The following is a 72,089-nucleotide window of genomic DNA, read 5'->3' on the forward strand; positions in this document are numbered from 1 at the left end:
CAAATCTAGAATAAATTCGACATAAACTTTTTCTATTTTTGAAATAAAAAGATCAAATGCTAAAAGCAATTTGAGATTAAGTACTGGGGATTTTGATCCGCTAGATAGTTACACAAGAACAAAAGAAGGATTTCTAGTGGTTTAGATTTAACAATAAATACTAGAAATTAATATCCTGAAAAATTGCAATAAGTTCTCTGTTTTTTTGTTCTGTGTTCTTCAGTTGGTTGAGATATTCAATTCTCTTTTGTTGAAAATCAGCTTCTGTACTTAAGTAATGAAACAACCACTTGATTTGTTGGCAAGACAATCATTTTGATCTAGCAAGACAATCGGTGAGACTATTGATTGAACTGGAAAGACTATCGGCAAGACAATCCTTTAAGCTGGAAAGACTATCGGCAAGACAATCGAAAAAGACTTGGAAAGACTTTCGGTATGACAATCCAATTGTCATACCAGTTCAAATATTTGTCTTGCTGAGTTAATTTTGAATATTAATTCAAAATTATTTCTGAAAAATGCATAATATTAATTCAGAATTAATTAACCAATTAATTCAATTAATCAATAAATTAAACTTTGCAGATATAATTTATTTTCTTAATTAAATTATATGACTTAATTAATTAATAGAGAATTAATACTATTCTTGAACAGCAACCGCTCTTCTGACAATCTTCTGAAAATCACCGAAACTTATGAATCCATTTCACCACTTCAATGTTGACACTCGTTGTACTGTCTGGTTCATGAATGACTAACATCTGTGATGTTTTTTCATGTCTTAATTTTCTTCAGATTAAATCCTTGTAATTAATTGATATCTTGACAAGATCTCTATCACTTGATTAAATCCATAATCTTGATTTATATAACTGAGGCTTGATCAATTTCTTGAGCTTCTTCCAGTGAATTAAGTCCTCAAGTCTGTAGATGAACAATGTTACTTAATCCTTTGACATATGTTACTTAGTGAGATCTCTTTGACGATAGAACCACTATTTACTTGTTACATCCTTATTTGAGTTGAGTTAAATCCTCGAATAAATAAATAGGCTATGACATATGTCTTTCACCGTCCAAGTAATCATATTGAAGTCCTTTTCAAGACATCCTACTCACTTAGGGCGCACCCTAAGATTTAACATTGGTGGTCATTACCCAGAGATTTCCTCACTTTCCTACCAAGTCACTGGGCGTGCCTCCTTTCTATGATGAGGGCACGCCTCCATATACATGGGGTGTATTGACAACAACTTCTTCATCAGCCATCCCCAATATAGGGCGCGTCCTGCCTACACATAGGACGCACCTACTTTCCTTCCATAAGGAAGCTACTCTTATCCATTCCTTAATTTTAAGCGTTTATATCTTAATTTTGGCTATTTTATCAGTATCAGTCTAAATATTGTTTTTGCCAATTTTTGGGCATAACAGTTTTACTTAAATTTGGTTTATATAAATTACAAGTTATGTAGCGATGTTTATGAAATATGAATAATTGGAGATGCATGTATCATGATAACAATTTGATAGTTTACTTACGAAAAAACTAAGTGTTAAATTTTGAAAAATAAACAAAATATCTAAAATAGTTAAATTATTAATAATGATGAAAAAATGTATCCGTAAAAATATTTAAGTGATTAGTAATAATTTATTATTTATAATATATAAAAACTTTATCCGAGCCAAGTCGAGTTACCGAGTTCGAGCCGCGTCTGAGCCGAGCCCGAACTAAACGAGTCGAGTTCGAGCTGAACAGACAAAAAGTTCAGCTCCACTCGTTTTTTTATCCGAGCTCATTTTCATGTTCAAGACCGGCTTATTTAAAAAAATGAACCGAGCTGAGTTTACTTAAAAGAGCCGATCCCGAGTTTTGTTCACAAACAACTCTGTTCATTTGCAGCCCTAAGTTTACATCAATCACGGGTTCAATTATGTGTAGTTACATTCTTAAGTAATATTTATCGTAAAATAATAAATCATATGTATATATATTTATATTTTTAATGTTAGGACCGAATAGTATTACTAATAAATTCATATAATAAATAAGTTGAAAAATAATGTGCACCTATAATAGATATAATAGATAATAGATTACATCTTTCTGAAAACTGTAAAGATGTCGAGCACAAAACCTATGCTTCACCTTAGGTAACAACATCTTAAGTGCATTTTTCCAAACCCTTCCCATCACTAATAATTGTGTATCCAAATCCAATTCTTAGGTCAAGGTCATTTTTCAATAATTCTGTATGCCAAGTCCATTTTTTTATGTTTTCACTCTCAACTATGACATATGCAATTGGGAAAATCTGATTGTTCCCGTTTCGGCTAATATCTGATAAAAGTTGGCCTTCACATACTTTTAAAAAAAAAAATCATCTAGACCTATGACTGGCCTGCATCCTGCTTTCTAGCATGCATTCAGTGTATATTAAGTTGGTAACAAAAATTAATCCTTTTAATCTTGGATGCATTTGTCTCATTGAGCCTGGTAGTTAAAATTTGGGCAATATTTTATGGATTATTCCGCAACAATTCATGGTAAAGTCCATCAATCTTGAGTTTTGTTCTTTTAAAGCATCATGAACTCCTTCTAAAACTAGCTTCCTTTTACTCAAGTTTTTAATTCTGGGAACCTCTATCTCCAACTCCTTTTTACTTTTTTCAGTCATCTCTTTTATCCTCCATTATGAGTTCTTCCTCACTCTATCTCCATATATCTCACAAAACTTTTTATCTGAAGCTAATCTGTTACTGTAAAGTTTGGTACATAGGTGCAGATGATTAAGAGTTTTAATGGTGTAGTTTTCTAAATATTTTATCTTTATTATACCAGATATAAAGAGGACATTCACCATCATAGCAAACTTGACACCTAAACTTATCATTTGTAACAAATTCCTCCAAATCACGGAAAGAAAGCACATCAATATTGACATTATGTATCACTTCTACTTTATCCATATATATATATATATATCAGTCGGCGGAGGTGTCAAATCTCCACGGTGATGCATATAAATGGTCACGAAAGAAGACATCTTGAAAAATAAAGTAAAGCAAAGCGAATATACGAACTTAAATTCAATGATAAACAAAACATTCATCTACAATAAAAATATAAAAAATAATGATAAAATAAATCAAGAACAAGTACCCCATATCAAGTAATCAGGAAGTATATTCATTTACCATATCCTAGAAATGAAATGAAATTAGGGTCTAATACATTTATCTCGTTAATGTTTCATTTTAGCCCAATCGATTATATCACTCGATTTCTAGATTGAATCTTGAAGAAATGATTGTTGCATATAGCCGATTGAAAAATTTAGGGGCTGTTTACTTCACATGTTTTCCATATTTTTTTCTAAAAAAACTGGAAAACAGAAACATGTTCATTTAGTTATTTTACAAGTAAAAAACCTGAATAATTAGAAAACCGTTTTCTACATTTTTCTAAATTATAACTTCATTTTGAAAACTCTGAAAAACTAATTTAGATAGTTTTCCACACTTCCCATTTAAAGTTAGATGAAGATTATTACCTTTAGAAAATTGGAAAGCACAACTGAATATTGGGTGAATGACTACTGTATCCAAATCATGCAAGTTATATAAACTAAAATATTTCATGCTGACAAAAAAATAATATAATTTATTCATATAGTATCTTGCATACATATGTATGTCTCTTATTTTATTTTATGTTTAACACCCAATATAGTAATATTTAAAATTAGATATAATATGTATAATACTTATGTTTAATATATTATTAAAGTCTATTGATCATATTATATCTTTTCCTAAAAAGCCTTTTTAACAAAGTATACGTATGGTAATTTGTTAATCATATATCTTTCAAATTTAAATTGTATACATCTTTTGTGTGTCGGCCCATAGTGCCTAATTAAGTCATTAAGTTGTGTAAGAGTTGTAGGTATGAGTACCAAATTATCAAGTTCAAAATGATCTACACACAATGAGATTTTATCATGTGGTTTGTGCAATTATATCATTTCCCTTACAATATCATCATCATATAGAAGACTAAAATCACGCCTTAAACCAGAACCATTAGACTTAAAATAAACTAATGCAGCATGAAGAAAAACATATTTTTCAGCAATTCCTCCAAATGACGGAAAGAAAGCACATCAGTATTGCCATTATGTATCACTTCTACTTTATCCATATATATATATATATATATATATATATATATATATACGTACGGTAGTTTTTTAATCATATATCTTTCAAATTTAAATTAAAAGAATGCAATTGAAAAAATGTTGAAAAATTATGTTATGAAATATCAAAGCAATTTGTTATGATTAAAATTTGAATAATTAAGTATATGAAATTTTTAAAAGATAGAAAAAAATGAACTTAGTGGAACATGTTCTTCAGTTTTCTACATTGAAAAATTACATTAAATTTTGAACATATTTTTTCACTTTTCAACCATTTTCTAAGAAACACAAAATTTTGATTTTTTTAAAAAAATTTAGAAATAGAAATGTGTTTTTTTTCTATAAGTAGGCCTTGGGATTCCTCTCCCAATTTAAACTTCATCACTTTTATTCTTAGTCGATTATAAACGAGGGCTTTAACCCATTATTTAAATATATATATATATATATATATATATATATATATATATATATATATATATATATTGTCCATTTATGCCATATTTATCACATACGTATAACTGGACTCACTTGAACCCATGTTTGCTTTCACGACACCAACGTCTCATTTTTGTTAAGTCAACATTTCATCTCTAACGAGGTGTCTTTATTTTCCAATTAGAGTGATACAAATGATATTTCAATTATTAGAGTGGAGATTTCATACATGACTCTCACTTCAATGATCAAAATGATACTTAATTATTTTCTACTAGAGTGATACAAATGATATTTCAATTATTAGCATAAATATTTGATACATGACTCTCGCTTCAATGATCAGAATAAAATTTAACCTAATATAAAAATTATTTCCGCCTTGATTGGCATATTCGATATTTAACCACAGAGGTGAGCATTAAAATCCGAAAATCGGAATATTCGAATTTTCGGTTCGGTATCCAAATAAAAAATCCAAATATTTGGATATTCGATCCGAAACAACCGGACCGGATATCACGTCCGTTTTTTCATAAATATGGATATAGATCTGGATCACATTTTACAAGATTCGAATATCTGGATCCGATCCGGGTTTTTTATTTTAGATAAAAAATTAAATTTTATGTATAATGCATAACGATTAATTAATTTTTTAAATAGAAAATTATGAATATTTTGAATTTTGAGCTTTAATATAATCTCAGAGAGTCAGAGTAGCCTGTTTTTAACTGTCTGCTTACCCTATATGGGAACTTCATATAAGTACTTCATGAAATTTTACTTGGTCTAGGGACTTATCGTTAATAGGTTGACTTGACTTGGGATACAATTCAAGAAAATTATGAGGAATGCATGAACTTTCTCCAATTAAATGGGTCGTTGCGAAGTCATAATAGAAGTACCATGAATCTAAATTTTGTAGAACAGGAGCACCTGCTAGTCCTATAGATCTAGTCCCTACTCTAGTATTCCAACCCCCTCTTTAATAGTAGATGAAGTATATTTATGGGCTGTCTTATTGGGCTTTGGGCCTATGTATTGTCTCTTGGGTCTTGGGCCAATTTAAACCCATTTAGGCCTCACAATAGCCCCCCCCAAAAGAGTTTTAAAATCTTTAGATTTTGTTTTTTAGATTTATATTTTTGTCATTTTATTGTTGTAGCTTTTTATGTTTTTTCCGTGTAACTCAATTATTTGCTTGTCCAAGAGGTGGAATTTTTCTTTCTTTATATTGGGATTGATCGTCGTTTCTAGGGAGGTGAGTAGTATTTTTTATCTTTATAATCTCTTATGTTCGTCTTATTCTCTTTTTCTAAGACTTTACTTGTTTAGGGTAAAAAGCGTGGAGGATTATGCCGAGATGGAGGTAGATTTCTTGTGGTCGCTGCTTGGGGCTTTCTGTAGGTATTTTGAAAGCTTCTTTTCCATTTTATTTTTGCATTTGTAGTTGTGTATCTTTCTTTATGTTAATATGAAACCTATAAGTTCTTCTTCTCGCCGGAGTGATGATATCAGTCGGAATTCAGAAAATACGTTTAGTGGGCCTGAGCTTGACTCTTTGCCTTCCTTAACAAATATGGTTTCTCGTGCTCAAGATTATGGTTCTTTTGGGGAGGGTTTTGGTTTGACCAAGGCTGAGGGGAGTGGGTTTTGAAGTGAGAATGTGAGGGAGGAAGGAATCGGTGATTCTGCTATTAAGTTAAATTCATCTATGGAGGATATAAAGTCAATTAGCCGGGTTAAGTTCTTTGAGACGAAGAAGCCTTTCAACGCCAAAGCCCATATCACAAAGTCTCTTTAGACGTTAGTTTGATATTTGTGCATTACAATTTTTTTGAAGGTTATGGGGTTCATTCCCCTACGGCTAATGAAAAGATGTGGGAAACGCCTCATGAGGGTTAGCAGGATATCCCGAACTTGTGGTTTACATATGGCTTCCGGCTTCCGATGCATCCATTTTCCGAATTATATTGGATGCCTTGGGATATGGTATTGGGCAGTTGTCCCCAAATTTGGTGCTTCAAATTAGCGGAGTTATAGCTCGTTACGATTAATTGGGGGATGTACCCTTCACTTGGTCTATTTTCTCCATTTATCGACTTAAGACGACTTGGGTGTAGGTGTATTATGATGCGATGTCTGGGCTAGCGAAGCTTGTGAGCACTCCGATGTCTAATTCAGGTTGGCATTGTAAATGGGTCTGGTATGAAGGAGTGGAACTTAGCCAGGTAAGTTAGTGGCGGGAACTGGATCCTGCGATTGTGAATTCCTTGAGATCTGTGGCAGCCATGAATTCTTCCGAGCTTGCTTATTTTTGCGGGCCCTTAATGAGATATAAGACTTTGTAGTTTTCAGACGTTGGTTTTTTGTGTGAACATAGTTGTAAGAGTAGAATCTAAATAAATTACTTGTTGATTTTCTTCTTGTGTTGTCTTCCCTTTTTTTACATACCGTTCTCTTGGTTTTTTCCAGTATACTTGAAAGGAATATGTCCTAAGTCCAATCATGTATGAGGATTTAGGAATAACTTTTATGTAATCTGTTTTGATTTCATTGATATTAATAAAAGACTTGTTTTGTTTTTATTACGGGCTCTATCTATTTAAGTGTTTAAATAAGATATACCATAGTTTAGAGTAAAGCTTTTTATGGATTATGAAGAGATCATAATAGTGAGACCTAAAAAGATGATAACTCTAAACTTAAATAGTTCCTGGTCATAGGATTACTAACTGGTAATTAATAATCCGCAAAGATCGGTACATACTATGCTTGCTTCATTATGAAGGATGTCTGTTCTCATAGACATTTGTGTGGTGACACTATAGCTAGTATGTAGGTGCTTATTATGGAATAAGTTCACTGAACATGACTCGCACAGCTGAACAACTGATGGAATTCACTCACGTGTCAGCAGTTGTTCACATAGTGATAGTTGTACAAGTGTCCTTAGACTTGAGGTCATCATAGTCATCTTGTGTACACTGAACTAAGCTTTGGTTTAGTTCTTAGTCTCCAGGGACAATTATTAGGGCTCTTCTGGGTATAGGAATTTGTACACGAAGATAGTGTATGATCAATAAAGGATCTACCCCTTCCAGTGAAGGAAGCGAATGTTCAAGGCTGATCCACTTATGCTAGTTCAGGAATCTCTGGCCAGAGTAAATGAAATTAGAAAGGAGTTTCTAATTTGCATAGAACTACGCATAGTAAATGGTAAGCAAAGTGTTTGAATTAGATAGGCTTGACACGAGATCCATGCCTTGTATTTAATCGGGACATTGTAGGGTAGAAGGAGTTTATTGTACGGTAACTATTCACTGAATAGGTTCTTGGTATTCTAAGCAGTGAATTCATATTATCCGGATAGTCGCGATATGCTGAGAAGTATCCCTCACGATGTAGAATAAATGTGATTAATTAATTAATCATATTTAATAAATTAGAGAATTTATATAAATAATGATAAAATAGTTTTATTATTATTTATTTCTACTACCGGCTTAATATTGAACCTACTGGGTCACACCATAAAAAGAGAATGATTTAATGGTGGAGGAATTAATTAATAATGGCTAATAATTATTTATTTATGAAATAAATAATTAATTGGAAAATTTAATAATTGATTAAATGAGATTTAATTGATTATAAATTAATTAAGAAAAGTTTTTAATATTATTAATTAAGGATTTAATTTTTGGAAATTAAATCAAGAGAGAGAATTATTTCTAAAGTTTTTAGAAAAAGGATTAGTATTAAAAGGTGTTTTAATTATTAATGAGAATAATACATGGAATAATAATAATATTATTTATGGGAAAATTTCAGCTGAAAATTTTGCCTATAAATACAGTATTATAGACCCTATTTTATTCTAACCCATATCAAACCCGAAAACCCAAAAAGTTTGGAAAACCCAATTCTCTCCACCTCCTTCCTCCTCCTTAACATCGTTTTTTGGTGGATACCGGTGGACTGCTTCACACTTGAGGAGCAACTGCTAAGGATCTCTGATCGTTGTCTCCGAATTATTTTAAAAGGTTAGATTCGATCCCTCGAATTTTTATTCACGATTTATATGCTTTTATTTGGATTTTGTATGTGTAAAAGTGTTTTTCCATGCCCCCGTTGCGTTAAAAATCCAACATTGGTATCAGAGCATAGGTTGTATGCATATAGATCTGTGGTAAAAATTTCAGAATTTTATGTGCTTGTATGAATTAATTATGATTTTTACAAGTTATATTATGGATTAATTTTGTCTGATGAGAAATCATTTCTCAGAATAATTTTGAATGTTGATCTGGGTTCTACAAGTGTTGTAGATCGTCTGGGTATTTTTTTCATAATTTTAGGATGTATAGATTTTTTATTATGAATTTTTGAAGTCCTTACAATTAAATTCGTAATTAAATAAATCTTATATATATTTATATGAATTATTTGTATATATCTGTTATCTATTTGTACTGCTGATGTCTTGTTTGTATGATGGCATGGGAAGGAAAGAAAAGCAGACAGGGAACAGGACTGTCAGGCTCGTTTTCCGAGGTAGGCGGCGGCGGCTGCAGAAAAAAAAAATAATATAGGGGTGTCACGCATTCCGGGAATGCGTTACACACCTGTGGCGCATTCACGAAATGCGTTACACCCTTTAATGGCTTAAAAGGGGTGTAACGCATCACCGGAAGGCGTTACAGGGCTTGTAACGCGTTCCTATAATGCGTTACAGCCCGTCTGTTGATTTTAAAATTGATTTTCTAGGAGTTTCGTAACTCCGTTTTGGGCGTGCAATATACCGTTGGATTCGTTTTTCCGAGACGGATCTAATGGAGTGATCAATTTTAGTTTATATAAAAGTTTTGAACTGTTTATATTTCCATGAAGTGTTTTAAAGATGTTTTTGACTGTTTTAATTGCTTTTAAATGCTTCATGTGATACATAGAGATGTATAATGCTTAGACTAATGTGCTAGATGATATAACATGCCTACCTTGATGTTTATTCATGTTTATATATGTGATATATGCTTAGTTTATCATGCGATGATAGATTTAGGTGAACTTAAATAAACATAAGGTGTTTGTTAGACAACCTAGTATAGTGAAATTGTTTCATAACCTTAATAATAATATTATGAATACAATCATGAGATTCTTGTGTTTATGAAACACGTAATTGAATATGAATTTTTGATATGAGAGAAAGGATGATTCTGTCAACAACAGATTTCTATCTGTAAGAAAGAGTTATTAAGTGACGCCTCTTGACAATGCTCCACCTGATCTGGGAATCATCTGATTATTGATTATTGATTTGAAATATTTAATTTAAAAGGAAGAATTTCTTTATAATATGATTATGATTGTAACGTAATATAATCCCTCTAAAATTAAATAATATCAAGTAGTAATTGGCCAATGATACAACGAGCTTGTGTCGGTCATAGCCTTCCAACATGATAGAAAATAGTTCTTATTTTTGAATCATTGTCGGTTCGTGCTACAGCCGAGGGCTTTGATTTCGAAATAAGAAATACTTGTCTATTACATAGAGATGTGTACATTGAATAAGAATCTAAAGGTCGGTACGTGCTACAGCCGTGGGCCTTTGGGGACTGATTCAACTGTACGGAATGTTGGGTTAGACTTGACTTAGAATATTGAGTTTGTCGTGCTACAGCCGAGACTCAATTATTCAAGAGGCTAAAGTTTTATTAGGGAATAACATTAGATGTAATTGACAAGAGTTGTCTGCCTATTGAACATTACATGGCGGTTCGTGCTACAGCCGGGGTCGTGTAATGGAATGTAGGATACATATTCCCACTAGCATTATGAATGCTTAATTTTTCACGTAGGGGGTTGAATAAATTAGGAAAACTAGTGGGAGCCACTTATGAATAAAGACCCGATTCATATAGTGTTTTGAAATGAAATCGAATATTTGCTAAGTGTTGTTATGTGTTTATCATTTACAGATTTACTTTGTACGTTATGTCTTCTGCACTATCACTCAGGAGCATACTAGATGCTCACAAATTGACTGGTCCTAATTATGCTGACTGGCTTCGAAACTTGAGAATTGTTCTCAGGATTGAGAAGCTGGAATACGTGATTGACTCACCTAAGCCTACTGAACCTGCTAGCGATGCGCATAATGATGAACATGTTGTGTATCGTAAGTGGATAGATAATGCAAATGTTGCTCAATGCATCATGCTAGCTTCCATGAACATTGAGCTACAGAAGCAACATGAGCATATGGATGCTCACACTATCCTCATGCATCTACAAGAGTTGTATGATGTGGCGGGGAGGACAGCTCAATATGAGATATCGAAGGAGCTGTTCGGTTGTAGGATGTCTGAGGGATCATCTGTGAATGACCATGTACTTAAGATGATAAATTTGATTGAACGTCTTGGACAACTTGGTTTTGCCATGGATGGGGAGCTGAGCCAAGACTTGGTCTTGCAATCGCTTCCGAGTTCATTCTCGCAGTTTGTTGTGAACTTTCACATGAATAAGTTGGATGTCAGCCTGCCTGAACTCCACAACATGTTGAAGACTGCGGAATCGAATTTTCCCCCTAAGAAGAGTTCTGTTCTTCTAATTGGTGAAGGTTTCAATCCTAAGAAAAGGAAGAGGAACCCTTCCAAGAAGAAGAAAGTAGGTGAGAAAACGCCGGTTCCACCAAAAGCTGAAGACCCCAAGAGCAAAGTTGTTTGCTTTCACTGTAACAAGGTGGGGCACTGGAAGAGGAACTGCAAGATTTACCTTGCAGAATTGAAGAACAAGAAGGGTAGTGAGACTACCGCTTCTGATTCAGGTATGTTCATGATAGAAGTGAAAATGTCATTAAATCAAATTTCTACTTGGGTATTAGATACCGCTTGTGGTTCTCATATCTGCAATTGTTGCAGGGACCAAGGAGAAGTAGGACTCTTGAAGAAGAGGAGGTGATTCTACTGATGGGAAATGGAGCAAGAGTTGCTGCTGAAGATGTAGAATCATTTCATTTACATATGCCTACGGGCAAGACTATTGTTTGAAATAATTGTTATTTTGTTCCCTCGATTGTGAGGAATATTATTCCCATGTTAGACTTGGCTGGATTTTCATTTATTATTGAGAATAATGAATGTTCTATTCTTAGAGATAATATTCTTTATGGACGTGGTACTTTAAATAATGGTCTGTATATATGTGACATAATTTACTTCAGATTGAACAAACTAATAAAAGAAAAGGGATGATGAAAATCTCACTTTATAGTGGCACTGCAGTCTCCATTTAGTAGACATGGAGAGAGGACTGCAAATTTGCTAGGAATGGTACACACAGATGTATGTGGACCAATGTCTAAGCAATCCATGGGTGGATTTTCATACTTCATTACTTTCATAGATGATAGATCTAGATTCGGATATGTGTTTGATGAAACACAAGTCTGAGGCCTTTGAAAAGTTCAAAGAGTAATAAGTATGAAGTGGAGAAATAAACCAAAGAAAGTATTATAATTCTTCGATCAGATCGAGGTGGTGAATACTTTAATGGAGTGTTTCTAGATTATCTCAAAATAAATGGTATAGTCTCCCAGTGGACTCCTCCAGATTGGTATCTGAAAGGAGAAATCGAACTTTGTTATACATAGTTAGGTCCATGATGAGCTATGCAAATCTTTCAGTATTCCTATGAAGTGATGCATTGGAAACCTCAGCATATTTACTGAATATGGTGCCTTCCAAATCTGTTCCTCAAACTCCGTATGAGATATGGAAAGTAAGGAAACCGAGTCTTAAACACGTTAAGATTTGGGGATGTCCAGCTTATGTCAAGTATGTTGACCCAGATAAGCTGGAATATCGATCCGTAAAATGTAGTTTTGTGGGATATCCTAAAGAGACTTTAGGGTATTACTTTTACACCGATCATCGGGTGTTTGTCTCCAGACATGCTACCTTCTTGGAAAAGGAGTTTATCCTTGAAGGAAACAGTGGGAGCAAAATTGAACTTGATGAAGTTCAAGAAGCACAAACTACTACGGATCAAGTGGAAACACCTGTTCTGACTGAACAACCTTTTGTGGAACAGCCCATTCATAGATCAGGGAGAGTGTCTCGCCAACCTGAGAGGTAATATGGCCTTGTCATTGAGAATGACAATGAGTTGTCGATCATTGATGATGACGACCCTGTGACCTATAATGAGGCTATGAGTAGTGTTGACTCAGAGAAATGGCATAGTACCATGAAATCCAGAATGGAATCTATGTATACGGTATACAAAAGATATATTATAGCAGATGGCCAGGTGGAGACCTATAAGGCCATGCTTGTGGCAAAAGAATTCAAACAAAGGCAATGGATTGACTTTGATGAAACCTTTTACCTGTAGCCCTGTTAAAATCAGTTCGAATTTTGCTTGCGATTGCTGCTTACTACGACTATGAGATCTGGCAATTAGCCAGATGGTTTTCTTTCCAAGAGAAATGAAAACCTAGTGTGTAAGCTGCTGCGAACCATATGTGGTTTAAAGCAAGCTTCTCGAAAGATGGAACATTCATTTTGATGAGACAATCAAAGAGTTTGGTTTTATCAAAAACGTAGATGAACCATGCGTTTACAAAAGGGTTAGTGGGAGCGCGGTAATATTTCTTGTATTGTATTGAATTAGAGTTGACACACATAACAACATAGCAGACCCACTCACAAAGCTACTTTCTGAAAGTCACTTTGATCGTTATAAAGACAAGATGGGTATTAGATACCAGAGTGATTGGCTTTAGTACAAGTGGGAGATTGAAAGGAATATGTCCTAAGTCCAATCATGTATGAGGATTTAGGAATAACTTTTATGTAATCTGTTTTGATTTCATTGATATTAATAAAAGACTTGTTTTGTTTTTATTACGGGCTCTATCTATTTAAGTGTTTAAATAAGATATACCATAGTTTAGAGTAAAGCTTTTTATGGATTATGATGAGATCATAATAGTGAGACCTAAAAAGATGATAACTCTAAACTTAAATAGTTCCTGGTCATAGGATTACTAACTGGTAATTAATAATCCGCAAAGATCGGTACATACTATGATTGCTTCATTATGAATGATGTCTGTTCTCATAGACATTTGTGTGGTGACACTATAGCTAGTATGTAGGTGCTTATTATGGAATAAGTTCACTGAACATGACTCGCACAGCTGAACAACTGATGGAGTTCACTCACGTGTCAGCAGTTGTTCACATAGTGATAGTTGTACAAGTGTCCTTAGACTTGAGGTCATCATAGTCATCTTGTGTACACTGAACTATGCTTTGGTTTAGTTCTTAGTCTCCAGGGACAATTATTAGGGATCTTCTGGGTATAGGAATTTGTACACGAAGATAGTATATGATCAATAAAGGATCTACCCCTTCCAGTGAAGGAAGCGAATGTTCAAGGCTGATCCACTTATGCTAGTTCAGGAATCTCTGGCCAGAGTAAATGAAATTAGAAAGGAGTTTCTAATTTGCATAGAACTACGCATAGTAAATGGTAAGCAAAGTGATTGAATTAGATAGGCTTGACACGAGATTCATGCCTTGTATTTAATCGGGACATTGTAGGGTAGAAGGAGTTTATTGTACGGTAACTATTCACTGAATAGGTTCTTGGTATTCTAAGCAGTGAATTCATATTATCCGGATAGTCGCGATATGCTGAGAAGTATCCCTCACGATGTAGAATAAATGTGATTAATTAATTAATCATATTTAATAAATTAGAGAATTTATATAAATAATGATAAAATAGTTTTATTATTATTTATTTCTACTACCGGCTTAATATTGAACCTACAGGGTCACACCATAAAAAGAGAATGATTTAATGGTGGAGGAATTAATTAATAATGGCTAATAATTATTTATTTATGAAATAAATAATTAATTGGCAAATTTAATAATTGATTAAATGAGATTTAATTGATTATAAATTAATTAAGAAAAGTTCTTAATATTATTAATTAAGGATTTAATTTTTGAAAATTAAATCAAGAGAGAGAATTATTTCTAAAGTGTTTAGAAAAAGGATTAATAATTAAAAGGTGTTTTAATTATTAATGAGAATAATAAATGGGATAATAATAATATTATTTATGGGAAAATTTCAGCTAAAATTTTTGTCTATAAATACACTATTATAGACCCTATTTTATTCTAACCCACATCAAACCCGAAAACCCAAAAAGTTTGGAAAACCCAATTCTCTCCACCTCCTTCCTCCTCCTTAACATCGTTTTCTTGGTGGATACCGGTTGAGTGCTTCACACTTGAGGAGCAACTGCTAAGGATCTCTGATCGTTGTCTCCGAATTATTTTAAAAGGTTAGATTCGATCCCTCGAATTTTTATTCACGATTTATATGCTTTTATTTGGATTTTGTATGTGTAAAAGTGTTTTTCCATGCCCCCGCTGCGTTAAAAATCCAACAATACTGTCCTGATATCATCGATTTTTGTTGTTTTTTTTATTAGTGTTTGGGTCAAAGTTGTTGAGGTTGTTGGAATTGCGGGACAATATGCCTTCAGAATCTTTTCTTAAGTGGCTAGCATTGAAGAGTTCTATTCCTGCTGCGCCTAATCAAGAGATTTTTTCTGCTGATGTGTTTCATGCCGTGGATGTTGTTAGGAGAGTTTCCGAGACTTTGCCAGATGGTGTTGTTGCTGGGGCCAAGGACAAGGATCGTAAGAGGCATCATGATGGGGGTATTTCTCGACATCATTACAATGGTAAGCGAAATAAGGATGCTGGAAAAGTTGATGTGTTTGATGGGAGTGATATAAGTTCTTGAGGTGACGTTAGTTCAAAGGGTTTTGATATTACTAAGGCTGATGATGTGCAAGTTGACGACAGTGTTCATGTTGCTGCATCTGGTGTTTTGGTTCCATGTGTTGCTGCTTCTGGTCCCCACACTTTGTTTAAGTGTAAGGAGTTTGCTGAAAATGTATGTTTGTAGAAGTTTGATCTTTCACTTTTTTCTCTTTTCCTTTGTCTTTAGAATTTTTATTTTGATATTTATAAAAACCTGAAAGTTGTGATTTTGTCTTGTAGATTTAATTTTGTTGTTTTTTAATTTGTTTGTTGTCTGTTTCCGTGTAGGCAATGTCTGAGCTGGATAAGTTTTTGAAGTCTCGAAGTTGTGAAGAGAGTAAGGAGGTTGATGAGTTGAAGACCCGGGTGGATGAGTTGATCTTCTCACAAGGTTCATTGAAAGAGAGTTAATGGATATGGTTCATGGGCGATTGATGTTGGAGCATAAAGTGTCTAGCCTTTTGACCGAGAAGATTGGATTGGAGACAGAGTGTGAGACTCTTGTTGCTACTGCGAAGTCCCAGCTTGGCAAGCGGGTTAAAGTCAAGCGTGCTCTAGAGGAAATTAAAGAGGCGTGGTCGAGGAACAAGATGGCTTGAATAAGGAAATTGGGGGAGTGAAGTCAGAATTAGCTGTGTTGTAGGGAGAGACTTTGAGTCTCTTTAAAGAGGGATACCGTGAGTGATGGGGTCATGCCGATGCCCATGTATTTGATATGGAGGCTAATAAATTTGAAGTGTATGTCAGGGAACTGCATGAAAGGATAAGGCGGGGAGTTGAGGCTGAAGCTGCTGCACTCACACAGGCTCAACATGAGAAGAAAGATTAGATTCTTGTTTTATTTTCTTTTTGTTATGTTTTGATGTTGTTTATTTTAGATATATTTTACGCCACATACGTTATTAATCTTCTCTGAGTCTATCTGGAAGTCATCTGGGTATGCACTGATGTGTTATGTAATGGTTTGCTTTTGCGAAGATGCTATCTTTTTTGGAGATTTCTGATTTGTTATTTAACTTTTGTTTGGATCTTGGGCGTTTAATTTAAATGGTATTGATTTTTTTCTATCTTCGAATTCCTTTTTGCATGAATTTTTGTGTCTTCTTTCCCAATTACGTATTTTTGTCTTTTGTAGTTTGCTCTTTTTTTGTTTGCGATTGTGAGTTGGGGCTTCGTTATTTAGTTTCACACTTTAGGGATTTAGGTAGAGACTTTAGAAGCCTGACTTGAGATTATCCTTTTTATTTTAATAGCGATTGTCGTTTAGGCTTGGGATTTTCGTAGCTTTTCTTTTATAATCTTTTTACTAATTTTAGTATCGAAGTATGTTGTAGATGGAGAAATGACATGTCATTGCATTTGAAGCTTGGAGAGACTCACATCCATTTGAGTTTTTTCAAGGAGATTTATACTTGGATTATATTTCAGAACTTAGGAAAAATTTAATAGATAAGTTAGATAGGTAGATGGTGAAATCTGAAGATTTTTGCTTGGTTTGCTAAGTAAAATACTTCGTTAAGTGAATTACGCTCCAGAGATTGGGGACTGGAGAGCCATCGAGGTATGCAAGATGATATGTTCCTGGACTTACGATCTTTACAACCCGGTAGGGACCCTCCCATGGTGGCGAGGGTTTGGATAGTTTGGAAGACATTGAGGTCGCTGTTTCTCTAAGCACAAGGTCATTTTCGTTCAAGGTTCTTGCCTTGACTTTGGAGTTGTAGTATCTCCCAACCTGTTTTTGGTATTTAGCCACCTTGAGCCGAGTCTCTAAGATTCTCCATTAATTTGCAATTGAGGGAAAGTCTCCCATCTGAAGAATCAGGGTTGAAGCGTTGGAGTCTGAGGGAGTTGATGTTGACCTGGACCGGTAGTACTGCTTTGATGTCGTAGGCCATCTTGAATGGTGTTTCTCTTGTCAAGGTTCTCGGTGTGGTTCTGTGGCTCCAAAGGACATTGGGGAGTTAATCAACCCAAATCATGCCCGCTTCAATAAGTCTTGTAAGATTGCCTTGTTTGTAATCTCTACTTGGCCCATTAGACTGAGGATAGGCCATTGATGCTTTGATATGCTGGAGTTTTAGCTCTAAAAAGGTATTTTCAATGTTTCTTCTGACAAACCGGGTTCTGTTTTTCATTACGATGATGCGAGGTACCCCGAACCTCAATACAATATGTTCTATAAAGAATTAGATGACTTCTTTTACTCAGATTCTTTATAGGGGTTTGGCCTAAACCCATTTGGCATGATAGTCTATGACGATGATGATGAACTTTCTTTATCCTAAGCTCTTCGGTAGAGGTCTTACGAGGTCCATGCCCCATATGTAGAAAGGACATGGTGAGGCTACTAGAAAAAAGTGGAAGAGGGCTTGTGATTCATCTAGCTAAAAATTTGGCATGAGGTGCATTTCTTTGTGAAATTTTTGCAGTCTTGTCGCATTATGGGCCAGAAGAATCCATATCTCGTGATTTTCAAAGCTAGATTTTTCCCGGCTAGATGTTTGCCGCATATGCCCGTGTGGACCTCAAGCATCGCTGCTTCGGCTTCTTTTTGGCCCAAACATTTTAGGAGTGATTCAGTGAGGGATCTTCTGAGAAGCATACTGTATTCGAGGCAATAATTCCTTGCTTTGAAAGCTATTTTTCTTTTCTCTTGCTCGGTCATTTCTGGCAGAGTATTTTGAATGTACTGTATGATTCGAGTTCTCCAGTCATGTGGGGGATAAAACGCAGTGTATGTTGGTTATAGAGCTACTTGGATGGTAGAGTTCTTTTATGTAGACATGGTTATTGAAAGGAATATATCCTAAGTCCAATCATGTATTAGGATTTGCGAATAACTTCCTGTGTAATCTGTTTTGATTTCATTGATATTAATAAAATACTTGTTTTGTTTTTATTACGGGCTTTATCTATTTAAGTGTTTAAATAAGATATACCATAGTTTAGAGTAAAGCTTTTTATGGATTATGATGAGATCATAATAGTGAGACCTAAAAGATGATAACTCTAAACTTAAATAGTTCCTGATCATAGGATTACTAACTGGTAATTAATAATCTGCAAAGATCGGTACATAATATGCATGCTTCATTATGAAGGATGTCTGTTCTCATAGACATTTGTGTGGTGACACTATAGCTAGTATGTAGGTGCTTATTATAGAATAAGTTCACTGAACATGACTCGCACAGCTGAACAACTGATGAAGTTCACTCACGTGTCAGCAGTTGTTCACATAGTGATAGTTGTACAAGTATCCTTAGACTTGAGGTCATCATAGTCATCTTGTGTACACTGAACTATGCTTTGGTTTAGTTCTTAGTCTCCAAGGACAATTATTAGGGCTCTACTGGGTATAGGAATTTGTACACGAAGATAGTGTATGATCAATAAAGGATCTACCCCTTTCAGTGAAGGAAGCGAATGTTCAAGGCTGATCCACTTATGCTAGTTCAGGAATCTCTGGCCAGAGTGAATGAAATTAGAAAGGAGTTTCTAATTTGCATAGAACTAAGCATAGTAAATGGTAAGCAAGTGATTAAATTAGATAGGCTTGACACGAGATCCATGCCTTGTATTTAATCGGGACATTGAAGGGTAGAAGGAGTTTATTGTACGGTAACTATTCACTGAATAGGTTCTTGGTATTCTAAGCAGTGAATTCATATTATCCGGATAGTCGCGATATGCTGAGAAGTATCCCTCACGATGTAGAATAAATGTGATTAATTAATTAATCATATTTAATAAATTAGAGAATTTATATAAATAATGATAAAATAGTTTTATTATTATTTATTTCTACTACCGGCTTAATATTGAACCTACAGGGTCACACCATAAAAAGAGAATGATTTAATGGTGGAGGAATTAATTAATAATGGTTAATAATTATTTATTTGTGAAATACATAATTAATTGGCAAATTTAATAATTGATTAAATGAGAATTAATTGATTATAAATTAATTAAGAAAAGTTCTTAATATTATTAATTAAGGATTTAATTTTTTGGAAATTAAATCAAGAGAGAGAATTATTTCTAAAGTGTTTAGAAAAAGGATTAATAATTAAAAGGTGTTTTAATTATTAATGAGAATAATAAATGGGATAATAATAAAAATATTTATGGGAAAATTTCAGCTGAAAATTTTGCCTATAAATATACTATTATAAACCCTATTTTTATTCTAACCCAAAAACCCCAAAATTTAAAAAACCTAATTCTCTCCACCTCCTTCTCCTCCTTAACGTCGTTTTCTTGGTGGATACCGGTGGAGTGCTTCACGTTTGAGGAGAAGCTGCTAAGGATCTCCGATCGTTGCTCTTGGATCGCATATTAAAGGTTAGTAATCGATCCCTATTTTTTTACCACGATTTATATGCTTTTATTTGGATTTTATATGTGTAAAAAGTGTTTTACCATGCCTCCGCTGCGATTAAAATCCAACAGTTATGAGACGCTTTGGTTGTTGAAGTTGCCATTTTGGAGAGTGCATCCGCCTATTGATTGACGGACCTTTTGACGCTATCCAGGGTCCAAGAAGTAAACGATCGAAGTGAATCTTGTACCAGTTGTGCATAAGATGCCATCATATCATTGATAATATTGTACTCCCCCTAGATTTGCTTAACAATGAGCTGGGAGTCACTGAAAATTTCAATAATAGAGACATCGAGGTGGTGAGCTAGCTGAAGTCCTGCAATGAGGGCCTCGTACTTGGCCTCGTTGTTTGTTACATTGAAGAGAAATTTCATGGCTTTCTGAATTTTGAAGTCATCGGGACTAGTGAGGATTATCCCTGCACTGCCTACATTCGATGAGGAGGATCCATCTGTGAATAGGGTCCAAGATCTTTCGTTTTGTTTGTTGTTATTTCGCTCGCCTCGGGACTTCCGGAGTTACACTCAACTACGAAATTTGATAGGGCATATGATATCGTTGCAGTTCTTGGAGTGTATTCGATGTTGAATTGGCTGAAATTTATGGTCCAAATGGATAGCATTCCTGACATGTCAGGTCTATGGAAAATTTTCCGTAGGGGCTGGTTTGTCATGACTATGATGAGTTGCCCTGAAAATAATGCCTGAGTTTTCTGCTCGAGATTACGAGGGCGAAGATGAGCTTTTCGATTTTTGTGTAACGAACCTCTGCCACTTTTAACATATGGCTCATGTAGTTCAATGGATTTTGTTCCGACCCTACATCCTTTACAATGACTGAAGCCACTGTGGCGTCTGATGCTGAGAGGTATATCTTCAAAGCTTCATATGGTATTGCATTGACCAAGATTGATGGAAATACTAGGAAAGTTTTTATGCTTTAAAGACTGTCTTCGCACTGTTGCTTCCAACGAAATTTGTGAAGCTTTGAGGTAGACTTAATAGTTTTAAACATTGGGAGGCACCTCTTCGACGATTGTGGTATGAAGCAGCAAAGTGCCGCTATCGAACTTGTGAGGCTTTGCAACTCTTTTAGAGATTTTGGAGAAGGCATTTTCTGTATTGCCTTTATCTGGGTTGGACCTGCTTCGATGCCCCAGTTAGTGAGGAGATATTCCAAGAATTTTCCTCCATATAGATTAAAAGAGCATTTTATGGGATTGAGGCGCATGCTGTGTGCCCTGATTCTTTTAAACGACTCGGCGAGGTCTAAGATGTGGTCGATGGCTCTAACCGACTTAACAATCATGTCATCAATGTAGATTTGCATGTTTCGGCCTATCTACGGGGCAAAATTAGTATTTATTATTTTTGGAATGTAGCTCCTGCATTAGGAAGGCCGAAAGGAAGTACTTTGTATCCGAAGACACCTCGATGTGTTCTAAATGCTGTAGTATCTTGATCTTCCTCAGTGAGCTTAATTTGGTTATACCCGCGAATACATCCATGAAGGACAACATTTCAAGACCTGCCGTTCATTCGATGAGATGATCAATATTGGGAAAATGGTAAAAGTCTTTTGGACAAGCTCTATTGACATCAGAGTAATCGATGCACATCCGCTATTTGCCGTTACTTTTCTCTACGAAGACTACATTTGAAATCCAACATGGGAACTGGACTTATTTAATAAAATTAGCTTCAATCAACCTATCGAGCTCTTTGTCAATAGCCTCTTATTTCTCCATAGAAAAAACTCTCTTCTTTTGTTTGACGGGGTGAGAATCTGGCCTGATATTGAGCTTATGAAGCGCTACTGTTTCCGAAATTCCGGGCATATCTTTGGGGTCCCTATAAAAAATGTCCGCAAATTGTCAAAGAGTTTCAATCAGTTGTGATTTAATTTCTGGGATAAGATTTTCCCCGACCTTGACAATTTTTTCTTTGTTATCTCCGAATAGATGGATGTTTTCAGTTATTTCGTTTGGCTCATAATTGCTGGACGAGGTGATGTCGATCAGTTCTCGGGGATCTACCTCGATCACTTGATTAACCTCAGAGAGTTGGCTTATATTTTTTTTGGGGATTGCATTGCGAATATAGCATTGTCTCGAGGCCCATTGATCTCCGTGAACTTCTCCCACTTCAAATTCTGTTGGGAACTTCATTTTTAGACTAGTAATTGCTCGCAAGGGACCGATAGTGGTTCTTCCGATGATGGCATTATAGCTGGAGATTGCGTTGACAACATGGAATTTACCATTTTCCATGTTTGGAAAGGTGGTGATCCAAAGAGGACAGGAATATCGATCACCCATACTAATTTAACCTCATTTCCCGTGAAGCCGTATAATGGTGTCCCCAAGAATTTTCCCTAAACAAGTAAAGTCTTTAATTTACCATCTTTTTCATGTTGTTTGTACCAATTTTGGTTATGATAACCAAAGTATCTTAATGCCCCTTTATTATATGATCAGAGCAGTCCTCGTCCGAGAAGGAGATTACTGGGGTGTGAATTTATCGAGATCTTTTGAAGTCGATTTGACATACATCTCTTGCATATTTTTTTGAGTTATTGGATGCTCCTTCAGCTGAATATCCTCCTTATATTACATCAATGATTCTGTTGGGATCCTGAGATGATGTGTGGTGGATGTGTCCTTTCTTTGTGAAATGTGTCAATTGTCCATCTCAAACTTTTATTTTCGATTAGATTTGTTAACTGGAAACACCTTTCAGTGTCATGACCCATGTCTTCATGATACTCAGAATATTTGGTGTCGGGTGGCCTATCTGGATTCATTGGTCTAGGAGGACGAGATCAGTCTTAAGCACTATGAGAATTGTTACTTTATCCGCGTTTAGCCTGACAGGTTCATCCTTGATGTCTCGAGCCATCGAGGACTCCGTTCTTGATGAAATCTCGGGCTTCTGTAACTTATTTTGTCATATTTTATGGACTTACAAGGACCCTGCTCTTGATGAAATCTCGGGGATCTGGAGCATTGAATGCTACCGACAGCCTCTTGTAGAGTTAATCCATGTTCAATTGTTTTGATGGCGGCTTGCAGGGTCTTGGGTTCTTTTTTAAACAGCTCCTCAAGTAAATGATTGTGTCGTGCACTGTCAATGCTTGCGGCCAAGTAATTCATGGCGAGGGAGTCTGCGAGGTCTGTATTCTCTGCAATATGCGCACGAAAGCGTGTTAGGTGTGAACAGAGGGATTCGTTATTTTGCTGATGTACCGTTACGAGACTTGCTGTATTTTTCCCACCTTTCTTATTACTAGAAAACCTTGTTCGGAATTTGCTTTTTAAGATGGCCCACAAATCGATCGATCCCGGTTGTAAATTATTGAACCATTTTAGGGTTGTTCCTTTAATACATGTAGAGAAGAATCGACATCGCACCACCTCAGAATGGACAAAAAAATCCATCCTTCCGTCAAAGAGGTTTATAAAATTTGACGGGTCCGTGGATCTGTCAAACGACTCGATGGGAGGAACTTTCAATTCTTTATTTATTTTGGCACTCTCAATTTTTACTGACAGCGGACTCTCTGTTGCTATTTCTAGGACACCGCTTTGGGTTCGAATGTAACTTTTAATGAGAGCCAAGTCATCTGCGAGCTTCGATAATTCTGAGGACTTATGTCTTTTTGAGTTCTCGCTCTGAGATTTGTCTTCATCGGGCAGCTCGTTATCCATCTTTTTTTTTTCTGCTTTTGCTTCGAATAAAGTGATCCTATAAATTCTTCATATTCAGAATATTCAGTTTGCTTCGACAATCTCCAAGTAGAGTCATTTTCCTTCGTTTGATATTCAAAAAAGTCGTGAGCTTCGGAGACTTCGCTGAGTTCTCGTTGCAACTTTATTAATTCCTTTTTCCTGATCTTTTATGCTATCAGTCTCCTTTCTTTTTCCAGAAGTCGCAACTCTTCATCCACCTCATCTTGTACTTGTATGTCGTCTTCATTGTCTCCGTATTTCTCTTTTTGACGTTGCTTTTATCTAGGTGGGGCCTCATGTCACTAGATAGCACCTTTTGTCCGGTGGAAGCTTCCACCAGAGTTTTTCCACGGCCTTTAGGTCGCTTTTTCTTTCCTGAAGGGTCTGATTGATCGTCCTTTCGTCTAAAAAGGCATCACCTTCTTCTAGGAATATAATTTGAGTTCGGACAAGTGTTTTTTTGCTTGAGTTCCGCTTTTTTCACACTTTGTACGTCTTTAATTTCCGAACTGTAGCTCCGATCATTTTTCCTTTGTTCCGGGCCTCCGTTTTGTCTGAAGCCGGTGTATAAGCCATGGCGAAACTGTTATTTTGGGGGATCTACTATTTTTTCAGAAGAGAAAGATGTTAGTTCCCTCCTTGTAGCGCTAATATTAGTCTTATAAATCTAGTGCCTACTCTAGTATAACCCCACTCTAATAGAGTATAATTCATATTGTGTCTTGTTGGGTGTTGGGTCTGGATATTGTCTCTTGGACCTTGGGCCAATATAAGCCCTTTTGGGCCTCACAACACCAATATTAAAACAAAATAGTTTCAAGGTCGTAGTGTTATTAAAATGTAAGTTTAAACGGGATCCAGATACAAATTAGAATTTTAGTTTCGGATCGAATATCCGGTTTTACTTACCTCAACATAGTAAAGGGTCGTTTGGTTCAAGACGGGGTATCAGGTTGAAATCAAGAATCGGGTTAGAGTGGTATGGGTGACAGGTATCATATCTGATTTCATGTGTTTGATTGAGTAACAAAATGAATTTTTTTAATTTAAAATATGTTAAGTCAATAATTTTATTTTAATTAATTATATTAATTATATTATTATTTTAATATATTTTAGGCACATAGAAATCTCCCTACTTGAATATGAAAAACCATATGGATATGAAATTTTATTTTTTTAACCAAACATCGGGTATGAAATTGGAATGACCGAAACACATATCTGATTCCATAATTATGATTCCAGAATTTTAAATTACTAAAATTTTACTAATATCATTCATTTAGTTTTCACCCCCTAAATTTACCGCGCTTTGCGCAAACATTTGACGTTATTACAGCAAAAGTACAATCTAACACAACTTTTCAGCAAACAAACCTCATCTCCTCAAACAAACCTCACCTTACTTCAATCTCTCTCCCTCAATCTCTGTAATGATTCACACACTCTAGCCCATACTTACAGATCTCACAAGCCATACTTAAACTTATCAAACCTCTACATACAATTCATTGTATCTATATTAATGTCTCGAGCTCCCAACTATGAATTTCAAGAATGGTGGAACAAGCAAAGAGACAATCACTTGAGTAGTAGTAGTTATGATCACAAATCTCAAAATCCAAATCATACCCATTTGACTTTAGAGATTTCTAACCCGACCCATGATCAAATCTTGGAAAAAGAACGCACTAGAAGTGCTAGACAATTGTCTTGGCTTTATATTTTGAAGTTTCAACAGATTGCTCATTCTTTTGCCTATTTGACTAATGCGTTTATCTCTATTCTCGCTACGGCTAGACGCCGTGTTAGTTCGAATCAATCTGGCGATGTTGGTCCTGAATCTAAGAGGATTTATAGAGTTATTAAGGTTTTTTTAGTGATTGTTGTTGTTTTGTTAGTGTTTGAGCTTTTGGCTTATTTTAAAGGCTGGCATTTTAGTCCTCCATTAGTTAAATCTGAAGTTGAGGATTTGGTTGAACATGTTTATGCGAAATGGCTTGAGATTAGGGCGGTTTACTTGGCGCCGATGCTTCAGAGTTTGATTAATGTTTGTATAGTTCTTTTCTTAGTTCAGTCTGTGGATCGGATGGTTATGGTTTTGGGTTGTTTTTGGATTAAGTTTCGGGGGATTAAGCCGGTTGCTGAGATTGAGTATTTAGATGGTGGGGAGAATGTTAATGTCGAGGATTATCCCATGGTGTTAGTGCAAATTCCAATGTGTAACGAAAGAGAGGTAAGCTATGTAGGTTTTGGAATCAAAGTTAATTTTGGTTGCAACTGTTATATTTTATATCAAATCTCAAGTCTGATGTTTTAGCTAAATTAGCTGGTATTGGCTAACGTACTAGCAATCATTTGTTAATAGTTGGTTAAATATAGTTCATACTTTTGATAGTTATATATTCCAGTTAAGGAATTATATAATGAAATATCATATCCAAAATTGATTCTAAATAAAACTATTAAATGTGTTAATGGAGAAAGCAACAGTTGTTGAGGTAAATTGGTATTAGTTATTTTTAAAAGCTAGGAAACCATCGAACAAACTAGGTCTAGTCAACTTCAGGAATATGATTAGTGTTTGCTTCTTAGGTGGCAAAAGATCATCTCAGTTTAAAGTTTCTTGCTATTGTCGTATTTGTTTTGTTGTTTAGGTTTAATTTTGAGTAACTTTAAGTAGCTGAGTTGTAAACATACAGTTAAATTTAGTTTCTAAACCCCTACTTCGGAACTTATTATAACCTAATAATCCAAAGATTGACTGCTTAATTAGTAATTGGTCAGATGTTATGATAGTGAGCTTGAGCATAATTTGGTTTTTTATTTTTCATAAGGAAGTTCAACTTCTGGTCATAATCGGACTTCAGGCCAGCAGTTGAATTTCACAATTAAATATCACAACTGAGATTGTCTTAAATCAGAACTCCATGTGTTTGTAAACTAAACTGCAGTAGCTGAGTCCAGGTGGAGATTTTAGAAAACAGTTCACAACTGAGATTGTCTTAAATCAGAACTCCATGTGTTCGTAAAATAAGCTGCAGTAGCTGAGTCCAGGTAGAGATTTTAGAAAACAGTTCACAACTGAGATTGTCTTAAATCAGAACTCCATGTGTTCATAAAATAAGCTGCAGTAGCTGAGTCCAGGTGGAGATTTTAGAAAACAGTTCACACCTGAGATTGTCTTTAATCAGAACTCCATGTGTTCATAAAATAAGCTGCATTAGCTTGAGTCCAGGTGGAGATTTTAGAAAACATTTCCATATGAAATATAATTGATGAAATAAGTAATAGGTTCTGCAGTAGTAAATGATGCTGGAGATTTCCTTAATTCTGTAAAATCCATCTGAAAACACCGGGCCGGTATTAGTCAACATAAGTAATAGAGTAGGCTTTGCTTCTTAGGAAGTAAAAGAATCATCTAAATTTAAGTTGCTTTTGTCATGTTGCTGATCTTGCCAACTTGGGGTTTGTATTGAATAAGGTTATATGCTTTGCATTTAATTGAAAGAAGACTGTACATATCGGTGAAGCATGGAGTTGATTAAAATTTGCTTATTCTAGTTACCTGGTATCCTTTTTATTAAATTTTGCTATCTGTATTTAATAAGACTATTTGTTTTTCATTGAATTGAAATAAAACTGTACATATCGGTTAACCATGGAGTTGATTAAGATTTGTTTATTCTTGTTACCTTGTATCCACTTTTTCGCTGCATTCGCATGTCTAAGTATTAAAAAGTAGATTTTCCTGTCAATCATTGACGTAGGTAAGAAGCGGACAAAAAGCTCTGCAACATTCAGTGGCCCACATACTGTATTTTCATATATAAAATCTATTCATCTATCAGTACCTACTAGCCTACTATCTGTTGTACAGCTGTGGTTGTAGAACATGAATCTGGACCGAACATAATTCATTTAACTTCAGGTATGTGCAGTACCATATATATTTTACTTGGATCATATTATGGTTTTAAGGGTATGTGTATTTGAAAATAAAATACCAGTACTAACTACCAAGTGATATGTGGTGCACTTTGGTCCTTTTGACATGATAAATATGCTTCAATGCTAAAACTGACATCTGAGAGATATACTTGACTGCATGTAGAACTTGAGTGGATTTTGTTGGAAGTTTCCATAACAATTCTCAGGCGCGCAGAAACAATTAATCATGTATAACTTTCAATCAATGTGTGATTGCATCCCTAATTTAGATTATACTTTGTTTTTTTAACATGGATATGTGATCCTTTTTATTGACTTTGTCATTGTTCTCCCTTGGCATCACATAGGTTTACCACCAATCTATTGGAGCAGTGTGTGTACAGGACTGGCCGAGGGAAAGAATGCTCGTTCAAGTTTTGGATGATTCTGATGATTTGGATGTGCAAGGTCTTATTAAGGCAGAGGTGCATAAATGGCAACAGAGGGGTGTGCGCATACTGTACCGACATCGACTTATCCGCACAGGCTATAAAGCAGGAAATCTTAAATCTGCAATGAGTTGTGACTATGTTAAAGATTACGAGTTTGTGGCAATTTTTGATGCAGATTTTCAACCAGGGCCAGATTTCTTGAAAAAAACCATTCCTTACTTTAAGGTAAATTAACTTTATCCTGCATATCTAATGTATAATTTATACATTCAAAATATTCATGCAGTACCTAATTTGTTTTGGTAATTCCATTGCTGGCTTCTTTTCTGATGAATCAGACAATTTTTACTGGGGCTGTTATGTACCAATTTAGAAAGAGAATATATGCCAATTGTCAAACGCAAAGTTCTATTTCATTGTAAGAATTACCGTAAAATAAACATTTCAGTCACCCAAATGCACTTGATAGAAAATCTACTCCCATCTGTTCCACTTGAGAGAAAATCTCATTTATATGCTTACGACTCCATGGCATGACACTTTTTACCGATCCAGTCTTGTGGTCAGCGCAATTCGCTTTTTATAATATATATTGTAATGTTCTCCCCTAATCAAAATATATTCTGTTGTCTACTAGTCTACATCCTGACATTTTATGCGATGTCCTTCACACTTACGCTTTATAGATGCATGTACACACTTATCTTACTATATAATCATTTATAACTTAGGTTTTTTGTGACGTTTAAAATTGTCAACTTTGTCTAAATTCTGAAATTAACTAATCTGATAGACAAAGTGTGATTAAGAGAAGAATGAAGAAGGATATGAAAGACACCCATATACTCTTTGCATTAAGATTATGGTCCTGCTCCTGTATAATAGCTGACCTTTGATTCAAATCAAATCTGTGTAAAAACAACGATGTTGGCTAGAAGATGTAGTCTCTGGTAAAAGAACATGATTCTGCTTTTATTTATAATGCCTTCTTTATATTAGTTTCTTTCCCAATTTCTTCTTAGGGAAAAGAAGACCTGGGATTAGTTCAAACAAGGTGGTCTTTTGTGAACAAGGACGAAAATTTGCTCACAAGATTGCAGTACATTAATTTGGCTTTTCACTTTGAGGTGGAACAACAAGTAAATGGAGTTTTCATTAACTTTTTTGGTTTCAATGGAACTGCTGGAGTATGGAGAATTAAGGCCCTCGAGGATTGTGGTGGCTGGTTAGAACGAACCACAGTTGAAGACATGGATATTGCTGTCCGTGCACACCTATCTGGATGGAAGTTTATATATCTGAATGATGTTAAGGTAAGTAGCATACTAAGATGGAAGCTTCCTGTGCAATATTGAGTTTCAGGGTTATGGATTTAACAACATTGCTCATTGTTTGCAGTGCCTATGTGAGCTTCCAGAATCCTATGAGGCATACAAGAAGCAGCAACATCGCTGGCATTCGGGTCCGATGCAACTATTTCGCTTGTGCTTTCTTGACATAATCCATTCTAAGGTCTGAATCTTGTTATTAGACAGATGCACGCTGAGAGTTCAATAATAGGTGGCATACCCTGTAGTTCTATTGACATCTTTATATCTAACTGTTTGTTTCATGCTGTCATAATTTGCAGATAAGTTTGGCCAAGAAAACCAATTTGATATTTCTTTTCTTTCTCTTGCGGAAGCTGATTCTGCCCTTCTATTCGTTCACCCTCTTCTGTATCATTCTCCCTCTGACCATGTTCCTGCCGGAAGCTGAGTTACCGGCTTGGGTAGTTTGTTATGTCCCTGGAGTCATGTCTCTCCTCAACATCCTTCCAGCTCCACGATCATTTCCCTTTATTGTTCCGTACCTATTGTTTGAGAATACTATGTCTGTTACAAAATTCAATGCCATGATATCAGGACTGTTTCAGCTAGGAAGTTCTTATGAATGGATAGTTACTAAGAAATTGGGCAGATCCTCGGAAGCTGACCTGATTGCTTTTGCCGAAAAGGAAGCTGAGATTCCTGGAGGAAGTCCAAATATGCACAAGTCATCCTCAGAATCAGGTCTTGCCGAGCTGACCAAATTAGAGATGACCAAGAACACAAAGAAAAAGAGAAGAAATCGTTTATATAGAAAGGAACTTGCTTTGGCAATCATTTTGTTACTTGCTGCTGTTAGAAGCTTGTTATCTGCTCAGGGCATACATTTTTACTTCCTATTGTTTCAAGGGGTCACTTTTCTTGTTGTTGGCCTCGATTTAATTGGAGAACAGGTGAGTTGATCCTTTTGGCTGCCACCGAGTTTTAAAAAGTTTCTATAACTTTTTCGACATAATGGAGTTTGATAAAAGAAGGGTCACAGTCACAGCCTTCAAAACCACCATTCACTGTGGTACCAAGGATGAGCAAACTCACCATGTTTGTGATTATAGCACCTACCGCACCCTGTTAAAGGGGTGCATTCACTTCAAAACTGATGTGCAGGTTTCTTTTCTTTTTTTAAAATTATCGCTGTTAAAAAAGATGTTAGATACATTCTTTTCAACTAATGGGGATTGTATTGAGCATATCTGGTTTAGTAATTGTTTTAGTCATATAGATGAAGACTTCAGATACTGCGGAAGCTATAATTTCTCTCAAACTGTTTGTTAGACAATGTAATACCCCTTTAGAAGTGGCCTTTGTAAATGTTGTAATCATTTTCTTATGTGCTCAGTTTCTATTCTCTGGCTGCTAAATTCAAGAACTTAACATTACTTCAGGTTTGCATTGAAATGACATGTAAGTGGACCCAATTCAGTCATAACTTTTTTAGCATTCACTGGAGTCGATTCCAGCATATCAAATGAACTGCTGGAATCCGAGCAGGCCATGAGATAATGAGGACACCATTTTTGCGAATTTGGGACCTTCATATCGGCCTTGATTCCATCAAGTTTTTGGTAATAAATTTGATATTCAGTCAAGTAAATACAAAGTTTTGTGTATAACAAACTCAGCCATTGCAATAAAATGGACTTATTAACAAAGCATGTAAACAGTGGGCATACATGCATATCAAAGTTACGCATCTAGAACCACATTGTTCAACTCTAACCAGTATCTACACTAGAAGCAAGCTGGGGTTTAACTATTGCATATGTTTTGCAACTACTCTATCCAACATTGCTCAAAAACAATAAATTCAAACAGATTTCATACTTTTTATTATTAAAACTCGACAATCAATTTTCCGGTAGCATGGCCTTCAGCACTCTTTGCCCAAGCATTTTCTGCTTTGTCAAAAGGATGTTTTGAGTCGATAACTGTCTTCAGTTTCCCTTCTTTCATCAACTTAACAAGAACTTCCAGATTGTCTCCTTTAGGAGAAACAGACATAGGCACCAACTGTTTCTTTGAAAACGTAACTTTCCTCACAGCAACAGACCAATATGACTTGGCACTATAGTTCAATTCGATTACCTTCCCGTGAGTTGTCAAGTTATGCGAGAAAGTCGACCAGCCAATGGATGAAGCACAGTGAATGACACAGTCGTATTTCTTGTCTGATGGGCTCTTTAGAGACGCTCCGTCTTGTGTTTTGTAATCAAGAACCTCATCTGCTCCCAGACTCTTCACCAATTCTATGTTTCTTTCACCACAAGTTGCTGTTACGTGTAGGTTCCCGTATTTTGCCAACTGAACTGCAAAAGAACCAACACCTCCTGAAGCGGCTGTGATAAGTATATTTTTATCTGATGCACTTCCATCCAGCTTCAGTCCAGCATAATTGGTGAGAGCTTGGTAAGCTGCAAGACCTGCTAGAGGTAAGCCTGCAGCCTCGGCAGCTGTAATTTCAGATGGCCTCTGCACTGTCAAGCTTTCCTTAGCCACGACATATTCAGCCAGCCCACCTCCAACCTGTCCAACAACCCCATTCATGTTAGTAAGAAACCTCTATACAAAGCAATAAGAAGGGACCTCAGTAGGAGAGTTCTTGCTTTCATCATTTTTGTTTATTGCTTTCCAATAGTTTCGACCTTTGGCAGCTTAATCGGAGTGTAGGGAGGATCATAATAATAGTATAAAAGGCAAAATGAAATATGACAAAAAATAGCATAAATAATACTTACATAAGAATTGAGTATTGCCACAACTTTGTCACCTGCTTTGAAGTTTTTTACCTCAGATCCGATCTCAACAACCTCTCCTGCTACATCACTTGCTGTTCAAACGAGAAATAAGTATATTCATGAGTTCAACATATTTATTACTTTTAGAGAGCACAGTACAAACAGACTTATGCATTGCCATAACACAGAAGCCATTGATGTTATCATTTGAAGTCATTCACAAAATGACATCAACTACACAGTCTACATTGAAGTTCTTACAAAAGTTGGAACCTTTTAAAAATCATCACTAGTTTATATGGTATTTCCATTAGTTAAGTCCTTCACAGATTCAGAAATACAGCATTAACGTGATCAAGCCACAATCGTTAAATAAGATGAAGAAATTACTGCTTACTGCATAAACTCGTGAACCTAAGCCAACTCAAAGCACATGGGTGTTTAAAGTGGTTAGAATTATAGTTCTATTGCTAGATTTTTATGATCTCCAGCAGGAACCAAATATATAGTTGTAAGGAGAGTAGGCTGAATTCATAAATTGCAGATAGTCAGCTGCACTAATGAAAGTATGTTATGATCAACTGCATGGTTGAATTTCTGAAGACATGAAAAGAAAGGTCTGAGCATCAGATTCTCAAATTAATAGATATTAGTTAGATAAACTGCTGATAAACTTCATAAACTGTTACTTTTTGTGATTAATTACATTGGACAAACAATCGTATGAACAAAACATGGACCAATTCAGAGTTCATCTATTGAATACAAAGTGTAAAAATGGGACTATCTTCATGGTAAAAAGCAAGGTCAAGAAACCGAATAGAGAGTATACAAACGATATGCTTACCAGGTACGCAAGGAAATCCCTTTGGGTAAAGGGGCCTAAAAGAACCATGTTGCACTTTCAAGTCAAGTGGATTAATTGCTACTGCTTCTGTTTTTATCAAAACCTCATCCTTCTTTGGAGTAGGGACAGTAATTTCACCATGCTGCAAAGTAAAGCGATTAGTAACAGAAGGTACCTTTAAACTTGATGACATTTCACGCGAGATTCCTGCATATCTGTCCTTTGGAAGCAAACATGACCATATCGATATAAATATACGAAGAAGAATCTATACAGAGATCATGTGCATTACCTTCAATGCATTTGCTCCACCGCCATATGAGGTGTAGTAAACAGCCTTCATTTTCTTCTCTTCTTTTTTGGCTTCCTTCTCTTCATTCTTCTCTTCTTTCTTTTCTTCTTCCTTGTGCTCTTCTTTCTTTTCCTCTTCTTTTTTCTCTTCTTGCTTCTCTTCTTTCACCTCCTTTTCTTCCTTCTTAATTTCATCCACAACAGACTCTTTGGCAGTATTATCATCAACCATGATTATTAATGAAAGATTTGCTAGTATTGAGAGATCATAAATGTAAAAGAGAAGAAAGAATAAGACAGAGTTTTCAATTTGTACACAAGGGTAGAGAAGTTTAAGGAGAACAAGTTTGAACTTAGTAATAATAGACCCGTTTTGTGTGGTCATATTTGTGGTTCTGTACTTCTCTACCTATCGTAACTCTCGCTGCATACATTCATTTTTTCCCCCTGCATGCATTCTGAAACTTTCTTTTCTTTATCATCACACCACATCTTTCGGTTATACTTCCACACATGTACTAACCAATGGTCAAAAATGTGGCACTCCCTGACTGGACATGCCGAATTTATAGAGCTTTAACAGAATCACCATCTCAATTACTAATTGAGGGCAAATTGATCTCACAGGGGCGACAGCTAGTTGGCTATGGATTATGGCTTGAATTTTCTAGCTCTTCTTACCGAGAGAAAACGACAAAAAGGCATTCGTGATGAATCTAACGCAGGAATCAGATTCATTAACCACGGGTTCAAAAATGTCGCGATATTGTCAGGATCATCTCCCAAAACAAACCTATACTTAAATTTTTTTAAATTAAACATGAAAAAGCAGTAACATCGTTAAAAGATATAAAGATTCATATCATACAAGACGTCACAACTTGCTCACCCCCATACTTACAGTTTATTAGATTCAACTCAAGCACATTCATATTGCAGTATTATTACACATTTAACCATTCTTTTATTCTCACACAACACAAATTTTTTTAAAAACAGATTTATAATTAGGCTCCCACGATAATTTTGCCCACTGCATGTCCTTCAATGCACTTGGCCCATGCATCTTCTGCCTTGCTCAGATGGTATCTTGAATCCACCACGGTCTTGAGTTTCTTCTCCTTCATCATCTTTACAAGAAACTCTAAATCCTCGGCCTTCGGGGACACTAATAGGGGAATCAATTGTTTCTTTGAGCATGTAAGTTTCTTCATAGCAAAAGTAGCCATTGCACTTGGACTAGGAGTGATATCCACTACTTTTCCCTTTGAGCTCAAGACATTGTTAAAAGTAGACCAACTAACACCTGTTGTGCAATGGACCACAGCATCGTACTTTCGCCCTGATGGACTAATCAAAGCTTTTCCTTCTGGAGTTTTGTAGTCGAGAATTTCATCAGCCCCTAGACTCCTTACGAAAGCATCATTGCGAGCGCCACAAGTGGCTGTGATATGGGTGTTCCCTAACTTTGCTAGCTGGACAGCATAGTGTCCAACACCGCCTGAAGCTGCTGTGACAAGAACATTCATCGGTGGTCCTGTTTTGTCGAGCTTGACGCCTGCTGTGATGAGGCACTGGTAAGCTGTAAGAGCAGGAGTGCCTAAGCCTGCACATTCTATAGCAGAGACTTCATCTGGCTTTCTGACCATCATGTCTTCTCTAACCACTGCATACTCGGCCAGTCCACCTCCAGTCTGTCATAGTTTCGAATCATATAATACACATTCATAACAATTAATATTCATAAATTTGTCCCTTTTTTTAATACAGCATGTTTTACCGACACACCGAATGGACACTCACGATTAGTGAAAGCAAAATAATATGAACAAACTTGCCAAAATGTCGAAGCAATGCTGCTAAATAGATTTATCTCTTGACTGCAGAGAGCGAGAGACTAGTACTACAAGTAGGATTAGAAGCCACTAACAAAATAAGGCCTATATCAGATGAACACGAAGTATGTCTATATAGTCTGCATAATCATAACAAAAAGAAAGATACCGCAGAACCAAGCATGGCTACAATTTTGTCGCCCTTGTTAAATTTTGCAACTCCAGGTCCAAGCTCCACGACTTCACCTGCTATGTCGGAACCTGTCCCCATGAAAAAACCACGAGCAAAATCGAAAATTTTACTTCCGAGGTCTACTGTGAACTATAAAAACCGTTAATGTAGCAGTGAGAATAAACTTACACGGTATATGAGGAAACTTTCTTGGAACAAAAGGACGCAACATTCCACCCTGTATTTTGTAATCAATTGGATTGATACCAACTGCTTCCACTTTAACAAGAACCTCTCCTTTCTTAGGAATTGGTATAGGAACTTCAACATGCTGCAAAAAGGAAGAAAACAAGTTTAAGGATCGACAACACAAACATTCTGCATGTTAAATTCAGTTTCACATGATGCTTAACTTTAGGTAGAGACAGGTAATTAATTTTTCGCGGTTAACTTTTTGTGGTATATCAAGTCAAAGAATTATAGAAGTGCTTGAGCATAAAGGCCAAAGCCACTAGATAAATGTATAAGTATATACTTTGGAGATGGTCACAACCGGGTAATTTTGGCATCACTTTGTTCCTACTTTATTTGTTGATAAAGAAAGATTCTTGATGTTTATACAAGAAAGACATGTGCTTGTATGAGACTATCTAAAAAATTTCAAACAGTAATAAAAATCTCAGAGAAGGACACTGATTCATAGATAAAGCCTTATAAACACCAATACTAAAGCCTTATCCAAAATTTTACAGATTAATTTTTAAGATGATGCCTTGTATTTTCATAGGATTCGAGATTAATCATTTGTCGAAAAACAAGGCCAAGAACACATGACAGCAAAATAGAAGGATTGAACAAAGCTTTGAAGGGGGGAAAATAAAGAAATAACCTGCAAACCAGCAGCACCTTTTCCATAAGCAGAGTACTGAACAGCGTGCATAAGTTTTGAAGCCATCACTCTAACAAGCAAATTACAAAGTAGAGACTGAAGAGAGAAAATAGGTAGATTATATGTAGTATATGTATAGAGAAATGGATAGAGATGAGGACTTGAGATGGTGCTATATATAGAAGATGAAGAAGAAGATGATGTATAGTGTTTGAGTTGATTTTATAAATGCATGCACAGAATTATGTAAGCGCCAGCCAGAAGGCAAGTATATATATTTATAAAGTAGATGCTTTTTGGTAATTTTTATTGCTATGTTATTTTGATGGAATACTAGCTTAAATCCCGTGCATCTGGATTAAGGTCAGCTATGAACCAAAGAACCATCAAAGGTAAAGAAAAACAATTTTGCTCACAATTTTTAATATAATCAGAAGCCAGACTAGAAAAGCTATGCATGTGGACAGTGGACTATAAGTACAATTATATAAGTACACAAATGCCTTATTCATAGTTTAGAATTTTTCATCAGCATTTACCTCATGAGAACTAGGGCATTCACATCAGCATAATTTTCTGTATCCATCTCTCTAGCACAGCGAACCCGAATCCTCTTTGTTGGAGAAAATCCAGAAAGCACCTGAATTATGGGAAGTGAATGGAATATATCAAATTAGCCAAGTAAACAAATGGCTAAAAGGGTGACTAATCATCTTATTATTCAAGAAGAAAAGAAAATCACCATATCCTCTATGACAGATAGTGCAGATTTATGATCTCCTGCAGAAAGATGAGCATCAATCAGCAGCACATATGTTGTTGAATTTGCTTTAATACCCAAGCCTTTTAATTGATTAAAGAACATTGCAGAATCTTCCCTCTGTGACAAAGATAATATATCCGATACAATCTATCAACATATCACAACATGCAATGCACGTGTATGTTCTGAGTACATTTGCATGTCATTCACCACAACTTGAAATAGAAAAACATGAATCCAGAATATAATAAATAATTTTCTACCTGATTTAGATTTCCAAAAGCACATATAAGACCATTGTATGAATCTATAGTAGGTGTCAGACGTCCGAACTCAGTGCTTATTGCATTGAAAGTCTTCTTGGCGCGATAAACATCCCTTATATTTGCACAACCTAGGATTATACAATTCAGTGCAGCAATGGACATGTAAGGAGGATTTTCCTGGATCAATTTCACCAACTGAAAATAGACCAGGATAAATTTCAAGGTTGCAAGTTAGAACAAGTAATAATGGCACCAAGAGCACCTCGAAGCACAAATACTTGTAGTTACAAAGAAATTACAGATGAAAGCATCAACAGCCCGGCTAAGAGGTGTCATCACTAAGCACACTGAGACAAAAAAATCAATTTGTTTCTTGATAGCATGCAGAGAGCCTGAGATTTCCATCCTGTTTTCTTTCTAAGTCTTTGAGGATCATTAATATTCTTTTATAGTTGTAGATAAAATCGTCCTCAACTGAACCTTACCGATGATCAGATTTATAAAAAGTTGAAAATGGAGCAAATGCACTTTGCAAATTATTGCGAACAGTGAGGTCGTTACCCCGTCTTCAAATTAATATATCAACTTTAATATATACCTTGTCCTTGAATAATTATATCATTTATATAATATTTAACAGAAAAATGAAAATCTTTAATCAAATGTAAATACCTAAACAATTTTTTTTTTTGTTTCTAAGAATATATTTTTAGTTGCCTGTCTAGTGGCTGTTTACTTGCTTTGTTATCAAATGATAGATAACTTTCTAGGTGGGGCTAGATGAACATGAATAGCCTATAATTGTACGACTAATACTGTAATGTTGTATTTTACCACAAATAATAGTTCCTTACCAGGATTAATTAGAATATAGATAACTAATTTCCTAGTTTAGCCATATACTATTATAGGCTATATTATGCTGATTGATTTTTGCATTCTACACATACTTTAGTAAGTTACCAACTTCTTTATATATGATAATAATCTTAGGATGTCATACAGTAACAGAACAAGTATAACTGAGTTATAACTCTAGCAGTGGAAAAGACTATTGAAAGAGTAACCTTTTTTTACAACACAGAACTGCAATTAATTTTAGAGGCTTAATTACAGGAGAACATTCATAACCAGGAAGAATTTCTACAACTTGTCAACAAAACCTCTATTAATATATTGAGATTCTAAGAATCAGCAGGGCAGTTTTTCCCAGGCTCTCACTGTAAGTTCGTCTTTTGGCAAAAACTGTAAAGGTTATAGTCTAATTTCATTATATTTTAAGATTTTAATCTTGATTTCACCCATAGGTGGTTTGTTTTTTCTTTAGATTGTAATCTTGACGTCATATATTAATGAAGGGGGCCATATGATAGACAAAAGAAATTTCTTATTTACGGTGACAAAAACTAATAGAGAAGATGTAGAAAATATTAAATTGTAAAGTCACCAAAAAATAATAAGATGACATACTTTATCTAAGGTTTCAACACCGCCCTTGGAGCACACCACGACCAGTGGATGGAGAGATGCAAATGGAGAAAACAAATATGCATCTCCTTCACTTCTACCTTTATATGAGGATTCAAGTGCTCACTATTGTAACTTTTACGAGCGATGTGAATCACATTCACGATTTGTTCTTCGAACTCACGGAATTTATAAGGAGGCAACTTAGCAGTAGCTACGCTTTACTAGGCATTTCTCAATGCATTCAAGTGCAAACAAAGCAAGCACACAATCATCACTTAAACCAATTTACGCTCCAATCCTGGTTCCTTTCCTGCTAGTAAAACAAAGGACAAGAATTCCCACGAGATATATTGATCAGAATAAGTAAATAAAAATCTAACAGAAGTATTAAAAATAGGGGACGATAAGGTAACATACGGCAAGCTTTCTTTACACCCTTTTCCTGTCTTAATCATCCTAAAAACAAAACAATAACAAACAATTTGTTACTCATCAATAATTGGCAATAGATAGCAGTCAATATTTTATCCTTACATGTAGCACAGAGCCTTAAAGCAATAGTTTATGGTACTTTGTTTGATGAATCATAAGAGTTCAGGTTTAATGAATAGTTTATTATACTTTGTTTGATGAATCATAAGAGTGAAGGATTATTGAATCTTTAAGATTCATACACACTACAAATGAACCTATATCACATGTATTAATCCTATTGAATTTAAAGTCAACAATTAAGAGCTGAGAGACATGATCAAGTCTTTGCACTATTACTGAATACTTCACAACAGAATTTAAAATCCTGATACTTTGCCGTAGAATAACTAGGTTGTTGGAAAATGTGGGTTGTAGTCTGTGGAAATATAATATATTCTTTTTTACATATTGTAAATATTAGATAAATAGTTTGATTTAGTAATACTGAGCTGACAGGTTAGTTAGAAAGTTAGATAGTTTTGTATATAAGTGAGTTTCATTTCATTTTTGTGAGTAACAAACAGCTTTATCTTCTTCTGATTTTAATGGAATTATTTTTTCCAACTTGATCTCTCTTTCATCTTTCTTGATTGTTTCTCATAGCTCTTCGTGAAATCATCAATGATGATGATTTTATCATGGTATCAGAGTTACAGTGTGTAGTTTATGTGTTTGATTGTAGTTCTCAACAAAAGTTCTGTATTTTCTTGTGTTTTGTTCTTGATTTTTCATCTGAATCTTCTTGATCTTCATCGAAATGGTGAGAAATGGTGAATAATCGTCTCAATCGCAATCGCAATCTCAGTTTCAGCCACAATCTCAATTGGTTAATTCTGCGATCAACTACAACGATCCGTATTTTCTATCTCAAGGAGATAACTCTAATTCTCAATTAGGTCAGATTATTTTCAATGGAAGCAATTATGTGAACTGGAGCAGAAGCGTGAAATTAGCACTTGGAGCAAAGAACAAGATCGGTTTTATTGATGGATCTTTATCTAGACCTGCTGATGATTCTGTTGATTTACAAAAGTGGATCAGGAATGACTATATGGTCACATGTTGGATTTTGTACTCGATTGAGAAGAATATTATAGAAAGCTTCATTTTTACACCTTCCGCAAGAGATCTATGGCTTGAAATCAAGGAAAGATATGGTTATTCTAATGCGCCTCAATTGTATGAACTTCATAAGAACTTGATATCTCCAGAACAACATGATGAATCTATTGCTGAATACTATGGAAAACTTAAGAAAAATTGAGAACAATTACAGATCTTAGAAGCTTTTCCTGATTGTTCTTGTGGTGCAATGACAAAATATACTTGCAATATGTTGAACAAGTTTGTTGAGGCTGATCAGCTTAAGAAATTGATTCAGTTTATTGTAGGATTAAACAAATCATATGACCAGGTTAAAATCAGTTTGTTAAGTATGGATCCTCTTCCAACTGTAAACAAAGCTTATCATATGTTGAATCAAATTGAGAGACAGAATAACCTGAATCTTCAGATTAATCCTATCAACATGAGTGCTTTATCTGTTCAGTCGAATTCTGGTGGTAATACTGGTTATAAATTTTCTCATACTTCTAATGTGAAGAAGGATTATAAGAAAGCAAAATTGGAGAAATTTTGTGATTACTGTAAGCTAAGGGGACATGTTAAGGATCAATGTTTTAAACTCATTGGATATCCTGAGTGGTTTAAAGGAAAAGGAGTTCAATCTGGACCTTATTCTGCTCAGAGGTTTGCTGGAAATGTTAATGATACTTCATCAGGAATTCTTGGATCTTCTCCTTTGGATACTGATTCTTATTCAGTTGATGCGTCTCAATCCTCCTCTATTGGTAATGGTGTCACTAATATGGATCCACAACTCATGTCTTCTCTTTATAAGGAGTTTCTTAAGATGATGCAGGGTGGACAACAGATTACTGGAGCTAATTCTTCTGGAGCAACTTCTTCTGGATCTGCTGCAATCAATTTTGCAGGTACCTTATCAGCTTCTAGTATTTTATCATTACATCATAAGTCTAGTGGTCAAATATGGATCATAGATACAGGTGCTAGTGATCACATGGCCATTCACTTATCTATGTTTCTCGAGATTCAAACATTAGATACACCTTTTCAAATAGCTTTTCCTGATGGTTCTTTTAAATCTGTTCATATTATTGGATCTATACAAATAACTCCTGAAATTATTTTAAAAGGAGTGTTCTATGTACCAGATTTTAATCACAATTTACTGTCAGTTGGTAAATTGCTTCTTGATCATCATTTGTCTGCAAATTTTGAAGCAACTTCTTATTGTTTCCAGGACCTTACAACTAAGGTTGTCAAAGCTGTTGGATTGAAGGAAGGCAATTTATATAAACTCATTCAGCAGCCTTCCTCAACCTCTTCACTCTCTTCTTGTATTCCTCTTAAAAATGCTTTTCAAGCAAATATCCATGTACCTTTTTTACAAACAATTCATGCTAGACTTGGTCATATTTCTATGACTAAGCTACAACATTTACCTTTTGTGTCTCAGAAACAAGAATGTAATAATTTTCACTGTGAAGCTTGTGTTATGGCTAAACATCACAAGTTACCTTATCCTATGTCTACTTCACTAGCTTCTGCATGTTTTGATTTAATACATATAAATTTGTGGGGTCCTTATCAGACTCCAACTATAACTGGTTGTGTCTACTTTCTGACTATCCTAGATGATTGCTCTAGGACTACTTGGACACATCTTGTTCATAACAAAACTCAAGTTCCTCATGTCATTTATGCATTCTTATCTTATGTCACTACTCAATTCAATAAAGCTGTTAAAGTCATAAGAAGTGACAATGGTATAGAGATTGTTCAACAGTTCTGTTCTGAATTATTTTTTTTAAAAGGGATAGTTCATCAAAGAACTATTCCCGATAATCCTCAACAAAATGGCCGAGTTGAACACAAACATAGGCACTTATTAGATACTGCCAGGGCTTTGAGAATTCATGTTGGGTTGCCTGTTAAATTTTGGGGAGAATGTTTACTCACAGCAACTCATATTATCAATCTTATGCCTTCTTCTGTTTTAAACTGGAAATCTCCTTATTCCATTTTAATGAATCAATCTCCTGATTATGATTTCTTGAGGGTTGTAGGCTGTTTGTGTTATGCAGCTAAGAAAACTAATGACAAATTAGCACCAAGGGCTACAAAATGTATTTTTCTAGGTTATCCATATGCTCAAAAAGGATACAAATTATATGACTTAGAAAACAATACCATTATCCTTAGTAGAGATGTGGTGTTTCAAGAGGATGTATTTCCTTTTAAATATTCATGTCCTTCTTCTAGTTCTCCTTCTCTGCCCCTAGTTCAATTAGGGTATGATGCTGATGATTGTATTACTGTTCCTCACAACCTAGATACTTTTATCTCTAATGAGTCTTCCACTTCCTTGGTTCCAAACAATACTGTTACTTCAGAGATTCCAAGTTCAGATTCAGGTTCATCTCATAGTCCTGTTCTAAGAAGATCTCATAGGACTATTCAAATTCCTTCTAAATACAAAGATTTTCAGTTAGCAAATCTTACTACTTCTCAGGATTTCAATATTATAGTTGATTCATCTGATTCTTTCTATGATAATCATCATTTAGCTTCTTTGGCTAATGTTGTCTGTTCATGAACCAAACTCATATGATCAGGCTAAATTAGATCCAAAATGGGTTGAGGCCATGGATAAGGAATTAGCTGCTTTAGAAGCAAATCAAACCTGGGAATTGACTGTTTTACCACCTGATAACAAGGCAATAGGTTGTAAATGGGTTTATAAATCAAAATTTAACCCTGATGGCAGTTTGGAGAGATGTAAGGCCAGATTAGTGGCAAGAGGAGATAAGCAAATTAAAGGAAAATATTACAAACATACATTCAGTCCTGTGGCAAAGTTCACAACTGTTAAAGTAGTGATTGCTTTAACAGCTGCACAAAATTGGGAATTACATCAATTAGACATAAATAATGCTTTTCTTCATTGTTATATTGAAGAAGAATTATATATGTTACCTCCTCCTGGCTTGAATGTTCCTCGTGGCTTAGTTTGTAAATTGAAGAGAAGCATTTATGGTCTTAGGCAAGCTGCTAGGCAATGGAATGCTGAGATTTATGCTCATCTTATTGGACTAGGTTTTATACAGTCTAAATGATCCTTCTTTGTTCACAAGGACTGATGTTACTGGTGTTTTTACAGCAGTTATTGCTTATGTTGATGATCTTCTGGTTACTGGTAGTTCTCTTTCCTCTATTCAAGCTGTTAAAGATTCTCTTCATGAGGCTTTTACCATAAAAGATTTAGGTCAGTTGAAATATTTTTTGGGTATAGAAGTTTCTCGAAATTCTTCTGGCATTCTGCTTAATCAGAGGAAATACATTCTTGATTTGTTAAGGGATAATGGTTTGGAGAATTGTAAACCAGCTTCTTTTCCTTTACCAAAGAATTTGCATCTAAGTATTACTGATGCTCCTTTGTTATCTGATCCTGAGATTTATCGAAGACTTATTGGAAAATTGCTTTATTTGAATATGACTAGACCTGATATTTCTTTTGCTGGGCAACATCTCAGTCAATTTCTTCAAGCTCCTGCCCAAACTCATCTTAATGTTGCTATGCATGTTTTGCATTATCTCAAGGGCAATATTAATACTGGTTTGTTCTATCCTTCAAACAATGATATGGTTTTAAAGGCTTACTGTGATTCAGATTGGGGTAACTGTGTTTTTTCTGCAAAATCTGTTTCTGGCTATGCTATTTTTCTTGGCAATTCTTTGATTTCTTGGAAAACAAAGAAACAGAAACCACATCCAAAAGTTCTTGTGAAGCTGAATATAGGAGCATGAGATATACTACTAGTGAAATTATTTGGCTTCATGGCTTGTTGGCTGATTTGCACATCTCTATTCCAACTCCTATTGACTTGTTCTGTGATAACTTAGCTGCTCAATATATTGCTGAAAATCATGTATATCAAGAACGGACTAAACATCTCAGGGTTGATTGTCATTTCATTCGGGATTATATTATCAACAATTTCATAAATATTTTACATGTTAAATCTGCTTTACAACTTGCTGATCTTATGACAAAAGCTCTGGGGGCCGATCAACATCGTTTTCTCTGTCTCAAGCTTGGCCTGGTTACTCACTCCATTCCCAGTCCAGCTTGAGGGGGGCTGTGGAAATATAATATATTCTTTTTTACATATTGTAAATATTAGATAGATAGTTTGATTTAGTAATACTGAGCTGGCAGGTTAGTTAGAAAGTTAGTTAGATAGTTTTGTATATCAGTGAGTTTCATTTCATTTTTGTGAGTAACAAACAGATTTATCTTCTTCTGATTTTAATGGAATTACTTTTTCCAACTTGATCTCTCTTTCATCTTTCTTGATTGTTTCTCATAGCTCTTCGTGAAATCATCAATGATGATGATTTTATCATAGTCCCCGTTGTCAAGTCAATTTAAGTCATAATTTGAGTGGATAAATGTTGCGTACGCGAATATCCCAATTCTATTAATTTAATATCCCTTTGGTGTCATTGACATAACATATGTCGTTTCTAGTCTATCAACAAGTGACACTTGAAATGCGTTCTCCTCCGAGATAGCTTTCCGAGACACTTTGAATTACTCAAAATGATTAAGAGATGAATGAGATATGATCATCCAAAGTTGGTCTCTTAGTAGTGGAAATTTGTGGAAGAAAAGAAAATCTCATATTGAATTTGTAAAGGAGCATACATAGCTTTATATAGCTAAACACTTATGTAGTATTCAAATGTGTTATTTATATATTGCTCCAACACCTACATGCATGCGCAGAGGTGCAAATCTTGGGCTTTCGAGGGGCAATCCGAGGCTTGCGAAGCCTTCGAGCTTGCCCGCGTGTGCGACGTGCGGACATGAATGTGGCAGAAAATTGGTTCGAATAATCACGGACTAGTTTTGCTAATTTAATTTCCACTGGGCTTGGGCTTTGATAATTTTAATTTGTTTTGATTACGGATTATTATAATTGATTTGATGTGATAATAATCAGATTCCATTACGGATTTGATTTATTAATTGATTGATTGATTAATGCGGTTAATTAATTACTCGTGGAGTAGCGCACAAGTTTCCTCGAGCCTATATAATAACGTATTAGGCTTAGGGTTATTTACACAAAATACGACACATCACAACCGCCTCCTAAACAAAACCCTACCTCCTCTCTCTCTATTCCGGTGATAGTTTCTTGCTCCGTTATAGTTCGCCGAAGGTGCTGTTCGTGCAACACCGTCAGTTTCTCGTTTTATCCAGGGAGGCTAACGACTCGCACATACAGTGAAGGCCGTAATAGCTTTAAGAAGACAGTTATACATCTGGACTCGAGAATGTCTCCTTCATATCCTTCTTGTTTATTTTCGCAGTTTATTATTCTGTTATTCGCACATACACGCACTTATATTGTTTGTATTATTCGCATATTGTAATAACAATCTTAAAGCTATTATTATTGATTATCTGTGACTAATACATCTGTCTCTTCTTGTTTTTGTTGAGTAACAGATCTATGGACAATAACACTATGGACAATACGATGAACACGACGACTGATCCCAACACACAGATCGCTGGATCTGACGGGGTTCACCAACAGGCACCTAACCCTAATGCACAGATCATAGTATCTGATGGGGGTCAGACACCTGTTGGACATGTGCCTGGGGGACACACTGTCATTAGACAGTTTAGTGTGCCTCTTGGAAAAATATCGGGAATACTCGTTCCGCCGATTGTACCTGCGGTGCCTACTGGTGTACATACACCTGTAGTATGGACACACGCACCGACTGTCACACATGCGGTGCCTACTGGTGTACTTACACCTGTAATACAGACGCATATACTGACTGTCACACCTACGGTGCATGTTACACCTGTTATGCCAACTGTGCCTGCTGCACACGCTGATAAACCCGAGAAATTCAACGGAATAAACTTCAAATTTTGGCAGCAAAAGATGTATTTTTATCTGACCACATTGCATCGCTTCCTAAATGAAGAGGTATCATTGCTCACTGCTGAGAGCAACACGCAGACTCTGTATGCTGTGGATGCTTGGAAGCACTCTGACTACATATATCGGAATTATGTGCTGAATTGTTTGGCTGATTTGTTGTATAACGTGTATAGCTCGAAGCCAACAACTAAGGCCTTATGGGAGTCACTTGACCAGAAGTATAAGACCGAAGACCTTGGGGCAAAGAAGTGGATTGTTGGCCGCTTTCTTGACTATAAGATGGCGGACTCTGACTGTGGTCAGTCAGATGCAAGAATTTCAGGTGATCATTCATGAAATTCATGCCGAGGGAATGGCCATTAGTGAATATTTTCAAGTTGCTGCTGTGATCGAAAAGTTGCCGCCTGCATGGAAAATGTTCAAGAACTACCTTAAGCACAAGCGAAAGGAGATGACCATGGATGATTTGATTCTCAGACTTCGTATTGAAGAAGATAATAGAGGATCTGAGAAGAAAGTGAATGTTGCTACTGAGAAATCAAACATGGTGGAGCATGTTGAAAGCTCCAAGCCCAAGAAGACCCCTTCTGGTAAAGAGGGCAAAAATGGCACCCAAGGGAGAGATTTTGAAGTCGAAATTTTAAAGAAAGTGATACAACTGTGATAAAGTGGGTCATAGGTCTTCTGATTGCAGGAAGCCCAAAAAGGCCAACAAGAAAAAAGAAGCAAACATGGTCGATCATATCTCCAAGGAGATGGGTGACATAGACCTCTGTGCGACGGTCTCTGAAGTGAACCTGGTCGGCTCTAATCCGCAAGAATGGTGGATTGATTGTAATATCCGGGATATATCGTGTAATTATTTTTATCAATAAAATAATATTTTGTGATTATTATATGAATTTTGGTGAATTATCTGTTAAGTGGTATTTGTGTTTGAATGTGTAAATATGATAAAATTTGAGTATTTTAATTTTTATAGGTCAAAAATAAAATATAGATAATTGTGATATTTTTCTGTTAATTTTTATGATGATATATGGTTTTATAAATGATTTATGGATATAATAAATTATTTTTCCGAGTATTTATAAACTATTTTGTATAATCGGGAACCAACCGACTTCAATCGTTTTTACGTTTTTACAACCCGAAAATCTCGGAAAACTCCATCCTAACCTAATTGCAATATTCCAAGCATTTTCCATGTTTTGACTTTTTCGATCCAGAGTACGGTTTTCCACGTGAGGGTCCCGGCGCAAAATTTTAGATATAATATTCGTTTCGGTAAATCGATGAAACCCGTACTTTCTAGAAACAGGATCTTTTGATCAAACTATTATATTATCTTCTCGTAATACGTGTAACCAAAGCGCTGAGACCAAGTATATAGTTACAAAATGTATAGATTTGGATAATTATCCTAAAACCGATACCGATTTGGATATGTTTTCTCAAATAAACGTAATATTTTATATCCGGTATGATCCAACGGGGTACCAATATTCCGTAAGTATAAATAGTATTTATCGTATTTTATTTTGTACCATTTGTAGTCAGTAAATTATAAATTTTTCAGAGAAAAACAGTATATTCATAATAGTTTCTAAGAATCAAACCCTAATTTGAAGATGTTACCGATATCCGATTGTGAAGCTCGAGTAACCAAAACAAAGCTCTTGAAACCTACTTTCAGAATCTGTGCTTCATATTACTACAGAATCAAAGGTTAATTTCTTATATTTTTATTTATTTTCGAATTATTTTGAATTAAAATATAAATTTTTGTTCGATATGTTGTTTGTATGATTTGATGCTTGCATGTTTTAAATCTTTTTTTCATGATCATTTTGGTATATATGACTGATTTGGAGTTCAATAACATGTTGAAATTGATGTTTGATTTTCGAAATTATGAATTAGGGTTTATATGAACTATAAATATTTTCAATTGAATTTGGGCGTTTATGCCCTAAGGGTTATCAGTTGTTTTTGATGATTTCATCGTGTTCCTGGTAGAATTTGCAATCGATTCATGTATAGGTTAACAATAAATGATTCCTGGATCGACTAGACCGGGGAAAACAGAGCTCGCTGGAGACGGCGAGTTTTTTGGACTTTTTACGGCCAAATTTGTGATTGGTTATGTGTTTTGATTGCATATACAAATTCCTGGTAGCTAGTAGATCTGTTCTGGAGAGTTTGGTGGCCTGAGGTGGCCAGAGTCGTGTTCTCCGGCGAAGCTCCGGCGAATCGACGAGGGGTTGTCATTTTTACAGTTTAGTCCCTGGAGTTTTGGAGAAGATACAGTTTGGTCCCTGAAGTTTCCAGAATTTGCATATTTTAGAGTCATGTTTTGAAAATTTAAAAAAAATCATATTTTATATTTATTTTAATTTCATAAATTCATTTTTAATTATTAAAAATTCCAAAAATTATTTTTTTAATTCAAAAATAAATCTGAATTAACTAGTTAATTAACTTTAGTTGATAATTAATTAGTTAATTGGTCAATTAATTCAAATATTAATTGATTAATTGATTTAATTAAATATTAATTAATTTCAATTGATTATTTGAATAGATTTAATTATTTATTTTGATTTAAAAATTCCGAAAAATAGTTTCAAGTTAAAATATTATTTTAAATTATTTTCAAGGCTCGATAATTATTATAAAATGATTTTAATGCCATATTCGGGAAATCGAACCCTGTTATTTATTTTTAAATGATTTAACAACCCGTTTTAATTCCGAAAAATGTTTAAAAATTCATATTAAATACCAGAAAAAAAAATCATTTTAACCCCAAATCTTCTTTGAAAAATTATTCTGATCGATTACCTTGCATACTATGTGCTATGTGCTATCTGATTAATGTGATATATGCCTATGTGTCTATTGTTTAACTATTTTAGTCATAACTTTCAGTCCGTAAAACGGATTTGGGTGAAATGAAGGGTAGATGAAACCTTATGACGTCTATGTGAAGATTAGAATAATATGATATTGAATATTGATAGATACTTATGATAACTAGCAGAGTAAGCGGGGCGTAGGAAAAGAAAGCAAGTGATCAGTGAATGTAAGTGAAACATAGAAAAAGTAGACAAGTGGTTGTTGAATAGAATCATTAGACAAGTACCAGTGAAGTTAAAATCAATTGTGATAAGGCAAGTACTTCTGAACCTTTCTCGAGATATATTGCAAATATTTCTAAACTCTCTCGTGACATATTGTTAGTATTTAAAATAGTTCTGCATTATATTGTAAGTGCTTTGAATCATCCAGCCTTGAAACCTGATCACATCATTTGATATTTGAGTTGTAAGCCTTATTCTTTGTAAACCATCCATTGTTGATTTACCAGATACTAAACCACACAAATATGATATTACTCCATAAATACATATCCACCATACATCAAACACTGGAACAGAATTGCTTGAACATACAGAAACTTTTATACTCTATCATACCTTGTAACATCAAAGAACTAAACCTAGTGAAATCATTGTTCATCTAATACCTGATTCTCCTATAGGCTGGAAGCCATTCCTCATACATACCTTGATATACCCTTGTAATATTCATGAATTGCATTACGCTTTTATACAAATGTTTTTATCACTATTGATTATGATCCTGTTTATTGAATTATGTTGTTTATCATACCGAACTATTTTAGAATTGGATAGTTTTCTTTATCTGGACCAGATTCGTGGTCGAATTAGGCCAATATGTGCCTTTGGATCCTGTTTATAGAGCATAGTTGTGTGCCTTGCTCGTGGTTAGTGTGTGACTGATCAGCAACCTAACCTTAGTTTTTAAAATTTAAAATAAATATCCATTTATAATGTTTGTTTAACATGAAACTTGAATCCTCTAAATCATTTCAATTGATCACTGTTTAACCCCAATTATTGCTATTATGACTTGCTGAGCTAGTTAGCTCACTCTTGCAAATCTTTTTATGTATTCTATAGTTAAAAAGGAAATGACTGATAGCGAGGTTTCCCAGTCTATTTACGAGCTAGGATTCTAGGTTGAGTTGGATCGAGTTAGAAGGAGCTTTATATGGTAGTTGAGTTATGCAAGATTGTAAGAATAATTTCATTGTCAATTGTAAGTTAAACTAGTTGGGATTTGGTACGTTGTAATAAAATTTAAGGTTGTGGCTTGTTTTCATACTTTAACCTGTTGCGATCCATGGTTATGTAAAGAAGGGTCATTGCTTACAATATTTTATATACAGGTTTATATATTGTATGTGAGTGAGCCCCAAACCTCTGACCCGGGTTTGGAGGGCGTCACAGGTTGGTATCAGAGCTACAGGTTATAAGTCAATGAAACAAGCCTAGATTGTCGTTATTGGGTAGAGGGTTAGGATTAAGAATTAGAAATAGAAAGATAGGACGTCGTGAGGCTGAGTGTGAGTGTATAGTAGGTTTTCGGTATAATTCGTGTTGCGATTCAAGATTTTTATCTTGCAATGCGATTTCCAAATAATGACAATGGTAGATCCTATTTTCCCTGTATATCTGATCATTCAGAGCCTCCCGTTCGAGGACCGTTATCTTCACCCAGATTTGATCCACACCTTGTTCTTCCACCAGTATTAAATATATTACCTCCTGTTGTAACAGCCGCACCTTTTCAAGCTATTCTACGCTATTCTACCACCCCCTGATGTGAGACCACCTATTCAAGAACCTCCATCTACTTATTCTTGTTCTACTAGAAATTCAGCTGTGAGTGTATCTTTTCCATTTACCCTACACCCTGTTTTATACCCTCAGTTTAATACCTGTCTTATGGAGCAACATCACCTACAAGGATGGATTTGAGAGCTATAGCATATTGTTAGTACACGAGATATTGAGGAAGGTGAGAAGAAACCTAGAGAGAGAATTCATGTGATCCGAAGGATAGCTGCTATCATGTTATATCGAGCCGCTAGTGAGCATGCCACCCATGATTATTTGATGGAGTGGGCTAGAAGGGTTTTAAAGGAGTTTGAGAGGATTGGAGATCCAGAGTTTTCTTGGAATTAGATGTTGGTGTTATGACGAATGTGATATGTATAGTAGCAATGTGATGTGATACCAGTCGACTTTATTCAATAGAATGGACTTGTTGACTATTGGATAGACATGTTGTATTTAACGATAGCAAAAGAAAAATGATGATGGGAGTAGTACCAGTATGGAAATTTTGAAGTGAAGGTACGAATAAGATAATATGCAACGATAACTGAAGTTTTCATCGACTAATGAAGGCAGGATGGACCCAATAAAGGGGTAAAAGATAGATTGAAGTGGATGGACCCTTATGTGATTGCTTCTTTGTTATGGTTAAGAAGGATAACCAACTTATATAGTAATGAGAACCGGATGTGCGATTTTCAAAATTTTAAACAAGTTTTCGAAAAAGATTTCCTTAACAAAATTTCCAAAATCCGTTTTAATAAAATAAGTTTTAAAAATTGGTTGTCAAGTTACTAGGGGTGAGCAAACAAAAACCAAAACCGGACCAAAAACCGAAAAAGCGCACCGAAAAAACCGAAACCGACAAAAACCGAAAAAACCCGTAACCGAACCGAACCGACGGGGCGGTTTGGTAACGGTTATAGTTTTATCCTTAAAACCGAACCGAAAAATGAACTGCTAATATAATTATAAAATATTTAATATATATTTATATACTTATCTATTTTATACAAATATGAGTATATGACACTTGCCAAATTTATATAAGAATTATAAAAACCTTTCACTATTAGGCCTGTACATGGATCACAAATTTTTCATTTAAAATGACAGTTTGAAGAATTTTGGTAATAGTTATATATAAAAAAAGAAGTGCAGTAATAATATACAACAATGGTGTAGAACTAAATTTCAGTATATATTATTTATACACTCTATAAATTTTTATTCTAACTTATCTTAAATTCGCTTCAAGGCATTAACTTGCACTTGCTCGATAGTCATTAAATAACGTCTAAAAATATTCTTAGTATTATATTAAATAATTAATTTTTTTAAAAAAATAAAAAACTGAAAAAAATTGAAACCGATAAATGGTTAACCGAACCGAAAATAATCGTTCCGAAAGGTTCAGTTACGTTTAATAGCTAGAAACCGAACTGAACCGACATACACGGTTCGATAACGATTTTTGGTAAAAACCGAGCCGAACTGAACCGTGCACACCCCTACAAGTTACTATTTGAATTTCTTGTTTATTATGGGACCAGATTACATAGAAAATACGTGTTCCAGAAATTAGTATGGTTAATTAAGAGGGCCAAGTGGACCCGTTATTACGAAAAAGTTTTGATTATTCCTAACCAATGTTACATAAATCGCTAAGCGGACCTAGACGGTTAGGGTACCGCTTAGAGATTAATCGGGTAGGCGGAGATTAATCGGACGGATTAATCGAAACATAAATCGGACGTATTTAAATATTATTATTTATTTTAATTAAAATTATATATAATTTATTAATGTTAATTACATTATATTATATGTACATAAAATTTTGTTACTTTAAAGTATGAATAACATTTAAAGATATCATTTGTATTGTATAAAAAACATTAAAATGAATAAAAAGAAAACAAAAATTAAATAAATATAGAGGAAAACAGTCATGAATCTACGTGAATGAAGTAAATCAATTTTAAAAAAATACCACAGGCCAAACTACCTACTGGCTACTAGGCTACTAATTCAAAGTATATGATAATATTCACAAAGATATCTTGGTATCGTGAAGCTTTTGTATGTATTATTTGAGTATATACTATTCACTCGTCTTCCTCGTCAAAGAAAAATGGAGCAAAGCAATTACGTTCATCTTCGTTTCATGACCAGTTTCCCCCCAATTCTTTTATCGACGAGTAAGATGATTTGACCGCCTTTGACCGATTCAGCCGCCGTTTACCGATTTTGACCATTTTTTCCGGAAAATGCCTAAAGATCTGATTACCTTTGAATCGCGGCAGTGAGAGCTCGCCTAACGCCTACACGCCGCCTAGGCGGCCGCCCAGACCATCTTTTAGAACACTGTTCCTAACAGAAGAGTGCAAATCTTGTTTGATAAGATTAACAACAGAATCAGCGTATAGAGAAACTATTCATCCAATTTTTGAGACTATTAAAGTTTAAAGAATTCGTTATTTTAAAAAAAGCCTGAGCATGATCTAAGAATGTTGAGAAAATTTCCAGTCTTTTCTAAAGAAAGAATATTATTAGCAAAAGAATCGATATGATGAATGATTAATGGTTATTTAAAGTCGTATATAAGAAATTTGAAATTATGAATATAAATTTCGGGAGAACGCAAATATGGTCAAGTTATTAAACCCTTGAACGTGGAGGCACGACGCTAAAGGTACAAGACTTAATAAAGGAATTTATTATAGAGATTAAATTATGAAAGGATTCCGGCGGATTTTCTGAAGTTATTATATGACTCAAATAGGATCAATTGATCAAGCTATGAAGGTATACACAAGTGAAATGAGTATGGTGATCAACGACATCATTCTTTTCTATGATACTCTTGTATATAATTTTCCTGATTCCTGAATAAACATTATAAGTTCTATAAAGTGATAAGAAGAAGAATATTGATGTATTCCTTCCAAAAATCATTTTTCCCTCAAGTTTTGCTTTCTGATTGAGGCAAGCAGTGTTATGGTGAGACGCTTTATCGGAATGATGAAGAGTCGGGTGGGACGCCACCTAATCATGTGTTGTACTCCATATGGTATGAAAGACTGGTCATCTTAAGTACCAATATGGTTGTCTCATTCATATTCAAATCATTACTCATTCTTTCTTTCTCAACTATATATCTGTTGAATTATGGATCCTTCCAATAGTTTTGTTGTATTGTTGTTCCTTATGAAAATTTTCCAAAATAAAATTAATCTACCAAGAACCAAGCGGACAAAGTTCCAATCATTGAGTTTACATGCTTTAAGTATGGGAAAAACCAGGGCATATGGCAAGGATTGTAAATCACCAGCCCAGTCAGTGATGCGTTAAGAATCAAGGGAATCTACTCCGATAATGAATGAGTCTCCAAGAGCGAGAGCTTACGATATTTTTGTGAAAAATGTTATTCAGAATACGGATGTGACGACCGATGTGCTTATTATAAATTCTTTATGTGCTAAAGTATTAGTGGATTCGGGAGCAACTCGATCATTGTTTCTCAAGATTTTATTGATCAATTGAATGGTTAAATAAGATTATGACTAAAGGATTAGTAAACCAAGAACGTGTATATAATAACCAAGTGTGTAGTAATTGTGAGATTGAGGTTTTCGGCAATAAGTTTATGTTGATTTGATACTACTTGAGAAAGGAGAATTTGATGTTATTTTAGGAACGGACCGGCTGTCTAAGTATAATGCCCAGATAGACTATCATGATAAGAAGATAATTATGTAGATGCTAGATTGAGAATGTGATGATGTTTAGAGGTCAAAGGCAAGTAAAGAAGTTTTAACAATAATTCAAACTAAAAGGTTCCTATAGCAAAGATATGAACATTATAGTGACTACGTGATAAATAGAAGTCAGGAGCCAACAAAACTTGAAGATTTTATATTAATCAATGAGTTCCAATACGTGTTTCCAGATGAGTTACCAGGACTTCTTCCAGATAGAGAAATTAAATTCGCGATCGACTTAGCACCTGAAATGAAACCATTGTCCAAGGCCCCGTATAGAATGGCGCCAGTTGAAATGAAGGAGTTAGCAAAGCAATTGCAAGAGTTGTTAGAAGAAGGAGAGATTAGACCTAATGTACCCTATGAGGTGCACCGGTATTATTTGTTAATAAGAAAGATGGAAGCATGAGATTATGTGTCGACTAGCGGAAGCTCAACAAGTTTACTATCAAGAGCAACCTCGAAGTAATGATTTGTTTGATCAATTGAAAGATGCAAAGTATTTTCTAGGCATGATTTAAGATTTGAGTATCATTAATTAAACATTGAACCTAAGGGCGTGCCGAAGGCATCTTTCAGAACTAAGTACGGTTATTATGAAATTCTAGTAATGTCATTTGGATCGACCAATATACCAGTAACATTTAAACTTGATGGACATAATCTTTAAGGAGTATCTGGATAAGTTGTATTTATGTTTATAGATGATGTCATGATTTACTCGAAGTCAATGAAGGACCATGCAAAAAATTTAATGACAGTTTTGGGAATTTTGAGAAGGAAGAAGCTGTATGCTAAGTTTTCAAAGTGTGAGTTTTGGGTTGCATGGAGTTTAATTCTTAAGATAAATAGTCAGTGATGAAGGAACCAAAGTGGATCCAGCAAGAATTAAAGTTGCTATGAATGGGGAAAGATCAAAAACACCAACAAAAGTGAAAAGTTTTAGTATTGGCAGGATATTATCGGAAATTTGTTTAAGATTTCTCGAAGATTGTGACATCTTTGGCGAAGTTTACTAGGAAAAGTGAGAAGTTTTTATGGGATTGAGAAATGTGAAGAAAGTTTTCAGGAATTGAAGAAGAGATTGATCACGACACCTGTTTTATCACTTCAAGATGATCCAGGAGAGTTTGTAATCTATAGTGATGCTTCTTATAAGGGATTAGGTTGTGTGTTCATGCAACATGATAAAGTTATTGCATATGCATCTAGACAACCGAAACTTCATGAGCAGAAGTTTCCTACTAATGACTTGGAACTAGCAGTAATAGTATCTGTTTTGAAGATTTGGAAACATAATCTGTATGGAGAAAGGTGTGAGATTCATACGGACTATAAGAGTTTGAAGTATGTATTCACGACGAAAAGTAAATGTAGTGGCAACGCAATAAGCAAAAAGGAGAAAGTGAATGTGTTGAATGCACATGAAGAAATATCTATGGGATTTCAGAAGTTGGAATTGGAAGTCAGAACTTATAATCCAAAAGAAGCAAGGAAATATAGTATGATATTTCAGCAGAGTGGTTAGAGAAGATAAAGAGATGTTAAGAGGATATAATGGATCAGGATGTTAACAGTTTAGTAAGAGGAAATTTATGCACTCAGAAGAATGATCACGGTATTCTCATATTTTCTTCCAGAATTTGGATGCCACAAGTGACAGAATTAAAGAATGAGATCCTACAGGAAACTTACAATTACAAGTATTCAATCTATCCAGGAAGTGTCAAGATATACAGAAATTTAAAGAAGAATATTGGTGACCAAACAAAAAAGGAAAATTTAGAAGGGATTAGTAAGTGCTAGGAATATCAAAGAATTAACGCAGAGTATCAGAGACCTAGTGGATTATTGCAACCGTTAGAGATGCCGAATGAAAATGAGAGCATATTGCTCTGGATTTTATAGTCGGATTATCAAGGACGAAAGCGAACCACGACGCCATTTAGGTTATAGTAGACAGATTAATTAAGTCAGCTTATTTTCTACATATTAATGGAAGATTTTCATTGGGCAAGTTGGTTTACATGTAATTGAAAGAGATAGTAGTTCGTCATGAAATTTCCGCGTCTATGGTATTTGACCAAGATTCAAAATTTAATTCAAGGTTTTAGAAAAGTTTTCAAGAATGTTTAAGGAGCAAAGTTGAATATGAGTACAGCTTGTCATCCATAGACCGATAGCCAGAGCGATAAAACGATTCAGACAATTGAGGACATGTTACATATTTGTGCTATTGATTTCAAAGGAAGTTGGGATGAAGTAGGAGAACGGAAGATACTTGGACCCAAATTAGTGCAACAGACGAAAGAAGTTGTTAAATCAATTCAGAAAAGGTTAATTGTAGCGCATGATCGTCAAAGGAAATATGCGGATCGGTCCAAGAAAGATATATAATTCAAAAAAGGAGATCTGGTGTTACTGAAAATGTCACCGTGGAAAAGATTGTCTAGGTTCGTAAAGAAAGGAAAACTGAGTCTTAAATATGTTAGAATTTTTTTAAATTTTAAAACGTGTCGGTAAGGTAGCTTATGAATTGGCGTTGCCCCCGCATATGGAACATATTTATTATGTTTTTCATGTGACAACGTTTAAAAAGTATAATCCAGACTCTAGGCATGTAATTGAGTATGAGCCAATAGAACTTCAGGCAGATTTATCGTATATAGAGAATCCAATAGAGATCCTAAAAAAGAAAGAGAAGGTATTAAGGAATGAATTTGTTAATTTAGTAAGAGTATTGTAAAGAAACCCAAAGATTGAAGAGTCAACCTGGGAGTTAGAAAGTGATATGCGAGAAAAGTACCCTCAACTATTTATTTAGGAGATTCCGGGGACAGAATTCTTTTAAGGGGGAAGGATGTAATATCCGAAATTTGTCATGTAATTATTTTTATCAATAAATAAATATTATGTGAATATTACATGAATTTTGGTGAATTATTTGTTAAGTGATATATGTGTTTGGATGTGTAAATATGATAAATTTTGAGTATTTTAATTTTTATAGGTCTAAAATAAAATATAGATAATTGTGATATTTTTCTATTAATTTTTATGATGATATATGGTTTTATAAATAATTTATGGATTTAATAAATTATTTTTCCGAGTATTTATAAACTATTTTGTATAATCGGGAACCAACCGACTTCAACCGTTTTTACGTTTTTACAACCCGGAAGTCTCGGTAAAACTCCTTCTTAACATAATTGCAATATTTCGAGTAGTTTCCATGTTTTGACTTTTTCGATCTGGAGTACGGTTTTCCCCATGCGGATCCGGGCGCAAAATTTTCGATACAATATTCCTTTCTGTAAATCGATAAAACCTGTACTTTCGAGAAACGAGATCTTTTGATTAAACTATTATATTACCTTCTCGTAATACGTGTAACCAAAGCGCTGAGACCAAGTCTGTAGTTACAAAATGTATAGATTTGGATAATTATCCTAAAACCGGTACCGATTTGGATCTGTTTTCTCAAATAAATGTAATATTTTATATCTGGTATGATCCAACGGGGTACCAATATTCCGTAAGTATAAATAGCCTTTACCGTATTTTATTTTGTACAAAAAATCATTTGTAGTCAGTAAATTACATAATTTTCAGAGAAAAATAGTATATTCATAATAGTTTCTGAGAATTAAACCCAAATTTGAAGGCATTACCGATATCCGATTGTGAAGCTCGAGTAACCAAAACATAGCTCTTGAAACCTACTTTCAGAATTTATGCTCATATTACTGCAGAATCAAAGGTTAATTTATTATAATTTATTTATTTATGAATTATTTTGAATTATACTATGAATTTTTGTTTGAGATGTTGTTTGTATGATTTGATGTTTGCATGTTGTAGATCTTTTCTTCCTGATCATTTTGGTATATTATATGACTGATTTGGAGTTCAATAACATGTTAAAATTGATGTTTGATTTTCGAAATTATGAATTCGGGTTTATATGAACTATAAATATTTTCAATTGATTTTGGGCGTTTCTGCCCTGAGGGTTATCAATTGGTTTTGATGATTTCATCGTGTTCCTGGTAGAATTTGCAATCGATTCATGTATAGGTTAACAACAGACGATTCCTGGATCGACCAGACCGGAGAAAACAGAGCTCGCCGGAGACGGCGAGTTTCTTGGACTTTTTACGACCAAATCTGTGATTCGTTCTGTGTTTTGATTGCATGTACAAATTCCTGGTACCTAGTAGATCAGTTCTGGAGAGTTTGGTGGCCTGAGGTGGCCGGAGTCGTGTTCTCCGGCGAAGCTCCGGCGAATCGACGACGGGGTTGTCATTTTTACAGTTTAGTCCCTGAAGTTTTGGAGAAGATACAGTTTGGTCCCTGAAGTTTCCAGAATTTGCATATTTTGGATTCCTGTTTTAAAATTTTATAAAAATCATAATTTCTATTTATTTTAATTTCATAAATTCATTTTTAATTATTAAAAATTCCAAAAATTATTATTTTAATTCCCAAAAATTATTTTTTTAATTCAAAAATAAATCCGAATTAATTTGTTAATAATTTTAGTTGATAATTAATTAGTTAATTGGTCAATTAATTCGAATATTAATTGATCAATTGATTTAATTAACTATTAATTAATTTTAATTGATTATTTGATTAGATTTAATTATTTATTTTGATTTAAAAATTTCGAAAAATAGTTTCGAGCTTTAAAATATTATTTTAAATTGTTTTCAAGGCTCAATAATTATTATAAAATGATTTTAAAGCCAGATTCGGGAAATCGAACCCTGTTATTTGTTTTTATATGATTCAACGACCCATTTTAATTCCGAAAAATGTTTAAAAATTCGTATTAAATACCATAAAAAAAATCATTTTAACCACAAATTTTCTTTGAAAAATAATTCTGATCGATTACCTTCATACTAGTGATATGTACTATCTGATTAATGTGATATATGCCTATGTGTCTATTGTTTGACTGTTTTAGTCGTAACTTTCAATCCATAAATCAGATATGGGTAAAACGAAGGGTAGATGAAACCTTATGACGTCTATGTGAAGATTAGACTAATATGATATTGAATATTGATATATACTCATGATGCCTAGCAGAGGAAGCGAGGTGTAGTAAAAGAAAGCAAGTGATTAGTGAATGTAAGTGAAGCATAGAAAAAGTAGACAAGTGGTTGTTGAATAGAATCATTAGACAAGTACCAGTGAAGTTGGAATTAATTGTGACAAGGCAAGTACTTCTGAACCTTTCTCGAGATATATTGCAAACATTTCTAAACTCTCTCGTGACATATTGTTAGTATTCAAAATAGTTATGTATTATATTGTAAGTGCTTTGAATCATTCAGCCTTGAAACCTGATCACATCATTTGATATTTGAGTTGTAAGCCTTATTCTTTGTAAACCTTCCATTGTTGATTTACCAGATACTAAACCACACAAATACGATAATACTCCACAAATACATATCCACCATACACCAAACACTGGAACAGAATTGCTTGAACATATAGAAACTTTTATACTCTATCATACCTTATAACATCAAAGAACTAAACCTAGTGAAATCATTGTTCATCTAATACCTGATTCTCCAACAGGCTGGAAGCCATTCCTCATACATACCTTGATATACCCTTGTAATACTCATGAATTGCATTAAGATTTTATATAAATATTTTATCACTATTGATTATGATCCTGTTTATTGAATTATATTGTTTATCATACTGAACTGTTTTAGAATTGGATAGTTTTCTTTATGTGGACCAGATTCGTGGTCAGACTGGATTCGTGGTCGAATTAGGCCAATGTGTGCCTTTGGATCCTGTTTATGGAGTAGAGTCGTGTGCCTTACTCGGGGTTAGTACGTGACTGATCAGCAGCCTAACCTTGGTTTTTAAAATTTAAAATAAATATACAATTCTAATATTTGTTTAACAAGAAACTTGAATCCTCTGAATCATTTCAATTGATCACTGTTTAACCCCAGTTATTGTTATTATGACTTGCTGAGCTAGTTAGCTCACTCTTGCGAATCTTTTTATATATTCTATAGTTAAAAAGGAAATGATTAATAGCGAGGTTTCCCAGTTCATTGTACGGGCTAGGATTCCAGGTTGAGTTGGATTGAGCTAGAAGGAGCTTCATATGGTAGTTGAGTTATGCAAGATTGTAAGAATAATTTCATTGTTAATTGTAAGTTAAACTAGTTGGGATTTGGTACATTGTAATAAAGTTAAGGTTGTGGCTTATTTTCATACTTTAACTTGTTACGATCCATGGTTATGTAAAGAAGGGTCATTGATTATAATATTTTATATACAGGCTTATATATTGTATGTGAGTTGAGAGCCCCAAACCTCTGACCCGGGTTTGGAGGGCGTCACATTGATACTGGTGCTACTAGGCATGTTTGCATAGACAAGGCGATTTTCTCTAACCTCAAAGCTTCTGATGATGTTGAGAAGCTCTATATGGGGAATTCAGCGATATCTACCATTGAAGGTGAAGGCATGGTGATTCTGAAGATGACCTCTGGGAAGAATCTGACTTTGAAGAATGTATTATATGTGCCTGATATTCGCAAGAACCTTGTGTCTAGTTCCTTGTTGAATAAGTATGGCTTTCGTATTGTAATTGAGTCAGATAAATTTATTTTGTCTAAGAGTAGTATGTTTGTAGGTAAGGGCTATGTAACCGATGGGCTTTTTAAGCTCAATGTTATGTCCATTAAGGACGATAATGAAATGAAGAATTCTTCTGCTTACTTTCTTGATTCTCCTAATTTATGGCATGCTAGATTAGGACATGTTAATTATGACACTTTACGATGGTTAAGTGTAAAAGAATACATACCAAAATTAACAATTGATTTAAAACATAAGTGTCATACTTGTGTTGAGGCAAAATTAATAAGATCGCCATTTAAACGTGTGGAAAGAAACACCAAAGTGCTAGACCTAATACATAGCGATATATGTGATTTAAAATTAGATCCAAAAAGAGGAGGAAACAAGTATTTTATTACATTCATAGATGACTGTACAAAGTACTGCTATGTATATTTGCTAAAAAGCAAAGACGAAGCTATAGATAATTTAAAATCTATAAGGAAGAAGTTGAGACACAACAATCTCAGAAAATCAAAATGATACGAAGTGATCATGGAGGTGAATATGTTGAACCCTTTGGGGAATTATGTTCACAATATGGTATAATCCATGAGGTCACTGCACCATACTCCCCTCAGTCAAATGGAGTGACTGGGAGGAAGAATCACACTCTCAAAGAGATGATGAATGCGATGTTGCTAAGCTCTGGACTTCCACAATCGATGTGGGGGGAAGACATCTAAAGCACAAATAATATTTTAAATATTACCATGCGCAAGAATAAGGATGTAAGTCCTTATAAAATGTGGAAGAAAAAGAAATAATGTTACCAACACCTGAAAGTGTGGGGGTTCCTGGCAAAGGTATTGATCTCTATACCTAAGAAGGTGAAGATTGGTCCAAAGACTGTGGATTGTATCTTCATCGGATATCCACCACATAGCACTGCATATTAGTTTCTTGTATATGATTCCAAGATTCCTGACATTCAGAAGCATACGATTATGGAATCTAGGAACGCCTCATTCTTTGAGATGACGTTTCCTTGTAATCCAAGAAACGAACACCCTACAACGTCTAAACGAGATCATGAGTCTATAGATGACAATAATGAGAGTGAAGAAAGTGAGGACGAGAATGTGGGGGTAGTGATAAGGAGAAAAATACAACGTACAGAGAAATCCTATGGGTCTGACTTTATGACCTATTTGCTCGAAGAAGGTCACCCGAAAACCTATAAGGAAGCGGTTACCTCACCTGATGGCCCCATGTGGAAAGAGGCCATTAAAAATGAAGTTGATTGAATTATGCAGAATCATACCTGGAAATTAGTTGATTTACCAAACGGTTGTAAACCGTTGGGCAGCAAGTGGGTTTTCAAAAAGAAGTTAAAAACTGATGGCACTATCGACAAGTATAAGGAAAGACTTGTAATTAAAGGTTACAAGCAACCAGAAAGGTCTTGACTACTTTGACACATATTCTCTAGTAACGAGAATAACATCTATAAAAATGATATATGTTATCGCTGCATTGCGAAATGTAGCAGTACATCAAATGGATGTGAAAACAGCTTTCCTAAATGGAGATATAAATGAGGAAATCTATATAGAATAACCTGAAGGGTTCGTTGTCCCTGTACAAGAGAGGAAAGTCTGTAGACTAGTGAAGTCACTGTGTGGCTTGAAACAAGCACCTATGAAATGGCATGAGAAATTTGATGAGGTCGTGCTGGCCAATGGTTTCAAGATCAACGAATGTGTTAGTTGTGCCTATTACAAAGATAATGAAAGAAGTTATGTCAAGGACAATGACAATGGTTATGTCATGATGACATTGTATGTAGACGATCTACTTATTGCCGGGGAAGCAATGATAAAGTGATCAAATCTACATAGGATACGTTGTAAGCAAGATTTGACATGAAAGATATAGGACTAGCAAACATGATTCTAGGAATCCAAATTTCTAGAACATCAGAGGGACTCGCATTGAGTCAACCTCATTATGTTGACAAGATCCTTGAGAAGTTTCTTAAGGATGACTTCGAGAAACCTAGGACACCTGTGGATATGACTATACATCTATCCAAGAACAAAGGTGTAGCGGTTTCCAAGTTGGAATACTCGAGGATAATTGGGGGTCTGATGTACCTAATGAGTTGTACCATACCATACATTGCATACTCAATCAGCATGTTGAGTAGGTTTACGAGTAATCCGGGAGCTGATCACTGGAAAGCGATCATAAGGGTGCTAAGGTACTTGAGATGAACTCGAGACTATGGGCTACACTATGACAGATATCCAGCAGTATTAGAGGGATATACTGACGCGAACTGGGTATCTAGTAAGAAAGCTCTAAAGTCTACGAGTGGCTATGTGTTTACACTAGCTGGCGCGGCAATTTCATGGAAATCCTCAAAACAAACTGTGATAACTCATTCCACGATGGAAGCTGAGTTTGTGGCACTAGATAAATGCGCTGAAGAGGCTGAATATCTACGCCAATTTTTAGAGGATATTCCAAGATGGCCAAAGCTTGTGACTGTAATAGGGATACATTGTGACTGTCAATCCGCTATTGGTAGAGCACAGAGCATGATGTATAATGGAAAGTCTCGTCACATACAACGACGACATAGTTCCATTAAACAATTAATCTCAACCAGAATTATCACTATTGACTATATACCATCAAAGGATAATATCACGGATCCGCTAACTAAAGGGTTATCAAGAGAAGTGGTTAAGAAATTATCGAGAGGGATGGGCCTTAAGCCTGTTGCTTAACGGCGTCATGGTAGATACCCAACCAATGCTGATTGGAGATCCTAAGAACTTGGTTCAATGGGCCAACTAAATCATGATGACCAAATCATTGTGGGGGAAACCCCTGGCCTATTCCTATGATGAGGAAACAGTGAGACCCGTATCGTACGAGGTTAAGCTTTTGAGCTTTTAATGATCTTTTGGCGAATACATGGAGTTCAGGAGTAAACGCATGGAATTTACTTGAGTAAACGCGAGTTACTCTATAAGATAAAGATCACCTATGTGGGAGAGAAGTGGGGCTGCTTCAAAGGAGAATTGCGAGGCACAATTCTTTAGAAACTCTTACAGAACGAGGATGATGTTTCATGGCCAAAATGGACATACTCATGAGAACTGAACGAGTCAGAAAGAATATAGTGAGAAGTATATCATCGTTTACATAAACGGTCGAACAGTTCAAGGACAAGCACGTCTACTGTCTACTAGTAAATTTGGTATGCTTATTCGAGTGAACGTTCAAGGAGCATTCTCTACCTATCGTATGTTATATCTGATCGAAGAAACTATCACCAATTCAACCTATGTGTCTATCTATCTGGTGTGTGCTACTGAAATGTCAATCTCATCCATGTGGGGGATTGTTGGAAAATGTGGTTGTAGTCCCACATTGTCAAGTCAATTTGAGCCATAATTTGAGTGGATGAATGTTGTGTGCTCGCAATGAGTGACACTTGTAATGCGTTCTCCTCCGAGAGAGATTTTTTAGGCACTTTGAATCACTCAAAATGACTAAGAGATGGATGAGATATGATCATCTAAAGTTGGTCTCTTAGTAGTGGAAATTTGTGGAAGAAAAGAAAGTCCCACATTGATTTTACAAAGGAGCATACATAGCTTTATATATCTAAACACTTATGTAGTGTTCAAATGTGTTACTTATGTATTGCTCCAACACCTACCGTGCGTGCAAGGGGGTGCAAATCTTAGGCTTTCGAGGGGCAATCTGAGGCTTGCAAAGCCTTCGAGCTTGCCCGCGTGTGCGACGTGCGGACACGAATGTAGCATAAAATTGGCCCGAATAATCACGGACTAGTTTTGCTAATTTAATTTCCATTGGGCTTGAGCTTTAATAATTTCAATTTATTTTGATTACGGATTATTATAATTGATTTGATGTGATAATAATCAGATTTAATTACGAATTTGATTTATTAATTGATTGATTGATTAACGTGGTTAATTAATTACTCGTGGAGTAGCGCACAAGTTTTCTCGAGCATGTATAATAACATATTAGGCTTTGGGTTATTTACACAAAATTCGACACATCAGAGCCGCCTCCTAAACAAAACCCTACCCTCTCTCTCTGTCTCTCTCTCTCTATACCGAAGGCGCTATTCGTGCAACACCGCAGGTTTCTCGTTTTATCCTGGGAGGCTAACGACTCACACATACGGTGAGGGCCGTAATAGATTTAAAGAGACAGTTATACGACTGGACTCGAGAACGTCTCCTTCATATCCTTCTTGTTTATTTTCGCAGTTTATTATTCTGTTATTCACACACACTTATATTGTTTGTATTATTCGCAGATTATGATAACATAGGTAACCTAAGACTGTCAATAATTAAGCTGAAGAGTGGGGAGAACTTGATATCATAATATGTGAATCATTTAAATTTCTATACGCACAAATTTGAAAAATTATGGCTTCTAAATTCTACTCTCAAAATTCTCTAGCTCTATTCTTGCAGGTGCACTTTCTAAAATAATTATCACAGTTAAAAATATTAGCTCACGGTTAAGATAAAAAAAATATATTGAAATGTCAGTATTTCAACTTGTTCCAGGCTCTATTTAGTAGTAAGTTGAATCATGGAGTTGCATGATTAACTGATCTGCAACTCTAATTTTCTTCAACAGCTAGCATGCCGAATAAATCCAATATAAAATATAAGGCCAATGCTTAATAAATCCAAAAGAAATTATAAGGCCAATGCAACTATAAGGCGGATGCAACATGAAGTGCTAATAGCAAGCCATATATGATCATGCAGTAACCATGAAATGCCAATGTTGTCAATTGTCATATGTAAATTCATGCAAATGCTCACAAGTTTAAGTTATTAATAGAGAAATATCATAGATTATCATCAGCATTATCTACTAGGGTAATCAGGGCTCAAGAAGATTGCCATTCGGTAATCATAAAAAAACATTGTCATTTAGTTACAGGACTTAACATGGATTTTCACTCTGATTCTATGCAATCAATATGTACTAAACCTTTATTTTAATATAAAGCCAATGATGTACAACCCTATACTCAGTTCAATTTCAACCAACACATAAACTTGCTTGAAAGGTCTTGAAGAGGCAACTCTAACTTTTGCTCGCAGAGCCGAAAATATGGTATATTATCATCTCCTCTTGCAAATGATAATAAACTTTCAAAAAGGTTGGGTTCATAAGATATGTAGAGTAAGTGAGGAACATACAATCTTTCTGAGAATGAGCTTCTGAGAATGAGCTGGATGGGTTTGTAATTAACTTGAATTTAGAATGTGTAACCTTAAAAATCTCAAGCTTTTACACAGGTTTTTTTGATAGAATTGGCAAGTGATTGTTAGTAAAGATGGAGGGAACCACGAACTTCACCATGACCAATGAGGTGATAGGCATGGCTCCATGGTTTCAAATAGCTCACCATCTAGTTAGTAATATTTCCTAATATTCATTATTGTTGGGTCTTCCCAATAATGTTTATATTAAATAGGTACACTGACTGCAATCGTCGGAGATGGAATGAATACACAATGATTGGATGATATAAATTGGGTCTATTTAAAGAAATGGAATAGAGCCAATGATTTGAAAAATGACGAAAAGGATCTTGTTTAGTGTAACTACAAATGAGGTTACTAGAAATTAAACAAAAGTACCCGGATTGCAATTTTAGCAAAGCCGTGGTACACACTTTTCTATACATGACTTGGACAGAGGACAAATCGGAGGTACACAATTTACCTTTTACACTTATACCTAACTACACAATTTGTAATCATAATACTAGAATGCGTAATACACTGGTTAAAATTGCCAGTAAAACTGAAAACGATTACTTTTATTAATTTTGCTTTAAAAATGAAAATGATAAAATAGTACTTACAGATTCGAGATGTAAATCCAACAAAAAAAGGCCAATGCAACGAACAGTGCTAATAGCAAGCCAGTATAACTCTGCACCAACCTTTAAATGCTAAGGTCTATAATTTATGCCAAATGCTCGTAATTTTAAGTTATTTATAGAGAGATATAATAGAGTATTTTTAGCATTACCAAGTAGGGTATTCTAGGGTCTATAAGATTGTCATGAACTTGCTGACCTCAACATGGATTTCCACCCTAGTTCTTTGCAATCAGTATGCATTAAACATTTACATTGGGCATTTTTTTTACAATATTCGTAAACTAAATTTTTCAAGAAAAAGTAATATACATATCACACAATAAAAAAGCAATAACATTTACACGAGTCTCAAAAATTAAATAGTTTTGGAACGAATACATACCAGTGAAATAAACTCTTAACCGAGTCTACCTCCTTGGTATGAACCATGCATTCCAACACTAGATTATATGAACTAGTGTCAAGAACAATCCAATATGATTATTTCATCTCCTTAATATGGCCACACAACTCGTCTGATGATGAATCAGTCATCAACATGGCCGTTGCAAAATAATTGAGCGCCCTGTGTGAAACTTTAAAATTAGTCCCGTAATCTTTACTTTAATAAAAAATTCAAATAACGGTTTCTAGACAAAATTAACTATTAAAAATATATTGTAAACCAAAAATACATTTCGAAATATTCACTTAAACAGATTATTTTGTAACGAAATAATCATCAACATTTAGTCTTTCTTACGATATAGTTATTCGTAAATAAAATTTCTACAACTTAAGTTTGAAAAAACTCTTTTCTATAAGTGCGACGGTAACAGAAATAGTTATTAAAATTATATATATAATTTTTACATTATGAAAACTCAAAATTTTTTGAAAAACTTTAATGAATCTAATTCTCATATTTCATCCAAATTTCTTATATTTTTTAAGAAAAATTTGACCAATTTTTTCTTAAAAACTAAATTTTCATTTTTAGTTAATTTTAAAATAAAAATTCGGGAACCTATTATTTCGGATGCCATGTGCGGTGGCTCACCTCGCGCTACCCCAGCGCCGCCCCTGGTCATCAACTTGGCTTTGAGATAATAGTTAATGAGTCTCATATCGGGTACATTATATGAAAACCATACCAATGTGTCAAATAGCTTAATGAGACTAATCCACTGCGGTACATACACCCACTGCTCAAAAATACCCAACACGATCTCCAGATTGTTGATTTCAAAGAAACTAACAAGTCTCTCTTCATATAATTGGCCAATATATCTTAAATGAGTAGTGCAAATGGTAGATATATCATTGTATGTGATATCTAACATAGGTGGTGGTGGTGGTTTTGATGGTGGTGACGATTGATTCTGAGCCTTTGAGAGAAATGAGAGAGTGGAAATCCTATTTCTCAAATTTTTGATACTAAGAGTATCTTTTCGAAACATTGTGTCTGATTTTGGTGAACAGATTCCTATCTGATTTTGGTGAACATTTTTTTGTCTGATTTGGGGGAACGTTGTCTAGGGCTTTGAAATGGAAACTCGTCTTATATCATTTATTTTTTGTTCATATTATTTTTATTTATTTTAGCTACTCAACTTCCCATTGGTATTTAGGAAACTAAAAAAAATAAGATTTTAAAAAATAATATATACTTTTTTTACTTAATGTTTCAAAATAGTATAGACGTTAAATTTTATTGAACTTATTTTTATTTTTAATAGTCATTAAAATATTATTATTTAAGAGTTAGATTCTATGAAGTCCACTTTTTTCAATGGAGTTCTTTGAGTTCATATATGTTCTTCAAGTAAAATATTGATTAAATTATTGAAAAATATATTATTTTTTAAATTATATTCCACAAATATCACTATTTTATTGAAAATCTTGCGAATTACATAGATTTTACAAGTAGAATATTGCAAAATATATTATTCTACAATATATGCTTAGTTTGTGGAACATAAATGTTCATATTGCAGAACATATATATTTTACTTGTAAATATATGAGATTTGCATAATTTTATTGAACTAATAATATTTGTGAAACATATTTTGCAAGATAACATGTTTTTTAAGATATTTTATTTGCAGAAGACTCTGAGGACTCACTCTAATAAAAAGGTGGACTTCATAGAATTTTACTCTATTATTTAATTAACTATGAAAATTAAAGGGTGAAACCCCGAAATACCTTCTTTTATAGAAAAGAAATCTTAAATACCCACTACCCACTGACGCTATCACTTGCCCAAAATATCCATACAGTGCGTATAATGTAAACGCGTGGTCGAATTACGCATACAAAAAATGCGTGCAGTAGATAGAGTGGTGTGCATAGACTTATAGATTTCTTCGCATGAACAACATGCGTGTAGTCGATATTCATTTTCTTTGCCCTGTGTTTGGTCCATGATAGTATTATTTTATTAACATTAACTATTTGGTATATAGCAGTGGTCAGTGACACCTTAATTTATTATTGCATTGCGACTGTCTAATAGGCAATAACACACTAGGTGAACAAATAAATGAGGCCAGTATTTCATTCATGCAGTTTTACTATCACCAATTCACCATACATTAAAGTAGTACTAGAAAATAACGTAAAGGGTATGTGCATTTCAATAATGCGTGAACAATAGGTATTTCGGCACTACAAGAAAAACGGCTAAATACAACCGGTTTAAAACCGGTTGTATTTAGCTAAATTCAACCGTTTTCGGTTGTATTTAGCTAAATACGACCGGTTTTTGGACCGGTTGTATTTGCTCGAGTAATATTTAGTAAACCGGTTGTATTTAGTAATAAATACGACCGACTAAATACAACCGACTAAATACAACCGCTTAAATACAACCGTTTCCGGTCAAATTTAATTTTTCGGATAAAATTCGAATGTCCCGCCCAAACAATTAAATTTTATGACAAAATTCAAAAGGCCCGCCCAGTTATTCAATTCAACAGTATCTGGTCGAAAATAGGATTCTAAATACTACCGAATACGATTGTATTTACGCACATAAATTTCAAAAAAAAACTAGCCGGAAACCGGAAAATATCCAGATTTCGGCGAGCTTCCTAAAATCCGTCCAGTTTCCGGCAGCCTTAAACTCAACTAAATCCCATTTTCGAAAGACGGGGCTCTTGTCATGATCCATCAGCCTTGCCAACCCAAAATCTCCGAGCCTGGCATTAAAATTTGCATCCATCATACTGTTACTAGTCTTTATGTCTCTGTGAATCACTTGTTGTTCACATTCTTAATACAAATAAGTCAAAACAGAGGCCAAGCCGACAACAATATTATATATGTGTAACCATTTTATTATGAACTCAGATTATATATGTTATATAACCATTTCCATCTTTTTCACTCTCTCTGAGGCATTAACTCGAACACTTGAGCTACAAACAACACAACCATCCACATTTCGCCATCTGGGACGGCACCAAATGGGTTCAGAATCTGGATACAACAGATTATCAAGACTTTCATTAGGCATAAACTGATAGACAAGCAACAATTCACCGTTTTCAGCACACCAACCTTGAATCGAGAAACTCCAACTTTGAAAAAGATGGGTTCCTGTACTTCCTTCAGTAGAAGCTGAAATCCCATTTTCGAGATATAGTTTTAGTACTATTATGAAGCTAGGATGAAGTATACAACATACTATAAAAACAGAAAGAAAAAAAACAGGGGAGGGGGAGGTAGGTTGACCGGAAAAAAACAGCGAAGGGGGAGGGAGGTGCGGCGTGAGGGAAAGGGGAAAGAGGGGGGGGGGGGTTGGAACGCGTAAGGTAGGGGGTGGGGGGGTTTAGGGTTAGTTTCTTTATATATAATTTTGTTTTGTTTTTGTGTGTAAATATTTTTTATAAAATGTAATTTCAACCGTTGGATTGTTGTGATATTAGTTGAATATGGTCCATTAGATATAATTCACGCAGATCGCTGACGTGGCTCTAAATACTACCGCGATCCGTCGAATTTAGGAGTGTCAATTTTATTATTATTATTATTATTATTATTATTATTATTATTATATAATTTGATAACTTTTACAGGACATAAATATTAATTAATATTTTCCTTACAAAGATTATTATATTCTAAATTTTAAAATTTATTTTTGAGAATTCAATGTTTTAAGAAAAAATTTAATTCATGATTTGGATCGATTTTATCATAAATACCACATTTTATAAATATTTTTTAAAAAACTCCAAACATCAGTTTGGGACAAAAATCAGTATATTTTTGTGATATGACAAAAATTTTGGAAAAAAATAAATATATTTGGTTTGTCTTTTTAATAGTCAAAGAGTAGTTTGACCAGTACTTCTAATTATTGTCTAATCCCATATTGATATTTCGATATTTTTAAAAATATTAATGAATGATCCAACCGTACAGATGTCAAGACCTGTATATTTTTGTGATATGATAATAATTTTAGAAAAAAATAAATATAATTGGTTTGCCTTATTAATAGTCAAAGAGTAGTTTGACGAGTACCTCTAACTAGTGTTTAATCCCATATTGATGATTCGATATATTTAAAAATATTACTGAATGATCCAACCATACGGATGTCAAGGTATACATATTTCAGTGATATGACAAAAATTTTAGAAAAAAATAAATATAATTGGTTTTCTTTTTTAACAGTCAACCAGTAATTTGACCCGTACTTCTAACTAGTGTTTAATCTCATATTGATGATTCGATATTTTTAAAAATATTAATGAATGATTTAACCGTACGGATGTCAAGATCTATATATTTTATTGATATGACAAAAATTTTAGAAAAAAAAGAAATATATTTGGTTTGCCTTTTTAAGAGTCAAAGAGT

General features: G+C 34.7%; 4 protein-coding genes and 1 long non-coding RNA gene across 5 annotated transcripts; 1 reads left to right on the forward strand and 4 right to left on the reverse strand.

Moving 5' to 3' along the window:
* The first annotated feature begins 24,996 nt into the window (after positions 1-24,996).
* On the forward strand, positions 24,997-30,715 carry LOC141690108 (putative xyloglucan glycosyltransferase 6). Its single transcript, XM_074494751.1, has 5 exons — positions 24,997-25,875; positions 27,938-28,246; positions 29,044-29,334; positions 29,420-29,533; positions 29,652-30,715. The coding sequence occupies exons 1-5, from the start codon at positions 25,165-25,167 to the stop codon at positions 30,288-30,290; spliced, it is 2,064 nt and encodes a 687-aa protein (XP_074350852.1). The 5' UTR covers positions 24,997-25,164; the 3' UTR covers positions 30,291-30,715.
* A 229-nt stretch (positions 30,716-30,944) lies between these two features.
* On the reverse strand, positions 30,945-33,683 carry LOC141692462 (chloroplast envelope quinone oxidoreductase homolog). The gene is made up of 4 exons (XM_074497315.1): positions 33,260-33,683; positions 32,968-33,109; positions 32,121-32,212; positions 30,945-31,908 (listed from the first exon to the last, which is right to left on the reverse strand). Exons 1-4 carry the CDS (start codon positions 33,641-33,643, stop codon positions 31,219-31,221), a joined length of 1,308 nt encoding a protein of 435 aa, XP_074353416.1. The 5' UTR covers positions 33,644-33,683; the 3' UTR covers positions 30,945-31,218.
* A 437-nt stretch (positions 33,684-34,120) lies between these two features.
* LOC141692463 (chloroplast envelope quinone oxidoreductase homolog) lies at positions 34,121-36,388 on the reverse strand. Its single transcript, XM_074497316.1, has 4 exons — positions 36,155-36,388; positions 35,455-35,596; positions 35,263-35,354; positions 34,121-34,952 (listed from the first exon to the last, which is right to left on the reverse strand). The coding sequence occupies exons 1-4, from the start codon at positions 36,218-36,220 to the stop codon at positions 34,266-34,268; spliced, it is 987 nt and encodes a 328-aa protein (XP_074353417.1). The 5' UTR covers positions 36,221-36,388; the 3' UTR covers positions 34,121-34,265.
* Positions 36,389-36,689: 301 nt separating this feature from the next.
* Positions 36,690-39,408, reverse strand: LOC141691056 (pentatricopeptide repeat-containing protein At1g26460, mitochondrial-like). Its single transcript, XM_074495803.1, has 5 exons — positions 39,071-39,408; positions 38,654-38,963; positions 37,181-37,378; positions 36,897-37,034; positions 36,690-36,794 (listed from the first exon to the last, which is right to left on the reverse strand). Exons 3-5 carry the CDS (start codon positions 37,343-37,345, stop codon positions 36,690-36,692), a joined length of 408 nt encoding a protein of 135 aa, XP_074351904.1. The 5' UTR covers positions 37,346-37,378; positions 38,654-38,963; positions 39,071-39,408.
* Positions 39,409-70,093: 30,685 nt separating this feature from the next.
* On the reverse strand, positions 70,094-71,012 carry LOC141692803 (uncharacterized). The gene is made up of 2 exons (XR_012562918.1): positions 70,782-71,012; positions 70,094-70,700 (listed from the first exon to the last, which is right to left on the reverse strand). It is a non-coding gene; the product is annotated as an uncharacterized LOC141692803 (long non-coding RNA).
* Positions 71,013-72,089: the final 1,077 nt, after the last annotated feature.

The sequence above is a fragment of the Apium graveolens genome, chromosome 10 (assembly GCF_009905375.1).
Source record: "Apium graveolens cultivar Ventura chromosome 10, ASM990537v1, whole genome shotgun sequence".
Classification (NCBI taxonomy): domain Eukaryota; kingdom Viridiplantae; phylum Streptophyta; class Magnoliopsida; order Apiales; family Apiaceae; genus Apium; species Apium graveolens.

What these genes read in the sequence shown, in the direction of transcription:
- LOC141692462 (XM_074497315.1), bottom strand. Translation starts at nt 33,643, where the DNA reads ATGACCACACAAAACGGGTCTATTATTACTAAGTTCAAACTTGTTCTC. An exon ending in GTGGAGCAAATGCATTGAAG is followed by an intron (nt 33,110 to 33,259) that starts GTAATGCACATG and finishes TTTACTTTGCAG; the next exon opens with CATGGTGAAATTACTGTCCC. An exon ending in TGGCAATACTCAATTCTTAT is followed by an intron (nt 31,909 to 32,120) that starts GTAAGTATTATT and finishes GTTGTTGGACAG; the next exon opens with GTTGGAGGTGGGCTGGCTGA.
- LOC141691056 (XM_074495803.1), bottom strand. Translation starts at nt 37,345, where the DNA reads ATGTCCATTGCTGCACTGAATTGTATAATCCTAGGTTGTGCAAATATA. An exon ending in CTTTTGGAAATCTAAATCAG is followed by an intron (nt 37,035 to 37,180) that starts GTAGAAAATTAT and finishes TCTTTGTCACAG; the next exon opens with AGGGAAGATTCTGCAATGTT. An exon ending in TATCTGTCATAGAGGATATG is followed by an intron (nt 36,795 to 36,896) that starts GTGATTTTCTTT and finishes CCCATAATTCAG; the next exon opens with GTGCTTTCTGGATTTTCTCC.
- LOC141690108 (XM_074494751.1), top strand. Translation starts at nt 25,165, where the DNA reads ATGTCTCGAGCTCCCAACTATGAATTTCAAGAATGGTGGAACAAGCAA. An exon ending in CAATGTGTAACGAAAGAGAG is followed by an intron (nt 25,876 to 27,937) that starts GTAAGCTATGTA and finishes GGCATCACATAG; the next exon opens with GTTTACCACCAATCTATTGG. An exon ending in TTGACATAATCCATTCTAAG is followed by an intron (nt 29,534 to 29,651) that starts GTCTGAATCTTG and finishes CATAATTTGCAG; the next exon opens with ATAAGTTTGGCCAAGAAAAC.
- LOC141692463 (XM_074497316.1), bottom strand. Translation starts at nt 36,220, where the DNA reads ATGGCTTCAAAACTTATGCACGCTGTTCAGTACTCTGCTTATGGAAAA. An exon ending in AAGGTGCTGCTGGTTTGCAG is followed by an intron (nt 35,597 to 36,154) that starts GTTATTTCTTTA and finishes TCCTTTTTGCAG; the next exon opens with CATGTTGAAGTTCCTATACC. An exon ending in AAAGTTTCCTCATATACCGT is followed by an intron (nt 35,355 to 35,454) that starts GTAAGTTTATTC and finishes TCATGGGGACAG; the next exon opens with GTTCCGACATAGCAGGTGAA.